Genomic DNA, 50,921 nt, shown 5'->3' with positions numbered 1-50,921 from the left:
CTACTTAACATCTTTAGTGTTAAAGCTCTCTCTGAAAAGAAACTACTCCTATGCAGAGTGATTTTATTCTATGCTAGGAGGCAGATCGCTATAAAGTGGAAATCTATTGATGCTCCCACCACACAAGAAGTAATTCGCTCCATTAACTGTGATCTGCCTGTCTACAAGGGTGTATATACTAACAGAGGGTCGTCAAAGAAATTCTATAAGATATGGACTAAGTGGATGTCTAAATTCAAACTAGATATGTAAATAATTTCTTTGCTGTACTGCCTCTGAATGTTCTTTATCTAACCAAGCGATTCTGATGTAGAAACATGATGTAAATTTCTGATTGTCTTTCTTACCTGCTTAACTGCAGTTCTTCAGATGCTATGATCCTGATATCATACTTGTTATATGGACTATGAACTTTGATGCTCCTTCGGACCGGAACCAACTAGGGATGGGAGGGTAGGGGGGATACAGATGTATGTTCTTATGTCTTGTTTATATGTTTTATAAAAATAAAAATTGTTTTCCACAAAAAAAAAGGCTATTGTTTCACTGCAGAGTCTACCTTCATCTTGTGTCTACAGTACTTCCGGACATGGAAGAGCGCATCGGGAATGGCCATGCTTGAGTAAAATGTACACATGTCCAGTAGATTGAAGCCACTTGTGCTTGGCTTTTTTTTTTTTCTTCTCCCCCTTCCCTTGTGCACAAGCTCCTCATTCCACTGAGCGTGCGCAGATAATACTTGCACATGCCCAGTCCGGATGTGAGTGGCCAGAAGATAACTATTTTACAGGCGTTAGTTGACTGGGTGTAAAGAGATTCAGTTTGAAAGTTTCAGACTACTAAGGTAAGTATCTCAATTTTTTTTTAAACTCTCTTCAGGTGTAGTTCAAACGTTTTTTTTTTTTTTTTTATTGCTCAGGCTTTTATCTATCATGTACCACCAGATGGCAGTGTTATGCCATGTATTGGAAAAAATAAATAAGTGTGTGTGTGTGTGTGTGTGTGTATATGATTAAAAAAAAATTGTATATATTCTTTTGAGGTCTAGAAACAAAACCATATTCTTGTCTGGTCCTCATTTATGATAAAAAATGTTTACGCCTGATCTGGACTGGAAGAGAGATATCTTAATACCACTGTGCAGAGACCACACAGGAACACTACAGTATATCATAACTCAGAGTAAATGAATATTGCTTTTAGGCCCTGTTCATAGTGGTGAGTTATGTTGCATGTCAACTCACTGCCCACATAATTCTATGGATCTGTTCAGAGCGAACACTGGCAATCCAGCACAGGAGACTTGGGCACAGCCAGCGCCACCATAGACTGTAATAGGAATTGCGGCTATAGCAGCGCACAGGGAGTAACTCTGGCGCCGTCAGAAGACCGAGCTGAAGTTACTTTTAAACAGGGCCAGCCTTATATTTCACTGCACCCTGAGCGAAATCGGATTTTGGTGCCCCCCCCCCATCCTCTTTGTGCGCGTACACATATACGCACGCACGCACACACACAGGCCCATATATAGCACCAACAATTTGCAACGCTCATTATAGCTATGGTGCGTCCCTCCCCAAAAAATGCCCTCAGACTCAGTATAGGTAGGTAGGTAGCCAGGTATAGGTGCCCTCGGTATAGGATCTCATGTGTAGGTGCCCTTAGTGTAGGTAGCCAAGCATAGGTATTATAGTTGCCACGGTAAAGGTAGCAAATATAGTTGCCCCCCGTGTAAGTAGCATAGTTGTCCCCAGTGTAGGTAGTATAGTTGCCCCATATAGATAGCATAGCTGCCCCCAGTGTAGCTAGTACAGTTGCCCCCAGTGTAGGTAGTATGTCCCCAGTGTAGGTAGTATGTCCCCAGTGTAGGTAGTTTGCCCCCAGTGTAGGTAGTTTGCCCCCAGTGTAGGTAGTTTGCCCCCAGTGTAGGTAGTTTGCCCCCAGTGTAGGTAGTATGCCCCCAGTGTAGGTAGTGTGCCCCAGTATGCCCCCAGTGTAGGTAGTATGCCCCCTAGGCAATCCCCCCCCCCCCCTTCTGCGGCAGCGGGCCAGGCAGACACACTCACCAGACTTCCACGCTCCAGCACCAATGTCACTCTTCTCTCCCCGCCTCCACTCCATCTGTAGTTAGAGCAGGGCTACAAGAAAATGGCCGCCGATTGTCCGCAGTTGTGGACATCGGCGCCTATGTTCTTGTAGTGCTGCTCTAACTAGATGGAGAGGATGCAGGGAGACAGCCCTGACAAGGGGCGACAGGGCACATGCGCCCTTGAGAGCATGGCGCCCTGAGCGACCGCTCAGGTCGCTCATAGCAAAGGCCGGCCCTGCTTTTAAAACACTGTAATTCGGCCTCCAGCAATAGCTGGAAGCCAAATTACGTCATTCCCCACCATCCACGTCGACCTAGAGGGGGAATAGTAATTAACTGCTTCCCGACCGCCATATAGACAAATGGCGGCGGGGAAGCTGACGCCGCAAGGACCGCCGTATAGACAAAATGCGGCGGTCCTTGTATGGGCGTGGGCGGAGCGATCGCGTCATCCGTGACGCGATCCTCCGCCGGGAATCGGAAGCCTGGCATTTTGCCTCTGCTCGCCGGCCACTTAGCAGCGCCGGCGAGCGGAGGGATCTCGGGGATCCGCCAATCAGAAGGTATAAGGCACTTTGTTAAGTAAACAAAGTGCCTTATACGTGCTTCCTCCTCGCCTCGTGGTCTCATTGTTGCAGAGACCACTAGCGAGGAGGAAGCACTTTGTGAGTATTACAGCACACACGTTTTTTTTTGCCTACAGCCCCCCTGATCTCCCACCCCAGGCCTCATACCCCCCCTGATCACCCCAGCAGACCCCTGCCAGCACCCTTGCACCCCTTTAAAAACCCCAACCCCCCCACCTATCACTAACTTTAAACGCTATCCCCTGCGTTAGGTCCCTAACTGCCTCCTAGTCACCCCTGATCCCCCCCCCCCTACCTTTAGATCACCCCCAGACCCCATCCCAGACTACCCCCCTGTATACTGTATACATCTGTATACAGCTACCTTACCCTCTGATCCCCCTCTGATCCCCCTCTGATCACCTGTCTATCACCTGTCCATCACCCCTTGGCACCCCCACCCATCAGAGCAGACCCTAACTGCCCCGCGGGGGTAACCGATCACCTGCCCAGGCCCTCGATTGCCCTCATACCCCCCTTCTGATTACATCCCCTGCTCTTTGTTTACATCTGTCCTCCCCAGCAATCACTAACTGATCTGCGATCAGTAACCCCCTGTGTCTGCCTCTCATCAGATCAGGACTCAGTCTGCCCCGTGCAGGCTCCTGATCAACCCCCCACCCCCTCAAATCGCCCTCAGACCCCCCCCCTAATCACCGTCCAAGTGCATTGTATTTGACTGTGCTGCGCTTGTATTCGATTGTGCTGCGCTTGTATTTGATTGGGCTGCGATTGTATTTGATTGTCCCGTGATCTGCTTCGATTGTCCCGTGATTGTTTGATTGCCTGAGACCCCACTTCCCACCACACCCAACCCCCCCCCACCACACCCAACCCCACCCTCCCCCCACCACCTCCAACCACCACCTTCCGAGTGCATCAGATTTGCTTGTGCTGTGATTGGAGTCGATTGTGCTGTAATTGCATTTGATTGTCCCGTGATCGGCTTCGATTGCCCCGTGATTGTTTGATTGCCTGAGACCCCACTTCCCGCCACAACCAATCCCACCCTCCCCCCATCACCTTCCGAGTGCATCAGATTTGATTGGGCTGTGATTGGAGTCGATTGTGCTGTAATTGTATTTGATTGTCCCGTGATCGGCTTCGATTGCCCCGTGATTGTTTGATTGCCTGAGACCCCACTTCCCGCCACACCCAATCCCACCCTCCCCCCATCACCTTCCGAGTGCATCAGATTTGATTGGGCTGTGATTGGAGTCGATTGTGCTGTAATTGTATTTGATTGTCCTCTGAGACCCCACTTCCCACCAACCCCAATACCTCTCAAATACTCCCTTTTTGCTAGGTAGGTGCTCTTTTTTTCTGGGTAGTCTCGGAGGAAAACCCCATAAATTTAGCAATCCAAAATGGCAAGAAGGGGGCTTTCCGATGACGAGGTATACAGGTACATGGACCAGTCGGATGAGTTCTTTTGGGAAGAATCATCCGTCGAATCTTCCGGGTCCGAATTTGAACCTGTAGAAAGCAGTGGTTCCCTGACCGATAGTGATGACGAGGCTATGGTCCCGGCTAGAGCCAGGCGTACCAGACCCCAAGTCGTTAGACCGCAGGTGGCGCAGGATCCGCCTCAAGGGCAGCAGGGTGGTGCTAGCGCTGTTGATAGTTTTCTTGGTGAGGCAGGCACCAGCAGCGCAGCATCTCCTGGACTTAGTGCCAGTGCTTCCGTAGACCCTGGCGAAGTGGTGAGCGTCAGCATGGAAGTGGAAACTGGTACGGTGGCAAGTGCAGTAGTACCCCCGTCGCAGCCACCAAGAAGAAGACGGGCCCGTAGTACCCATAGACTCCCAGAGGTGCTGGCACAACCAGATTGGCAATCCCCTGATTCCGCCGCACCCGTAGTGCCCCCTTTCACCGCCCAGTCTGGAGTCCAGGTGGCGACAGCTCATCTAGGAACGGCCCTAGACTTTTTGCAGCTGTTCATCACCCAGGTTCTCCTGGACTTAATTGTGGTTGAGACCAATCGTAAAGCCACACAATTCATCACCGAGCACCCGGAGAGCATGTATGCCCAGCCTTTCAGGTGGAAACCAGTCCAAGTTTCCGACATTAAAATCTTTTTGGCCCTTATCCTTCACTTGGGACTAATGAAACAAAATGTATTGCGGTCGTATTGGTCTACGAACCCAGTACATCATGTTCCCTTGTACCCTGCTGCCATGTCCAGGACACGATTTGAGTCCATCCTGCGCTTCCTGCACTTCAACGACGACGAAACCTGTCTTGAAAGGGGAGACCCTGCTTATGACCGGCTCCACAAAATTCGGCCCCTCATAGACCACCTGTCCTCAACATTTGCAGATGCTTATATCCCTGAACAGAACATCTGCGTAGACGAGTCCCTCTTACGCTTTACCGGGCGCCTTGGCATCAAACAGTACATCCCAAGCAAGCGCGCCCGGTATGGGGTGAAACTGTATAAGCTCTGTGAAAGGGCCACAGGCTATACATGTCGTTTTAGGGTCTATGAGGGAAAAGACTCAAAATTGGAGCCGGTCGGATGCCCTGACTACCTGGGGAGCAGTGGAAAGGTTGTGTGGGACTTGGTGTCACCCTTGTTCCGGAAGGGGTACCATCTTTTTGTGGACAATTATTACACAAGTGTGGCCCTCTTTCAGCACTTAAAGTTAGAAGGAATCCGATGCTGTGGCACTGCGCGGCCTAGTCGCCAGGGCTTCCCCCAACGGCTCGTTACCACCAGACTTCAATGGGGGCAGAGGGCCGCCTTGCGTACTGAAGACCTGCTCGCGGTGAAATGGAAGGACAAGAGGGACGTTTACTTTCTGTCCACCATTCACACAGACACGACAGTCCAAATTACACGGGCAACTAAGGTCATTGAAAAGCCCCTTGTCGTCCACGAATATAATGTCAACATGGGAGGGGTGGACTTCAATGACCAGACGTTAGCGCCCTATTTAGTTACCCGGAAAACAAGACGCTGGTATAAGAAAGTGTCTTTTTATCTGATTCAATTGGCAGTTTACAACAGCTTTGTTCTCTACAGTAAGGCTGGGAGAACTGGATCTTTCCTCCAATTTCAGGAACAGATCATTCTGGACATCCTGTATCCAGGAGGTGCCAGGCCCCCCCCCCCCCCCAGATGCAACTAGCCGACTGCATGGTAGGCATTACGCCTATCAGATTCCGTGTGCCCCAGGTCAACGCATCCGAAGAAAACGTTGTCGTGTCTGCAGCAGGACTGGAAGAAGGAATGACACCAGTTTTTATTGTCCCCGCTGTCCTGACCAGCCTGGCCTATGCGTAGGGCCGTGTTTTGAGAGGTACCACGAGCAGGTACACTATTAGAACCTAGGGAACTCCAGACACAGGAGTAGGCACACACTCAGTGGTCTTTCGCACATTGTCGCAGGGAGAGGAGAGGTAAGCTTGAAAACCAAACGGGTAAGCATAAAAGTCGGAAGAAGGATCGGTTTCCATGCTTGATATTGCTGATCTGTCCTGGGTTGGCGATATAAGACGGCATGTTTGAATTTCCCTTGAGTGTGGACACCCCCGGTTTATATGTGATTTGGGCCTATGATGATGCTTTAATGCCACACAGAGTCATCTCTATTGGCAGGCATATTGCTGTATCCTACAGGCATAATGCTGTACACTAAAGTTCTGAGGCCCAGTCACATAAGTTGGTGGCTCACCCTGAGTGCAGGGTGGCACGGGGTGTCTCTCTCCTGAGGTTATCACTGCCATTGATGTGGAGCAAGGTATGTTTGCCGTTCATTTTTCCTTTCAGCCCAGAGTGCATTACTTGTATACCCAATATAAGGAGTATAGCAGAAACTCCTAATACTGGCCATACATGTAATGATTGCAGAGACCCTAAAATGCCAGGACAGACTCCACAAATGACCCCATTTTGGAAAGAGGACACCCTAAAGTATTATGTGAGGTGCACGGTGAGTTCATAAAAGATTTTAGTTTTTGTCACAAGTTAGCAGAATTTTTTTTTTATTTTTTTTTTTAACAAAGTGTCATTTTCCGTTTACTTGTGACAAAAAATAAAATTTTCAATGACCTCACCATTACCCTCATGGAATACCTTGTTGTGTATTCTTTCCAAAATGGGGTCATTTGTGGGGTTTGTTAACTGTCCTGGCAAGTGGGCGGGGTGCTAAATTGTGAGCACCCCTGTAAAGCCTAAAGGTACTCATTGGACTCTGGGCCCCTTAGAGCAGTTAGGGTGCAAAAAAGTGCCACACATGTGGTATCGCCGTACTCGGGAGAAGTACTATAATGTGTTTTGGGGTGTATTTTTACACATACCCATGCTGGGTGGGAGAAATACCTCTGTAAATGACAATCTTTTGATTTTTTTACACACAATTGTCCATTTACAGAGATATTTCTCCCACCCAGCATGGGTATGTGTAAAAATTCACCCCAAAACACATTGTACTACTTCTCCCGAGTACGGTGATACCACATGTGTGGCACTTTTTTGCACCCTAACTGCGCTAAAGGGCCCAAAGTCCAATGAGCACCTTTAGGCTTTCACAGGTCATTTTGCGGAATTTGATTTCCAGACTACTCCTCACGGTTTAGGGCCCCTAAAATGCCAGGGCAGTATAGGAACCCCACAAATGACCCCATTTTAGAAAGAAGACACCCCAAGGTATTCCGTTAGTAGCATAGCGAGTTCATAGAAGATTTTACTTTTTGTCAAAAGTTAGTGGAAAATGACACTTTGTGAAAAAAACAATAAAAATCAATTTTCCGCTAACTTTTGACAAAAAATAAAATCTTCTATGAACTCGCTATGCTACTAACGGAATACCTTGGGGTGTCTTCTTTCTAAAATGGGGTCATTTGTGGGGTTCCTATACTGCCCTGGCATTTTAGGGGCCCTAAACCGTGAGGAGTAGTCTGGAAATCAAATTCCGCAAAATGACCTGTGAAAGCCTAAAGGTGCTCATTGGACTTTGGGCTCTTTAGCGCAGTTAGGGTGCAAAAAAGTGCCACACATGTGGTATCACCGTACTCGGGAGAAGTAGTACAATGTGTTTTGGGGTGAATTTTTACACATACCCATGCTGGGTGGGAGAAATATCTCTGTAAATGGACAATTGTGTGTAAAAAAATCAAAAGATTGTCATTTACAGAGGTATTTCTCCCACCCAGCATAGGTATGTGTAAAAATACACCCCAAAACACATTGTACTACTTCTCCCGAGTACGGCGATACCACATGTGTGGCACTTTTTTGCACCCTAACTGCGCTAAAGGGCCCAAAGTCCAATGAGCACCTTTAGGCTTTCACAGGTCATTTTGCGGAATTTGATTTCCAGACTACTCCTCACGGTTTAGGGCCCCTAAAATGCCAGGGCAGTATAGGAACCCCACAAATGACCCCATTTTAGAAAGAAGACACCCCAAGGTATTCCGTTAGTAGCATAGCGAGTTCATAGAAGATTTTATTTTTTGTCAAAAGTTAGCGGAAAATTGATTTTTATTGTTTTTTTTCACAAAGTGTCATTTTCCACTAACTTTTGACAAAAAATAAAATCTTCTATGAACTCGCTATGCTACTAACGGAATACCTTGGGGTGTCTTCTTTCTAAAATGGGGTCATTTGTGGGGTTCCTATACTGCCCTGGCATTTTAGGGGCCCTAAACCGTGAGGAGTAGTCTGGAAATCAAATTCCGCAAAATGACCTGTGAAAGCCTAAAGGTGCTCATTGGACTTTAGGCCCTTTAGCGCAGTTAGGGTGCAAAAAAGTGCCACACATGTGGTATCGCCGTACTCGGGAGAAGTAGTACAATGTGTTTTGGGGTGTATTTTTACACATACCCATGCTGGGTGGGAGAAATAACTCTGTAAATGGACAATTGTGTGTAAAAAAAATTAAAAAATTGTCATTTACAGAGCTATTTCTCCCACCCAGCATGGGTATGTGTAAAAATACACCCCAAAACACATTATACTACTTCTCCTGAGTACGGCAATACCACATGTGTGGCACTTTTTTGCAGCCTAACTGCGCTAAGGGGTCCAAAGTCCAATGAGCACCTGTAAGCTTTACAGGGGTGCTTACAATTTAGCACCCCCCAAAATGTCAGGACAGTAAACACACCCCACAAATGACCCCATTTTGGAAAGTAGACCCTTCAAGGTATTCAGAGAGGGGCATGGTGAGTCCGTGGCAGATTTCATTTTTTTTTGTCGCAAGTTAGAAGAAATGGAAACTTTTTTTTTTCTCACAAAGTGTCATTTTCCGCTTACTTGTGACAAAAAATAATATCTTCTATGAACTCACTATGCCTCTCAGTGAATACTTTGGGATGTCTTCTTTCCAAAATGGGGTCATTTGGGGGGTATTTATACTATCCTGGAATTCTAGCTCCTCATGAAACATGACAGGGGGTCAGAAAAGTCATAGATGCTTGAAAATGGGAAAATTCACTTTTTGCACCATAGTTTGTAAACGCTATAACTTTTACCCAAACCAATAAATATACGCTGAATGGGGTTTTTTTTATCCAAAACATGTTTGTCCACATTTTTCGCGCTGCATGTATACAGAAATTTTACTTTATTTGAAAACTGTCAGCACAGAAAGTTAAAAAAATCATTTTTTTGCCAAAATTCATGTCTTTTTTGCTGAATATAATAAAAAGTAAAAATCGCAGGAGCAATCAAATAGCACCAAAAGAAAGCTTTATTAGTGACAAGAAAAGGAGCCAAAATTCATTTAGGTGGTAGGTTGTATGAGCGAGCAATAAACCGTGAAAGCTGCAGTGGTCTGAATGGAAAAAAAGTGGCCGGTCCTTAAGGGGTAGAAAGCCCTAGGTCCTCAAGTGGTTAACGTCGCCGGGAACTTGTGCAGCAGCAGGATGAGCCATACTGGGTGCATCCTCTCGTACGCGTTTAGAGTGCTGCTGTGTAACTGATCACATGATTCTAGCTCGCTGCATGTAGGCTTTGTATTAGGGCTTGTTCACACTACAAGAGCTTTTCTAAGCACTTTGTGATTTAAAAGCCCTTGCTAATGTTATCCTATGTGAGTGTTCACACTGGAGTGATTTGATTTTAAAAAAATCCCCTATAGCATTGCGTTAGCAAGAGTTTTTCAAAATCACTAGCACTTAATAAGCTCTTAGTGTGAACAAGCCCTCATAAGGCTTTGTTCACATTATAAATCACCAGCTCTATCGGAAGTGCTGAACGATTTATTGAACTTTTTTTTTAAAGTGCTTTTCCATGCGATTTTTCACATGATTGTCAGTCAGAAAGTGAACGCTTGTACCCGGAAATTAATACATGCAATGTATTTATCCATAAAAGCGGTCGGGAAATCGCTATACAAAGCGCTTTGCGATTTCCCTATACCTTCCATGGAGCCAAAGCGCTCAGAAAATGGTACATGTAGCGCATTTGTGATTTCAAGAAAATCGAAACGCTTACATTTGAACACTGTCATAGGAAATCATTACACAAGCACTTTTAGGGTGATTTGCAAAATCAGCAAACCCCCATAGTGTGAACGAGCCCTTATACTTATACTACATTAGAGCACAAACGCTCCCAAAATGTTGCATGTCTTGCAATTGCGATTAGCTCTAATCACAATTGCTCTTGTGGGTTCACCACCATTCACTTTCGTTGGCAAAACTTTTTAAAATTGCTGGCAATCCAAAAATGTGGGCAAAAGCTCTCTAGTGGGTTCCAGCCTTATGGTGTGTACACACTTGAAAGATAAATGAAAGATATCAGACCAATTTTACCCCCTTCCATGTAGTATGAGAGCCATACTCTACACAGTCTTTTCTTTGGAGCTGAACTCCCCATCAGATAAAACTCTTTGCAAGATGCTGTACACATTCAAAAGATCAGTATCTGCAAAAGATCTGTTCCTGCAAAAAATCCGTTCCAGGAAAATGCATTCATAGTCTATATCTGCAATCCTCATACACACCTTGTTTAACATACTTCATCTGCATATCTGACAATCATCTGCAGATCTAGAAAGCCATCCTGGTGGATCTGATCTGCAGATGAATGTCTGTTAAACAAAGTGTGTATGAGGATCTGCAGATATCAAGGACTATGAATGCATTTTGCAGGAACAGATCTTTTGCCGATACTGACCTTTTGAATGTGTACAACATCTTTGCGTGCAGCATCTTGCAAAGAGTTTTATCTGATGGGGAGTTCAGCTCCATAGAAAAGACTGTGTAGAGTATGGCTCTCATACTACATGGAAGGTGGTAAAATTGGGTTAAGATCTTTTATTTATCTTTTAAGTGTGTACACACCATTAGGCTAGGACTACAGTGGTCAGTTACATAACACACGCATTATAATGCTTTGTAATATTACTGGGAGGAAGAAGGCGCCCCAAGATGTGATGTGTGGAAGGGATAATGTCAGCTGGATAACATAAATAAATAGGCTTACCTCTAAAAGAAGGGGGTAGCCCAAATAAATAAATCACATTTTTAATAGAAACCAGACACTTGAATTATAACACGTTTTGCGGACCGCAGGTTGCTTCCTCAGATCAAATAAGTGTCTCAATACTAGCATTTTGGATCGCCTCTATGAGTCAATAAGTCTATTGGCACTACACCCTCTAATGCTTTGTAATGACTGTGAACTGCTATGAAGACTGGAAAGAGACTTAGCATGGGAATTGCTTCTGAAATCGCTTACAAAATGCTAGAACGAAAAAGCTAGTGAGTGTGATTTCTAATGGGTCCCTGGCCTTAGTGCCAGCCATCACCTTTCCTAGTCAGGAAGTTTTGAATCCTATCATTCAAAAATGCTAATTTTGTAAGGACATTTCAAAAATCATCAGAAAAAAAAACCACAGATTGATAACTCTTGTTTGACACACCAGATCATGGGCTCAACATTTCTCTGGGTTTCCTTAACCCAGTCCCCACCACATTCTTGAACTCCTAATTATCACACTTTGTACTGGTGCAGACTTGTGTGATAGAACAACCTCTTTATGGTTAATAACGGAACGTATATTAAGGGCCAAAATCTGTGCTTAATGTGCTAAAACATTCACTCCCACTGAGGACATTCAGGGGAACCTGAAGTAAAAAGACTGAACTTTCCTGTTGATGCTGGAAGCAAATAGATTCGTGCATGGCTATGCTGGCTGAAGACTGTTAGCTGCAAGAACAACTCACTGTTGCTCCAAAGAGAATGCCTGCTACGGTATCCAGGGATTCTGAAATATAAGCTGTCCAGAGAGCAGTGGTGCTCACCGCCAGGTCGTGATCACGCTTACGCGTGGATTCACGACCATTTTGACGCATTCCGCCTCGGACACGAAAATCCGTGAATAGATTTTCAACCACGAAAATCTACTTCGGCTTCGCGTGAATGCGGACAGAAATCCGCATTCACGCTCGTGAAACCCGGGGCTGAAGTCGTGGTTTGCGGAAATGCGTCAAACTATGCGGAAGTGACACATTGCAGGCCAATCAGAGTGCCCCAGCCAGGCCCTAGCAACCAATCACAGGAGGGGAGCTATGCCCTCCCCTCCTGAATATAAAGCGGCGGCCATGATGGAAAAGCTCTGTCCTTGCTACTAGACTATGGTGCTGAGAGGATTATCTCCAGGCCATTGTTGTTTGAGCAAGTGCATTTATTGTGTTAAAAACAAAGCGTTTTTTTTGCTAACACTGCTCTTATACTGTACACAGTTAGCTAGTCAGTGAGTGATTGCTGTAGTTAGTTGTAGTCAGTGTAGTGTAGTGGGAGTGTGGGAGTCTAGTGATTATTTAACTGTGTGTAGTGCTGTGCAGGCAGGTTCAGTGCTGCAGTGTAGTGGGAGTGGGGATTATCTGTGTGTAGAGTGCAGGCAGGCAGGTTAGTGCAGCTGCAGTGTTCACTTGTATATTCCAGTGACAGTTATACACTTGTACTATTTGCAGGCAGCCAGTCACACCGCCAGCGCCGCCACTCTCTGCCAGCGCTGTTCATTCATTCTGTCAGTGACCTTGTGCCGTGCCCACTGCTCGCTCGCTCGCTGGCATATGAGCATCTCATTACACAGTGTGACATCCTTGTGTGCCCACTGCATCCTTCAGTGACCTAGTTGTATATCCAGTGCCCACTGCTGTGCCCACTGCATCCTTCAGTGACCTTGTACTGTGGCCACTGCATCCTTCAGTGACCTAGTTGTATATCCAGTGCCCACTGCTGTGCCCACTGCATCCTTCAGTGACCTTGTACTGTGCCCACTGCATCCTTCAGTGACCTAGTTGTATATCCTGTGCCCACTGCATTCTTCAGTGACCTTGTACTGTGGCCACTGCATCCTTCAGTGACCTTGTACTGTGGCCACTGCATCCTTCAGTGACCTTGTACTGTGCCCACTGCATCCTTCAGTGACCTTGTACTGTGGCCACTGCATCCTTCAGTGACCTTGTACTGTGCCCACTGCATCCTTCAGTGACCTTGTACTGTGGCCACTGCATCCTTCAGTGACCTAGTTGTATATCCAGTGCCCACTGCATCCTTCAGTGACCTTGTACTGTGGCCACTGCATCCTTCAGTGACCTAGTTGTATATCCAGTGCCCACTGCTGTGCCCACTGCATCCCTCAGTGACCTTGTACTGTGCCCACTGCATCCTTCAGTGACCTTGTACTGTGCCCACTGCATCCTTCAGTGACCTAGTTGTATATCCAGTGCCCACTGCTGTGCCCACTGCATCCTTCAGTGACCTTGTACTGTGGCCACTGCATCCTTCAGTGACCTAGTTGTATATCCAGTGCCCACTGCTGTGCCCACTGCATCCTTCAGTGACCTTGTACTGTGGCCACTGCATCCTTCAGTGACCTTGTGCTGTGCCCACTGCATCCTTCAGTGACCTTGTACTGTGCCCACTGCATCCAGTGATTCATTACTAGCAACATGTCTGGCAGGGTTTCGCGGGGTGAGAGGAAAGGGAGTTCAATTGCCTCAGCCACTTCTGGGACTGCTCCACGTCCAGGGAGAGGACGCCCAGCTGTACGTGGTCGTGATGCAGCAGAAAAGGGGGCAGCAAAGCCTGGGCCGAGTCAGCGGACGCTATTGTCCAAATATTTTAAAGTTTCTGGTCCCCGTGTGGTGGTTGAGCAAATGGAACCTGACGTACTCATGGACATCATGACTTCCTCCCAGACCTCTACTGTGAGCACCACTCCAAGCAGTAGCAGCAGCAGCCAACATCCCACGCTTGTTGTGACATCCACCCCAGCACCCACTGGTCAGCAGCCCTCCCAGGATGACAGCGTTCTGTCCCTCAGTCCGGCATCTGGGAACCTGCTGATGCAAGAAGCACAGGACTTATTGGGGACTGATGTGGCAGAGATTGAGATCGGGCCACAATCACAAGCGTTGTTGAGTTCTGGTGATGAAGAAGAGGGGTCTGTGTCTGGGGATGTAGGGACAGAAGAGGAGGCGGGGGAGTCAGAGGAAGAGCTGGATTATGATGATGCTGCTGATGATGACGTTGTGGACCCTAACTATGTGCAGCCTGCTGAGTCCGTGGAAGAATGGTCAGAGCAGGATGACGAGTCACCTCGGCCTAGGCAAGGATATCGCCATATGTCAGGCAGGGGCAGGGGCATCGGCAGCAGTGGGCGTGGAGGAAGTAGACAGGACACTGCTTCAGCCGGCACCACCACCATGCAACCCCCGGCAACTACTACCACACATTGCTCCGCTGCACCCTCTGCTAGTGGGGGCCGCAGTAAATTAAAGTCACCAGTGTGGGATTGCTTTGAGGAATGTACTGATGACAAAAGGTATGCGGTGTGCAGGTTATGCAGCAAAAGATTGAGCCGTGGGAAAAGTCTGAGCAAGATGGGTACCTCATCCCTCCAGGGCCACCTGAGAAGCCGCCACTGCCGCGAGTATGCGGACTTTAAGAGGAAGCAGGCACTGCTGGCAGGGGTTCCTGAGAGCAGAAGGCCCACCAGCGCAGCAGCATCCTCCCTTCCTCAGGGTCGTGAATCCCCCACAGCAGCAGCAGTAGTAGCACGCAAGCGCTCTTCCACCTCGGCTGCTCAGGACACAGACATTGAGGCTGGCAGCCAGTGTTCGTCTCTCTCCTCTGTCTCCCCTGCATCCCAGCGTCGTCAGACCCTGCTGAGCGACACCTTTCAGGGTCTGACCAAGCCTCTGCCTCCAAGCCACAGGCGGATCCGCAAACTAAATGGCTTGCTGGCCCGGGCCATGGCATCACAGCTGCTTCCCTACTCCCTGGTGCAGGAGGGGAGCGCCATGCGGACGCTGCTCCAATTTGGCATCCCCGAGTGGCAAGTCCCTAGTCGCCACTATTTCAGCAGGAGCGCGATCCCAGCACTCCACAAGTTTGCGGTGGAAAACGTGGCCCGTTCCCTGGACTACTCTGTGGGCAAGCGGGTCCACGTGACCATGGACTCGTGGAGTAGCAGATTTGGGACAGGTCGCTACCTGTCCTTTACGGCCCACTGGGTGACACTGATGGAAGGGAGGGAGGACAAGAGCGCATCAGCCCAGCTAGTGGTGCCACCACGCGGGATCAGGGGGGATGCAGAAGGGTCCTGTCACGACACTCCCTCAGCACCCGGAAAGCAAGCCCGCCTCGGCAGCAGCAGCGCCAAGCCTCGGCACTGCCAAGCCCTTTTAAAATTGGTGACCCTGGGGAAGGAGAGGCTTACGGCCACCAACGTCCTGGCCGCCCTCAGGAAGCAGGAGCGCAGGTGGCTGACCCCCAGAGGCCTGGAAGTGGGGTATGTGGCAGCCGATAACGGGGCCAACCTGGTGGCAGCAGTGCAGCAGGGAAACCTCCAGCACATCCCCTGCTTGGCCCACGTGCTCAATCTTGTGGTGCAGCGCTTCTTGCGCACCTACCAGGGGATGAGCGAGCTGCTGCAGGATGCCCGGGCGGTGGTACGCTTTTTCCGCCTGTCAGCCACTGCCTCTGCACTCTTGTCCACCTTACAGCAGCAGTATGGAAGGCCACAACACCGGATGATCATCGACATGCCAGTTCGCTGGAATTCGACTCTGGCCATGTTGGAGCGGCTGTGTCAGCACAGGCTGGCTCTTAGGGCCTACATGCTAGACCCAAGTGTCCCCAGCAACCAGCAAGTCCCCATGATTACTGCCACTCAGTGGACACTGATGCAGCAAGTATGCCTGGTGCTGAGTCCCTTCCTGGAGGCAACCAAGATGGTCAGTGAGGAGCGGGCCTCTGTGTGCCAGTGGGTGCCCTTGGTTTGTCTACTGGAGCAGGCAATGGACAATTTAATTGAGCGTGGGGATGAAGCCCTGAGGCAGTTGGAAGAACAGGAGCAGATGGCAGCACAGTCCAGCTCAGAGGAGGGCTCACAGCAGGTAGTGGAAGAGTTGGAGGTCCCTAACCTGAATGAGGAGGAGGAGGAGGAGCAGAGTGCAGCAGGCGTTGTACGTGGATGGCGGTTTGAGGAGGACAACGACATGGCACAGGAAGAGGACAGGCATGCGTTATGGGACAATGGCGAGAACGAGGAAGATCTTGCTGGCAGGGCCCACTTGTTTCCCATGGCTGTGCACATGTTGCGCTGCCTTCGCAGGGACCCCCGGGTGATCCAGATGCGTTCAAGGGAGGACATCTGGATTACCTTGATGCTTGATCCCCGTCTGAAGGGGAAGCTGGGAGACTTAATGACGCCATCCACCACCGAGCAACGCACAAGGGAGTTGAAGGAGGCCCTTGTGCGCAGACTACTGGAAGCATTCCCCCAGCCTTCCACCCCCACTGTAACTGCTCTGCCAAGCCAGCAAGAGGTGCCTGCCATTGCCACTAGCAGCACAACAACAACCACCAGCAGCAGCAGCAGCAGCAACTGGCGCCCCGGAGACCTGAAGAGCCTAAGCAAGAGCCTGTATGCAGTGCAGCAGCCCAGAACAGAGGTGCCCGCCACAGCATCCACCACCAACCAGCACAAGCAACGACTGACCACCATGGTGTCTGACTATATGGGGTCATCCAGCGGGCTCAATGACACCGACAGCCCCGTGGACCCCTTGGAGTACTGGGCCAAGAGACTGGACATCTGGAGCGAGCTTTCCCAGTACGCCCTGGAACTCCTATCCTGCCCTCCTTCCAGTGTCCTCTCAGAGAGATGCTTTAGTGCGGCCGGTGGCGTGGTCACAGAGAAGCGCTCTCGGCTCTCCCACGCCTCTGTGGACAAACTCACCTTCCTGAAAATCAACCAGGCTTGGGTGGAAGGTGAGTTTCTGGCCCCTATTGTCGGACACAGGGGGACATGAAGTGGCTGCTGCATGTGCTGTTGTTAACTATGCCTGCCTTTATAAAGACATTTACTACCTGCCTAGTGCCTACCTTGGTTAACTTTTTGGTGTTATGGTACTACTACCAGTAAGTTGCCATGGTCCTCCTTCTGAGCTGCTGAACTGACCGCCCGCTTTGTCCTCCTGACTCAGTCGCTACTACACTCTGCGTTCACACTGCCCGGGTCACCGGGTGCATTTATTTTTTTGGCCAGCACTATGACGCTGTGCTACTACTACTGTGCTGCTGCTGCTGAACTGACCGCCCGCTTTGTCCTGACTCAGTCGCTACTACACTCTGCGTTCACACTGCCCGGGTCGCCGGGTGCATTTAATTTTTTGGCCAGCACTATGACGCTGTGCTACTACTACTGTGCTGCTGCTGCTGAACTGACCGCCCGCTTTGTCCTCCTGACTCAGTCGCTACTACACTCTGCGTTCACACTGCCCGGGTCGCCGGGTGCATTTAATTTTTTGGCCAGCACTATGACGCTGTGCTGCTACTACTACCACCAGTATGTTGCCGTGGTCCTTCTGTGCTGCTGAACTGACCGCCCGCATAGTCCTTCTCCTGACTCAGTCGCTACCACCACTGCACTCTGCGTTCACACTGCCCGTGTCCACTGACAACTCTGCTGCGATGTCATTGCTAATTGCTGCAAAAAAAAAAAAAAAAAATTACAAAAACCTCTCTGGAGCCTTTTTGCCGTCAGCCACTCATCCTCCTCCAGCGGTACCTTCGCCGCCAAGTGCCATTGGAACTCGCCTTCACCTCTTTGACTGCTTAACGCGTATATCCCTTTCTAAAACCACTTATTACCAATTAATAGCCCCATTTAAAGTGTTGATTTCACTTTAAAATCCATTTTCTCGAGAAAAATTTTTTTGGGGGGAATTTTTTATGTTGAAGTTATGTTGCCCCTTATCACCTCGATAATCCATGCTATTTGGGGGCCTGTTGCATGTATGGGGGCTTTGTTATTAACGTTAAAAGAAAATCCGCCTCCGGGCGTGAATCCGCGCGTGATTACGCCATTCACGGGAAAAAATCCGCGTGGTTGCGTGGACGCGGACGAAAATCTGCATGCGGCGGGGCCGAATGCGGATTTTTTTTTGCAACCACGCGGATTTCCGAATTCGTGGATAAGGCACATCCGAGCATCTCTGCCAGAGAGTCAGAATATTGCGTTCTGCTTCTGCCCATGGTATTGTTGGAACTAATTCTTGCTTAGTGAATGCCTCCTTGCCACTGTACATAGTAGACTGCTGCTCTGTTGTTCCATTGGACACAGACATGTTTTCCTGAGGTGACACTGAAGGGTAGACCAGGGAGCTTGAATCACCTAATCTAGAATCCAATTGGGATGCCATGAGTAAATCAGTACTGCATAAAAAAAATGCAACCTTCAACTTTTGTACTAATACTAGTGGATATATAGTGAATATACAGCAGTATGATTTCAGATTTCTACAGGTGCCCACAGTGTGATGGTTTTTTTTTCCCCCCTTATAATCTCAGTTCATCCTGAATTTATGAAAAAAGAGGAATATTGGGGCCTGATTTAGACCACTCCAAGCATCTCCAGTGGGGAAATCATAAGTAAAAGAAAACATGGACTAATTCACAGTTCTCTGCTATTATCCAGCCTCACTCTGATTAAATTACATTAATGAGAGGTTAGTAAAGCAGTGGTGGTTTGACTGCAGCACTATCCACAGATGTTATTTTACTAACCTACCAGAAATCTCCACTGTGTCAATATTACAGTGGTTAAAGTACATCTGAAGTGAAATTAAAAACAAAAAACAGATATTTACCTAAGAAGAGGGAAGGCTCTGAGTCTGAGTCCTATAGAGCAGTGTTCCCCAACCCTGTGCTCAAGGCCCACCAACAGTGCGTATTTTGTGGATATCCACAGAGGTAGTTAATAAGCTCTGCTGAGACACTAATTACCTCACCTGTGAATGTATGTGGCTTTCTGCAAAACGTACTGTTGGTGGGCCTTGAGGACAGGGTTGGGGAACTGTGCTATAGAGCCTTCTCGTTCTCCACGTGTTCCCCTCATTCCCCTGCAGGCTTCTCTGTTTCAATCTCCCACCACTGGAAACTTTGGAAGTTAGCAGAAGCCTGAGAGCTCCCAAAGACGGGCGGCTCGTACGTGAGCAGTACAGGGCGGCCAGTGGCGTAGCTAAGGAGCTGTGGGCCCTGATGCAAGTTTTACATTGGAGCCCCCCAAGCACTCTATACATAACAATTGATACGGCGCAACAAAACTTGCCAATAGCAACTACAATGTTAGAGGTGCAAGAAGGGGATGGGGAACAGTTTATTAACCACCCTGGCGTTTTATTAACATCGCCAGGGTGGCAGCGCAGCACAATTTTTTGCTTTTTTTTTTTATTTAAAATCATGTAGCTAGCCTAGTGCTAGCTACATGATTCCCCCCTCCCTGCGGCGTCCCTCCCTACCCTTCGATCGCCGCCGGTGCATTAGCCCGTCCGCAAATCCCGTTCTGAACGGGATTTCCTTTAGGGCTTCCCCCGTCGCCATGGCGATGATCGTGATGACGTCATCCCGGAGTCACGATCCACACCGGAGCGCTGCCTGCCACTGATTGGCCAGGCTGCGCACGGGGTATGCGGGGGGGCTCCTTTCGCGTCGGGTAGCGGCGGATCGGCAGCGAGCGGCGGCGATCGAATCCCCCACGCAGCTAGCAAAGTGCTAGCTGCGTGATTTTAAAAAAAAATTAGCAAAATTGGCCCAGCGGGGCCTGAGCGGCGCCCTCCGGTGGTAATGGACGAGCTGAGCTCGTCCATACCGCTAAGGAGGTTAATGATTACCACTATTCAAAGTATCTATAGAAGTGATTATTATGAGCACAGGACCAATAGAGAGCTATTGCTACGCCCCTGAGGGCGGCCTGTCCTTGGGTAGACCGAGTGCCTCCAAAGCGCACCCCAAGCAGAAGAGAGCAGTCTCTAAATGATCGATCAGAGACTGCTAATGGGGGGGGGGGGGAAATGCGGGGACTGTGAGGAGAATGGGAAGTCTCTATAGGACCCAGAGCCTTCCCTCTCCTACGGTAAGTATCTGTGTTTTTTTGTTGTTTTTTTAATTTCGCTTCAGATTCCCTTTGAGGTTGCAAAGAGAAGAATGTGAGTAACAAAGCCTCTTGCCCTATGCAGCTATTTATTCTTGTTGCAAGGAGGAAGAATACAGAGAATCTCACAGCCACTGTATTCCAAAACAAAGTACAGTTTTGTTGCTAAAGGTACATACACATGCTCATTTACTGCCGCTCACAGGGATTGGTACATGATCCCTCGAGGGACAGTTTGTGGCCAAGTTCTGTACAAACATGTCACTAGATTAAAGTCAAGCAAGATGTTCTGTAGCTATTGAGGGGAGAGAAGGGATGACACATATATAACGATGGAGCGGCTTCAAGTGGGAGAGGTGAATAGAACAATGGCCTTGGCCATCGCATGGCTGAGATGATCTGGCACTCCTGATCTCTTGGCAATGCTTCAGAGCCATCACACACACACAAGGTATATTATAGGTATATTATTGGCAGAGGTGGCCCTGACCAGCGGTCTTGGTTGACAACCGTCTAGTGTGTGTGTGCACGAGGCTTATGGCTAAAAAGAGATGCAATCTGAGCTTACTGTCACTTTTGGAAATTCTTAACTTGGCTGTAGATTAAAGTGGAAAGATCCATTTTTAACACCACATCAAAGTGTTATTTTTGAAATCCAGACCACATGTACTAAATCATTTGTGACATACCCAATAGAGATGCTTGGAGATGCAACAGGAAATTTGGGCGTGAGCGACGATATGGAAAGAGCACCACCATAGAAAAGCCAGGATTAGCTACAGTGTAGGGAAACTTGGACGCTCGAGGCTATGATTAGTGGGAATTATGGGCACCCAAGGCCACGTACAACGACAATCAGATTAAATTTAGGTGTCCAAGGCTGCGGCAATGCAGCGGTAATAAAGTAACATTTGGGTGCCCATGGCTACAGATAAAAAAAAGTCGGCACTGGAGCTATCCGCTATGAAAATTGTAGTTAGTTATCGGTAGCCTTGGGCTCCCAAATGTAACTTTAATACATCTAATCATGGTTTTGCCACAGGGGAGGTTAAGGGTCTCAAACTCTCACAACTGCTCACTGCTACCTGGTAACTGCTTGTTGCTGCCTGGTCACTGCTGCCTGGTAACTGCTTGCTGAGCATACAGCTCAACAGTCTGTGGAAAAGGGGCCTTAGTAAATCCAGAAATGATTTGAGATGCTTTCAAGGCTCACAGTGGTCATTAATGCTGTCCATCCGGCGGCTCGATCCCCGCCGCCATCCGGATCGATTCCTTCCCGCTCGTCCCCGCGGACGCTTCTTTATCTTCTGCTCGGTTCCCCGCTATTGTCCGCCAGCGGGGATCGAGCGGGGAATCAATCCGAAGGGTCATCGGACCTGTCGGAAATTATCAATAGAGGAGTAAAATTTAGTGAACGATCGACCTTCCAATAAATGCGATCAGAAGAAAAACCCATAAATGGGACAGAAAATATACTCAAATATAACCAATTAAATTATTTCAGACAGAATTGATCCACAGAATGGATGGATGGAACAATCGACAAATTGATTTGATTGGAAGTTTGATAATGTGCAAAAATTGCACCGTAAACAGGCACCTTTACACTGCTGAAGACATGTTGACCATTTAGGAACATTGCAAGGATTTTTCTTACGCCGTTTGGTATCTATGTGTTTGTATTGTTTTATTACAGTAAATATTTTGAAAAAATACAGCACTACTGAATACTCCAGCTGCTCAGGTCGGTTTTCATACAGTTGTGCGCAGTGCCATCAGCTAGGCGGGGTTTGGCGGATACGTAATACAGTACGTAAGGCTGCTTTCAGACAGAGCAGGAGTTGGTGTAATCGCGCACGATAGCTGTATCGCCTGGGCGTAGCGTTGCCCAGCTGTGCGGTAAACGCCTGCGCACTGGCAGCCTGGAGTCTCTTCACTTCCTGGTTAGAAGTCTGCAGTGGTCGTACGATGACCGAGGGCTCTGCGGAGCCGCCTCCCTGTCCAGGGGCCCGGCGCCGCCGGCTTCTGCTGTCACTGCCCAGCGTCTTCCCTGGAAGAAGCCGCCCAGTGCCAGAGACATCAGCAGTGCCATCACCACCCCCTTCTCCCCCTGCAGTGCCGCCCTCTCTTCCACCGCCACCTTCTTCTCCGGGCGGCCAGGACTCGCTGCTTGAGTGCCCGCTATGTCTGGTCCGTCAGCCTCCCGAGGAATTGCCCGAGCTGCTGAGCTGCAGACACCGCTCCTGCCTACGCTGCCTGCGCCAGTATCTGCGCATCGAGATCACGGAGAGCCGTGTGAACCTCCGCTGCCCCGAGTGCGCTGAGCGCCTGAGCCCCCAACATGTACGAGCCATCCTGCGCGACCCCCAGCTCACCCGCAAGTACGAGGAGTTCCTCCTGCGCCGCTGCCTGGCTGCTGACCCGGACTGCAGGTGGTGCCCAGCCCCGGACTGCGGGTGAGGCTGGGTATATGAGGGAAAGCTTATTGCTTTTTACAGGCAATCAGTGCAGTAGTAGTAGTGTTTTTCATAATGTTCGTTTTAAGTGGAAATATTCAATGTTTCATAGAATGGGGAAGAATAAGAATATCTGTAAAGTTTTTATTACGACACCTGACATGGGGAGATTTCCCTTTTCTGTTCTTGGTGACCTTGCCAAAGAACTGGTAAGTACTACAGATGATATCTCTTTGTATATAGATATCTCTCAAATCACTTTTAAAATGAGCTAATCTGGTTTGAGAACCATTTACCTTACAGTTGATTATGGGATGAAGCTGACAGGTATCAATCATTGCAGATCTGATCACTGTAGTCCTGTGCAAAGTTCTGTCTCAGCCTAGAACAGTTGACACTAATTGCCACTCAAGGGAGGTTGCCTAGATCAGTTTTGAACTAAACAACCCCATTCCCACTCTGCTTAAAGGAATCATCAGGCAAATTTAATAAGAAAATAAAAAAACAGATTTAGGCCTCTTTTCCACAGACTGTTGATAGGCAGTGAAATGCTCAACTCTCTCAACTGCTCATTGCTGCCTGGTAAATGCTTGCTGAGCACACAGTTCAACAGTCTGTGGAAAAGAGGCCTTACTTACCTGGGGCTTCCTCCAGCCCCTGGATGCTTGTGTGTCCCTTGCTGCAGATCCACTCTCAGTGGGATGCCAGGGGTCCCCTCCATAGCAGCTGCTGACCTGGCAAGGTCGGCAGCTACTGTTCCTGTACAGAGTGTGCCTGGCAATGGGAGCATAAATGTTGCCAGGAGCGTTCTGTGCAGGCGCATTAGCCACCAACCTCTCTAGGTCGTCAGCTGCTACAGAGTTGACCCTGGGCAAAGTGCTAAGAGCAAGGGACATACAGGGGTTGGAGGAAGCCCTAGGTAAGTATTTTTTATTAATTTTCCTGATGTTTCCTTTAAATTTAACCTTGGCCGAAGCCCATATACAAAATCACATACTTGGCTAAGAAGGGGGAAGCCTCTGGATCCTAATGAGGCGTAGTGGTCCCTCCAAAGATAATGCGCACCTTTACAATATTTATCTTACTGTCTGGTTTCCCCTTGTGCTGTTCTAGACAAATGATTTAAAGGGAACCTAAACTGAGAAGGATATGGATTTTTTCCTTTTAAAATAATACCAGTTGCCTGACTCTTCTGCTGATCCTGTGTCTCTAATACCTTTAGCCAGAGCCTCTGAACAAGCATGCAGATCAGGTACTCTGACTGAAGTCAAACTGGATTAGCTGCATGCTTGTTTCAGGTGTGTGGTTCAGCCACTACTGCACCCAAAGAGATCAGCAGGGCTGTCAGGCAACTGGTATTGTTTAAAAGGAAACATCCATATCCCTCTCAGTTTAGGTTCCCTTTAAAGTGGACCTGAACTCTTGCACAGAACAGAAGGAAAAGAGAGAAATGCACCCTCTATGTATTTAGAGAGTTTAGCCTGTCTAATTCCCCCTCTGTGTCTAATCACAAGTGTAATTTGATTTCTCAGCTTTGTCAGCTCGGGAATGTCTGCAGTCCTCAGCAGAGCAGCTAATGTGTAAACGCAGGATGATAACCCTATGTCTGCTTTCATGAAACCAGGATGTAGACACACTACAGATTTATTGTAGTATTTGTATCAGCTGTAACAAAGAAATGCTTTTCTTTAATGGTTATTATGCTGTTGTTTATCTTTAGAGCACAGAGGAAATTCTGAGCTCAGTTCTGCTTTAAAGTGAACCTAAAGCCACGCAAAAAAAATGAGATGCACTCACCTGGGGCTTCCCTCAGCCCCCTGCAACAGATCGGTGCCCTTGCAGCCCCACTCCAATGGTCCTGGACCCGCCGGCAAACACTTCCGGTTTGGCAGTCACCGACCGTCAGGCATGGGAACGCAAATGATTGTTCGTGTTCTCAGCCTGTATATCGCCCCCTATGCGTTCCCTTTATGCCTCCTGGCCGCAATAACAGCATAGGGGGCGAACGGGCTGGGAACGCGAACAATCACTCGTGTTCCCATGCCTGTCGGCCGGTGACGGCCAAACCGGAAGTGTTCGCCGGCTGGTCCTGGACCATCGGAGCGGGGCTGCGAGGGCACCGATCGGCTGCGTGGCTTTAGGTTCACTTTAAAGTTTTTCTTACACAATAGTGCATTCTTTTAACAAAGGTGGCAAAAGCCAAATGCTGGGAATATAGGATGACATTTTTTTAGGCAGATTTACTGACATATCAATTTTGTGTTTGATTTTCATTCACTTCTATGAGAAAATCGATCACAAAAACGATTGAATTCAGATTGGACCTGTTGGAAATTTTCAAGCTATCTGCTGAAAAACTCATGGTGTATTCCCAGCATAATGTTGCAAGTTGGTGGCAGCTTCCAATAAAGGAATGAGGCTGCTGTCTTCAGTAAGGAGCTTTTGAGTTCTGAGTTTCATAAGACATTTAAACCTTCGCACCTGTGGGCCGTGGCAAGAGGGTGGGGGTGAAGTTGTCACCCTTATCTCTGGCTCTGGTAGTTGCCTTCCACGCCGCGTTCCATCACTCCAATACTTCCTCCTTCAAATCTCGAGCCAGCCTTGTGCATGCTAAGATACAGTGTGCGTGGAGGCTCACAACGTGAATCTGAGGGATGTGTGACCTGGATAAGCAGAGGGCCAGAACTATAAGGCTGCTCAGATGCTACCTTACTGTCTATCTGATTTATTTTTCTATTGTCTCTTTAATTGTTTAAATTGTGCTTTAATATAGTTCCAAAACCCCTTGCAGGGGAAACTGGAAGTTGTGCAAGCAGCTAGTGGTGTCTTTGACTCCCTCATTCTCTTCTTTCTAATAACTTTGAAAGGGCCTGCTGTATCCATTTCACCTTCAGTAAATTTTCTATATATAGTGTACATGTATCTATGCTGTACAAGTCTTTGTTAGTTAGGCCTTATTTCAAAGTCCGCGCTGCAGACAATGTAGGGAGCTGTCGTGACACACGATATTGCGTTGCTAAGTGATTTTTGCCAAAGTGGTTACGATCCTAAGCAACGAGGCCTAAAAGCTCATCTCCATCTCAAGACTTGTCATTTTCCTTTACAGCAGTATTATCCCTGGGTGTGGTGCTGCTGATGGGAGTTATAGGCCCTTTGTGTTGCTGTATGTGAGGAAATGCTTCCTCTAGTGCTGATCACCAGTGGGAGAGCATGGTGGCACCTGGCAAAACTGACTTCTGCTGGAGATTATATATATACCGCATTTAGGAGCCATTCCCACTGTGTATCAGTTGCGTAGTAGAATAATTCTGCATGTGAACTAGCTACCCATACAATTCTTTGGGCCTTTTCTCAACTCTCCGTTGCGACTGATCGCTACATGCAGGCTTTCAGTTAACGTGTATGTTAAAAGTCCATTGCAGTTCAGACACAGTACATAGTGTGAATCCAGCCTTGGGCTGGTAGAGACGCTTATTGTATATTTGGTTTTGCAGAGCATTTCCATACTTTTTAAACATGTAGAAAATAATTCTATCTACTGCAAAATTATGTGAAATCTGGCTGCATAAGGCTGAAAAACAGCCTGGGGACTCAATATTTTACTTTTTTTGTGTGTGGAAAAGATAAAAAGGAGGTGCATATGCGGGTACATGTGACCCTAAAATTTATTTTTCTTGGTACTTTTTCGTTAGCCGAGCGCATCCACTAGGTGGTGATAAAACTCCACCAGAATTACATCTTTCCCTACTATCCATGGCGGCATGGAGGGGGAATAGTATTACCACCACCTAGTGGATGCGCCTGGCTAGCGGAAAAGTACCTTTTTCTGTATACACCAATGCTATTTGTGCCTTTGGCCCTGAACACAGAATAGAGTAAACAAGTATTTAAAAGCGCTGGTATGCTGAAGGCCGTAGGGGATCAGTTCTTTCTACTGCTCCATGGAGACAGCTGTCAAAGGAGTACTTTCAGCTTGCCTCTAGAGGTAGCTTATGCAACTGTTTGGAAAAAAAAATCATTAAAGGGACTCTTGATAGCAATTCTAAATTTAACCATGTATCTTAAGGTTGCCACGGAGAAAGCAATTGTCCCAGTAATAACATGCAGGTTTGATTCTGTCTGTAATCTGTTTCCATGCATAAACGATTGGCAGTATTGATGGATATCAAAGAGAACTATAATGCTGGGTACACACTATGAGATTTTCTGGCCGATTTACTGCCAGATCGATTATTTCCAACATGTTCGATTTGTTTTCCGATCGATTCCCAAGCATTTTCCGATTGATTTCTTACTAAAGTGAGCAGAAATCGATCGGAAAATTATCGGAAATCAAATCGAATGTGTTGGAAATAATCTATCTGACAGTAAATCGGTCAGAAAATCTCAGTGTGTACCCAGCATAATGCCTGATGCACACAATGAGATTTTCTGGCAGATTTACTGCCAGATCGATTATTTCCAACATGTCCGATCTGATTTCCGATCTGCCAGAAAATCTCATTATGTGTACCAGGCATAAAATTAGGGAGCCATAAAATGTTGATGATCTGGCAGTGGAGTAAGCAGTGGATCAGTTGTTTTTGTTCTGGTCAGGTTTTTGCCACAAGTGGCACATTTCTTGCCATTGGTTGATCAGCATATCTGGCTCATAGTATCCATCTTTAAATTGCATCAAACTGCTTATGATCAAAATATGTCACTCTATAGGAAAGTACCTTTTGTGAAGAGCTAAATGGAGTTGAAGCAGAAGGAGGAATAGGAGATGGGGAAGACAAATCAACTCCAGTGCAACTTGTGCTGTGGCACTGGCATACATATTTTTTTATTTTTATTAGATCTATGTCTAAATTATTCAGCAGGAGTATATATGTGTCTAGGTAACTAGGATTACTTTGCCAAGAAGTGAGGGAAAAATGTAATGCAATCATTAACCCACACATATGAAATACACCAAACGTTACCCCACATATGAAGCACAGCGAATGTCCTCTCTGGCCTGGTGCACACCAAAAACCGCTAGCAGATCCGCAAAATGCTAGCAGATTTTGAAACGCTTTTTCTTCTTTTTCTGTAGCGATTCAGCTAGCGTTTTGCGGTTTTGTGTAGCGGTTTTGGTGTAGTAGATTTCATATATTGTTACAGTAAAGCTGTTACTGAACAGCTTCTGTAACAAAAACGCCGGCAAAATCGCTCTGAACAGGCGTTTTTCAGAGCGGTTTGCGTTTTCCTATACTTAACATTGAGGCAGAAACGCATCCGAAATCCAAAAAATGCCTCACACCGGGAGGATTCGTTTTTGCAAAACGCCTCTCACTCTGGTGTGCACCACCCCATTGAGATACATTGACCAAGCGGATCCGCAGCCGCAAGCGGCTGCAGAAACGCTGAAAAAGCCGCTCGGTGTGCACCAGCCCTCTGTGAATGTGCCTCTGACCTCCTGCTGCTCAATTTGGTCTCCTTGTTGGTCTGGTACAGGCCTCGCCCAGCACATAGCCATTGCAGCCAGGAGTGTGCTGGGGATGTGCAATCTGAAGGGGCAGGTCGGAGGACAGCAGAAGAGACTGTAATAGCTCATAAGGAGAGGCGGAAAAAAGTTTTACCAATGTCCTCCACACTGTACCTTACACCACTGCACACTGAATCCCAGCCAGGTCTCTTATGGGCTGCTGGGGTTGGCCCTGAGAATAGAGTGGCACTGCACAGCACCGGCCTAGCTGGCCCTGATTGGTTTAGAAGCATTAGTTAGATATATTTTGTCTCCAGCCACCTCAAGGCTCCTTATTGCATCTGGCCTCCCCTCCGTCTTGCTGTAGCCCTGACAAGTAGATAAAAAAAAACTTACATACGGGGCCCAAGCAATGGGTACCGCAGAATCACAAGTGCGCATGTGTGTAATAACCCAGACGGTAGAGATAATTAAAGGTGCCGCCCGACTCCTTTCTTCCCATTGCTTTGGCCCCATATGTAAGTTGTAAGTTCTCGTTTTATCTACTTGTTTGCTTTTAACCTATGAGGAAATGAATTGCGGTCTGCACTTTGCATACGTGCTTTTGTTCTCTGTCCAATTGGAAACAGTTACTGCCTGGCTAATCCCTGGGATCTGGAGGTTACAACAAGACCTTTATCTTGGAACTTGCAGAGTGACCTTTGATTCCACATTGTCAAGTTACAACCTTATGTTTCTGTCTGGAAAGCCTTTATCTTATTGTCGGTGATGATATGACACCTTGTATACTTAAAGATTCTGCATTGTGCAATGCTACGTGAGGCCTGGAACCCACTAGGAGTGCTTTCCTGAGCGCTTTGTGATCTTAAAAAGCTCTTGCTAATGTAATGCTATAGGTGTGATCCCACTTGAGCGATGTGATTTTATAAAAATCCCCCATAGATTTGCATTAGCAATAGCTTTTTCAAATCACTAGCACTTAGAAAAGGCTTCTAGTGGGCTTGAGCCGTGATACTGGTTTGCAACATTTGAATTGCCTAGACCTGCACTGACTTTTATTGGATTTAGACACTACTGCTGCCAAATAGATCAGCAGGGATGCCAGGCAACTGGTATTATTTAAAAGGTAAAAAATGTCAGCCTCCATATTCTTCTCACTACAGTCGTCCTTTAAGTGTACACTCTTCCTTTGATTAACATTGGTTTGCATGAAAACAGAGAAGTGTGCTCCCAGCCTAAATGAATAAAGAATTTCGGTAACTTTTTAAAAAATTTTTTTTATTGTATCTGTCTTGTTACATTCCGCTTCACTTTTGCTAGTAACACTACATTTATAATTTATTAGGTATACATTGCTGCATGATGGCAAAATGTAGCTCCAATGACTTTTAAGGCAGTTGGTGTATGATCACTTTAGAAAAATTAATTTGTATCATTATTATTATAAAGCACCCCCACATTTTACACAGTGCAGTACAGAGGGAAAAGGAGTGGTTGGGGGGTTACAAATGTAAATTGAACAATTACAAAAACTTGACATGGAGGAAAGTTACTGCCTCCTATAATAAATGGTTTCACACTCTACATCTGGCTCATGTTGGCCTTGTGAAGTGAACACTAAACACATGTACTGGATTTGAGGGGTGAAACTTTGATGTGCAGGGTCTGTAAGCAAATATGCCATTATGGTTATTTGGAAGTTGCTGGCAGTGCTGCCCTCAATGGTCTGTTTATTTCCTATTCTTCTGCAGCGTCCCTTGTTTCAGCATTTGTTTGAATCCCTGAATGGGCTGTCAGCAGTTGTTTTGTTCCTGGTACTTTGCAAGAACATGTAAGCTCCTTTCTGATTGGCTGGATTTACTCAGTACAGCAGCACTGCTTCATCTGATTATTCCAGTCTCTATATTTTCATTTCATTTTTCTTCCATTTTGCATTTTCAAAGACAATAGTTAAATTGTCAGGCACCATAGTAATAGAAAGTAAGTGATTGAAAAAGGAATAGAAAAGGAAACGTGCAAATAATAAAAAGTAAGCATATCTATTTTATATTCAGCATTTGCAGTTTTACCTAAAATATTCAGGGCTGTGGAGTCAGTACAAAAATCATCCGACTCCTTAGTTTATTAAACTACCGACTCCAACTCCAGGTACGCAAAATGGCTCCAACTTCTCGACTCCGACTCCTTAGGGGCCATTTACACTTAATCAGTTGGTGTGCGTTAGTACGCGTTAGTGTGCGTTGGTAGTTGGTACGCGTTTTTTTCCAAAACAGTGCATTGTGAAAAAGATTTCAGTTAAAACGCGTTAAGTGTGAAAGGTGCCATAGGAAAACATGGGCATTACTTTGAAAATCAGTTTTCTTTCAGTAAGGGCCTGGGCCCACTGACGCAGTTGTGTCCGCTTTTCAGTTAAACATCAATGTTAGAGATGCTGAAAAGCGGACAGGAGCGGATACAAATGCATCAGTGGGCTCAGGCCCTAATAACTGAGAGCAACTTATTTAGGGCCCGTTTCCACTCTAGCGAATCTGCATGCGTTTCATGCATGCAGATTCGCATAGACAATACAAGTGAATGGGACTGTTTCCACTTGTCAGGATTTCTGAGCGTTTTTTCTGTGCAGAAAAAATCTGCATGGCAGAGCCATCAGAATTTGAATACTGCATACCGCTATGTGATTCGCATACAATGCATTTAATAGGAAATTCGCATGTGGTTTTGGTATGCAAATTTTCATGCAAATTCGCATACGATTTCGCATAGAAACAATTGAAAAGCACACAGGCACTGCCATGGTATTCGCATACATAGTCATCCATGCGAAATCGTATGCGAATTCGCATACAACCGCATGCAAAACATGCCCATGTTTTTTCGTGGCGATTCCCACCGCACAAGTGGAAACAGGCCCTAAGTGTAAAAGGCGCCTTAGTCTAATATTTACCATGGCTGTGGATTTGGTACAAAAATCACCCGACTCCTCATTTTATGAAACCTCCAACTCCGGGTACCCAAAAATTGCTCTGACTCCGACTCCACAGCGGGTAGGGAAGAGAGAGCGCTCCGCTAGTGCATCAAACCTGATATGTGGAATACACACACTATATTATAAAACTCTCACATTTGGTAGGTCTGTACTGTGCTTTTGCTTAACCTCATTGACGTCCAGCTAACGCCGATTGGCGTAAACTGGTTGTCTGTGGGTTTCCATGGAAACGGTCGCTCGTTCGAGCTGCAGTTCCATTTCAGTTCCCGGAGGGTGTCTCCGTGAACTGCCTGCGAGCCTCCGATTGCGGCTCGCAGGCGAAATGTAAACACGCGGGGAAGAAATCCCCGGTGTTTACACTGCACGTCGCTGCAGCAGCGCCGTAAAGGAGATCCGCAATCCCGGCCTTTGATAGGCCGGGGATCGCCGCTGTCTGATAGGCTGAAACCTATAAGAGGCGGTACGGGATATATCGCCGTCCTGTACCGCCTACAGAGCCAGCGAGAGGGAGGGAGGGAAGGAGAGGGAGGGGGGGGGAATAGCGCTGCGGAGGGGGGGCTTTGAGGAGCCCCCCGCAAGGCACAGCAGAGCGGCGGCGATCAGACCCCCCCCCCCAGCAGGACATCCCCCTAGTGGGGAAAAAGGGGGGGGGGGGAAGTCTGATCGCCCTGCCTGCAATATGATCTGTGCTGGGGGCTGAAGAGCCCACCCAGCACAGATCAATGGGAAACCACTTGGTCGGCAAGTGGTTAACCAGAGTCCCAGGTGGTCGCCTCTGCCTAATCCAGCCTGGCCAGGGCTGGAGGTGTAGATGGCAACAACACAGAGAGCGTCCGTCTGGGGAGAGCAGTTCACGGACCATGCCGTCTGACGTCACTACCGGTTTTGGCGTTAGACCACGCCTTTCTCAGGTGGAGGCACCACCCAGTGTGCGAGAGCAGCGCCGATACTGCAGTTAACTATTTTTAAATGGTCATTACTTTTTTGCTGAGCGCAAGTTTGTTTCTTGTTCTTTCCGACTCCACAGCCCTGCATTTTATAACCATGTATGAAAGTGTTGTTGAAAGGCACTATTTGCCTGAGTGAAATTTTAATTTGTTTATATACTGGGGCAAGAGAAAACCATTTGCATGGTTTGAAAATAAATAAAAAACCTTTAAAAATGCTGTTTTTTTTTTAGCTGATCCTTTTTGTGTTTAGTGGTTTTTGATCCAGAACACCTAACCTGTATACTTGCCAGTGATTAAAGAACTCAGAGCCCCTTACCTGTTATTGCAATTAATACCTATTTAAAGAAATTATATCTAGCACAAATCTCTCACTGTCTGTGGGGCACTCCTCTGCAGCTTTTAGAATTAGCCTTTTCCAGCTTGATTTAAGTGGTGAAAGGGAGCTATTCCCATAGGTGGAGGCTGCCTCATGTGACTGAACTACTTCACTTATGTTCACTGTCATTGCTGTTCATGCAAGTCTCCTGCGGAATATCTCCTTCTTCTCATCAGTCAGCCTGTCCGTTAAAATGGCTGTAATGTTGAGAATACACAATGCGTTTTTTGGATTTGTTTTTTCGCTCAATTTCCGCTCAAATCTCTTATCTTTTCTTATCAATTTCCATTCACTTCTATGATAAATTGAGTGGTAAAACGATCAAAAGTAACGGAGATTATCTATCAAGCCATCTATCTCCCAGCACAAAGCATGCAATGCCATATAAGGTCATAGGAGAACAAAGCTGAGAAAATCCCATAGCGGTTGGAGGTCTTTAAATGTATGTAAATAAGGGATTGGTTTGCTAGTGATATCTTATCTATCTATCTGCCTGAGGACCTTTAGGTTAGTGGCTTGGAGTCCTCCTTTAGCTTAGTTGCAGCAGCTGCACAGTGGCCGTATTCTTGTACGTCTCAGTGTAGTTCTTCTCTTCTAATGCCTGAAATACAGTGTTTAATGCGTGTTGACGTATTCACAATTGCGCGTGTTAATATCTTTCCATTGAGAATTTCTGGTTATAGTAGACCTGAACTCAGAACTTCCCTTATGCTCTAAAAGATACGCAACAGCATAGGAAAAACACTCCTTTTGTTATAGCAGATACAAATCCTACAATGAATCTGCATTGTCTACTTCCTGCTTTCATGGAAGCAGACATATTGTTAACAGTCTGTGTTTGCAAATTAGCTGCTCTGCCATGACATGGCTGGAGATTCTTGAGCTCAGCTGACTCAGCTGAGAGATCAAATTACAATGGTAATTAGTCATAGATGAGAGGGAATTGAGCTAAACTCTCAATGCATACAGGGTGCATTGCTCTGTTTACCTTCTGTCTTGTGCAAGAGTTCAGGTCCACTTTAAATAACTATAAAGAAATGAAATAATGCTTAGTCTTGTTTCCTCCTTATACTTCTTTTAGACATATCTACCATACTACAGTATTTAACAGTCTTGTTATGTTTGTGTTTTAAGCAATTCTTGGGTTACTGGAGTAAATGGACTGCTGCTGCATTTTGTGGCAATATTTCAGTTTTACTCGATTGGTTTTACTAAATGCAACATGTTATATTTGACTGCACTCGAAAAACACAAATGCATAAAACCTTGTGACCAAGCACAGTACAAACTCTGTGCTAACACCGAATGGTTTAGCATGTTAGGCTTGTAACAATACGTTTGATTCATGTAGGCAGTGATGACAAGCCTTGTTTGTTGTGTGCTTGCAATTGATATAATCAGTCTAATTATCATTTTGCCTACATTGATCTATAATTAAAGGCGTGGAGATACCATAAATAGGAGCTGGAGTTGAAGATATTATGAGCCTAATTTCTAGACACACACACACCACACACACACTCACACTCCCGTTTAAACCATCCCAGTTGCCTTGAAGCCCTGTTGATCCATTTGGCTTCAGTAGTGTCTGAATCGCACAAGAAATATCCATGCAGCTAATCTTTTCAGATTTGACAAAAATCTCAAACACCTGATCTACTGCATGCTTGTTCAGGGCCTATGGGTAAAAGTATTAGAAGCAGAAAATACGCAGGATAGCTAGGCAACTGGTATTGCATAAAGGGAAATGTGGTAGCCTTCTTATAGCTTCCACTTCAGGTGTCCGTTAATCTGAATCCTGGCGGTTTGATGAACAAGAAATGAGTAACGGCAATAAAAACTCAATGAGGATTCTAAAGGCTCATACACACGTGCAACTTGTCCCAACTTGGTCTGCTGGATGATAGTTGGGTGTGACAAATGACTAGACGAGTGACCTAAAAACAGGCGGTTTGCCCGATCAAAAAGGCGGTTCAACTCACACAACTGTTGTGCAGTTGGCAGTGTGTGTACAAGTCGTTTGAATGATAGGTACTTGTTTTGAATGCGGCCATGTCGTGCAGTCCGTCCATTCTGCTTGCGGCCGCAGTATACAAATGAGTTGGTCATTCAGTTGGTTGATGTGCTGAAATACAAGTCAAGCAATCGCATGGTCTGTCATGTCGCCTGGTTGGTTGTGTGCTTTTGTTGGATGTGTGTACCAGCCTTAACTTTTCTCCATTCTCCAGGTTTCCTTAGAGATGTGACCACTTCCTAGTAGGATAGGAAGTTTGGGAATTTCCCCCAGATATGGATACAAACAGAAGAATCCATAACGTTTCTGACCAATTACCACACTATCGTTAGGCTCACACACTATAAGCGCTTTTCTGAGTTTTTTAGCACTCAGAAAAGCTCTTATAGTGAGTCTGAGCCCTAAAAGTACAATTTCCATTTATGGGCTAAGCCTGTAAAATAGCTGATGTGTTCTAGCACTATACTGCAAAAGTAACCTATTTCCCTGGAGTTCAGTGTTCGTTTATGTATTTTATAATCAGCTGGACTATAGCAAAAAAAAATGTAGGATGATAGTGTTCAAGAATATAAGAAACTTTTTAGGGTCCCCCCCCCCCCCCCCCCTCCCCTCCAGATTGGGCTTTTTGCAATATAGTATTTGGTTATAAAGTAGTGGTTGTCAGATGCAAACAAATGCAAGCAGTCCTGCACCTTCTTGTTCTGCCTGCATTTAATTGCTGATAGTATATTCATGACAGGATGCTATTGGTTATTGCGTCTCATTGCTCTTTTCTGCATCTTATTAAATAAAATTCCTTATGTCTGTGTATGTTTTTGTTTAACTTGTTAGGTATGCCGTCATTGCATATGGCTGTGCCAGCTGTCCCCGGCTTGTCTGTGAAAGGGAAGGCTGCCAGACAGAATTCTGCTACCACTGCAAGCAAGTATGGCATCCCAACCAGACCTGTGATATGGCACGCCAGCAGCGTGCACCATCATTTGGTGTGCGTAGAAAACACCCTTCTGGGATAAGCTATGGGCAGGAATCTGGTTCCGGTGTGTATTCTAGAAAATGCAGACTCCAAAATGTATCCCACTTTTTCTTTTTTTTCTCTCCCAGCACTTTTTTTTTTTTTTTTTGTTAGGACTGAAGCCAAGTACATACAGTAAAGTAAATTTGCTGAGGTAGCCAGTAAAGATCATCTTGGGTGAGAATCAAGTGTATGTACTGAGGTCTCTTTCTACCCCCCCCCCCCCCCCCCCCCAACATCGCCCAAAGAGCAGCCCATAATCTCATTGTTCTTTTTCAGGCACCTTGCTCAACACATTGCAGTGGCTTCCCCTCCATATTATTATTATTATTATTATTATTTAGTATTTATATAGCGCCGACATATTACACAGTGTATATATTGTCTTGTCACTAACTGTCCCTCAGAGAGGCTTACAATGTAGTCCCTACTATAGTCATATGTCTATGTATGTATTATAGTCTAGGGCCAATTTAGGGGGAAGTCAATTAACTTATCTGTATGTTTTTGGGATGTGGGAGGAAACTGGAGTGCCAGGAGGAAACCCAAGCAGCCATGGGGAGAACATACAAACTCCTTGCAGATGTTGACCTGGCTGGGAATTGAACCGGGGACCCAGCGCTGCAAGGTGAGAGCGCTAACCACTACGCCACCGTGCTGCCCCATAGTAACAGTGTCACTAGTCTGCAGGCTAACTCTGTCTGTACAGATCTCAGCCCCTAACTGTTACCCAAGGGATTGAATCCTGACCCCTGCCGGCCACAGCGATAGAAGTTGTGTATGTATGTAGCTTTAGAAAATTAGTTGCAATTCAGCATCAAAAATATGAGGTGTAGAGAATGTTGTGCTGATTCTATTTGCAGGTACATCAAAGTCCACGGAAGTCTCAACTAATCGGCACTCCTGAGGGAATAATGGGACTTTGTTTTGGAGGGGTTTCGGGGTGTAAACAGGCATTAAAATGCTTGCCAAGTGTCTTGGAGCCTTCCTGCAGCTCCTAGAGGGCTGCTGGTGGCTTCTGGTGTCTGTGCACGGCGTGTCAGGTGACACACCAGCTTCAATGCACGAAGGATGCTGGAAAGCCGAGAAGAGCAACAGGAAGGCTACAAGACGTCACTAGGGGCTTGGTGAGTATTTGGGGGTGTGTGCTTTTTTGGCCGGTGCCGGATATTAGGGACTTTGCTGTAGTTCCTAAAGTAAATGGTAAACACCCATCATTGTAACAAACGTGTGGTAGACATTTTATTTTGCTTTACATTTATGACACTGTCATCCTATTTCAACTTATAAATATTTGAGTAAGAATGAATTATTCAATATTCCTTAAAAGCAAGCTAGCTTCAGTTTTTGAAAAGCTTCAGCTTTAAGTGTACTTTCTTCAAAAGCAGAGGGGCCTGAGGAACATTATTCCTTGCTGACAGACGCAGATTCACAGCCCCCTCTGTACTTAAGGTATCCAGAGGATAATTTGGACTAAACATTACAAACAGTCCATTTACACAAGCTTCACCTTTAAATTGCTTTTATCCTTGTTAAACTGGGCCATGTGTCTGGGGGAAAATAGCTATGCTCTTGTCATCTGCACCATTCAAGTGATTTCCCTGGTTGGGCATTAATGGCTTCTGTTCTGTTAAAGAAAAATAATTTGCTTCAGGAGGGTGAGATGTGTATACACTAAATATTCATTGCCGGAGAGGGGTCAGTCCTGATAGTTTCGGGTAAAAATCTAGTGGGAGTACAGGTGTCCCAAAACATTGTTGGTCTCCCCTTCAGCTATTTGACACATTTGATAACCCTTGTCCAGTCATTATTGTGCTTGATGTCCCTGCAATGGGGCGCTTTATGCTTGTTCTCCTTTATGCTTTCCTTCTCCATAGAACAGATTAGTTGACATATAACTTAGCATCTTGTCTGTACAGTGATTGTTCCTAAACCGTTACCCAAAACTATCACTAAAAGTTAATTTTACTGCAAGGCTGATTCTTTGGACTTAGAGACACTGAAGCGAAAATAAAATTGATATTATGATTTGTATGTGTAGTACAGCTAAGAAATAAAACATTAAGATCAGATACGTCAGTCTAATTGTTTCCAGTACAGGAAGAGTTAAGAAACTCCAGTTGTTATCTCTATGCAAACAAGCCATTAAGCTCTACGACTTTCAAAGTGGTGGAGAGGGCTGTTATCTGACTTTTATTATCTCAACTGTTATTGAACTATTTACTTTTTATCTGCCAGAGGAGAGGTCATTAGTTCACAGACTGCTCTGAAAGAATCATTTTGAATGCTGAGTGTTGTGTAATCTGCACATATTGTAGAATGATGCAATGTTAGAAAAAACACTATATACCTGACAATAAAAATATGAGAATATTTTCTTTGCTGCTAATCTTCTAGTAATTATTCATAGTACACAACCAATTCACTATATCATTTTTTTTTTTCGCTTCAGTGTCTCTTTAATTTTTGTATTTATGCCACGTGAGTTTTATGTGAGGTGCTACATAATGGCCAAGCAGCTGCCATTTTCAGAGCACTTGAGTACATTTCTCTGTTACTAAAAATCACCAAAACTCCATGAAACTGTGGATGTCCTGAATGTACTCAAGATTATTTGCCTGCTAAAGCCGCATCTACACGCGTAGATGCGGCCGTGATGCTCCTTATCAATCGAGCCGCATCCTTATCAATCGAGCCGCTGATGCGGCTCGATTGATAAGATCCGACAGGACGAATCTTGCTTCCGCCGATTCCCTGCTCGCTCCCCGCTAGGGGACTGGCAGGGAATCGAGCGGAAGATAAGCGGCGCGGGGATGAGTGTGAATCGAGCGGGTATTGATGCCGGCGCACGTGCGGCGAGCGGGAACGCGGCGGGTACGCGGAAGAGGCGATCCGGCGGCTAATCGAGCCACCGGATCGCTACAACATCTCATAGTGTAGATGGGCCTTTACATTGCCCAGTTCTGATCTTATTTGTGAACACGTGATAAGGAGTAATGTGATTTGAGATAACCATCAAAGGTGAATCTAGAGATGCATTGCTCTAGCCGCTTGATTCTCCACTCGATTCTCTTATCTTTCTCTCGTTTTTTCTTTTTTTCCATTCACTTCTATCAGAAATCGAGCGGCTAAACGATCCGACATGTCGGAAATTATCTATGGAACCCATCTATCTGCTGCAGAAACACATTGTGTATTTCCAGCATTCTGCTGAGAATACACGCAGATCAGACCTGTTGGAAATTACCGTATCTATCGAACCATTTTGTCTGGCAAAAAATCTCATCGTGTAGTCCCAGCATTAGGATGCATGTGACTTATGTTGTCCATCTGGGATCGGGGCTTGATCCATCGGGTGACATTGCTGGGGCGGGCTGCACAGACGCAAAGTCAACTGTGTAGCTGACCACACGCACTGTTGCTATGCAAGGGGCGGAGGGACGACTGAGTGGTGGGTGAGTGACATGTGGTGGGCGGGGGAGTGGCATGCACAATAGAATCGGCTGTTGGTCAGCCATATTAATACACCTGGCGAATTGCTTGTGGGGCAGCAGTCAGGCGTTACTGTACTCCATCCTGATTATCAGCTGAGGCGGTCGTTATTGGCCGCCTCAGCAGACTTTAGTCGTGTGTATGTAGCTAAAAAAAAAAAAATTTTTTTACAGACATTGGCCTGAGAAAGCAGGAAAGAATCTGTGGGATTATAAAGCTATACCTCTACATTGTGGTGTAGTATTATTGAAGTAGTAAGCCAACACCTACCCACCTTTTTACCCCATTCTTAACCTTTTGCCGACCGCACCACCCCAATTGGCGTGAACGTGGCGGCAGGACCAAGGATCCTAGGGGCAGAGATTGGAAGGGGATCATGCACACGCATCCCTGCTTGAATGACAGAGCTCCGCTCCGTCATCAGCCTCCCAGCAGAGATCACCGCTAGGAGACTGTTAGACGGTGAAACCGCCATCTAAAAAAAAAAAGGAGGGGGGGGGAGAAAAAATAAATTAAAAAATAGTAACATTTATTTAGCCACTTGCCGACCAAATAGCTTCCTATTGATCTGTGCTGCGTGGGCTCTTCAGCCCCCAGCACAGATCGTATTGCAGGCAGGGCGATCAGACTCAAGCCCCCCCCCCCCTTTTTTTTTTTTCCAACTAGGGGGATGTCCTGCTGGGGGGGTCTGATCGCCGCCGCTCTGCTGTGCCTTTCGGGGGGGGGGGGGGGGGGGCTCCTAAAAGCCCCCCTCCGCAGCGCTATTCCCCCCCCTCCCTCTCCTTCCCTCCCTCTCCCTGGCTCTGTAGGCGGTACAGGACGGCGATACGTCCTGTACCGCCTCTGATAGGCTTCAGCCTATCAGACGGCGCCGATCCCTGGCCTATCGGAGGCCGTGGATCGCCGATCTTCTTCTTTACAGCGCTGCTGCAGCGCCATGCACTGTAAACACCGGGGATTTCTTCCCCGCGTGTTTACATTTCGCCTGCGAGCCGCGATTGGAGGCTCGCAGGCAGTTCACGGAGACAAGAGGTTAAAAAAAACATAAAAATAAACGTCCCTGCAGCAATCAGAGCCCACCAACAAAAATCTCTGTTGGTGGGCAGAAAAGGGAGGTGGTGGAATCACTTGTGTGCTGAGTTGTACGGCCCTGCAGTGAGCCCTTAAAGCTGCAGTGGCCTATTTTGTAAAAAAAAATTGCCTGGACACTAGGGGGGTTTAAGATCGCAGTCCTTAAGTGGCTAATTTTTAATTTTTTGGGGGCATCTCCACCCCACAGTATATCTAAGATGTTTGTCTTTTTGCAGCAGATGATATGAAATCATGCCCCCGGTGCAGTGCTTATATTATCAAGATGAACGATGGCAGCTGTAATCACATGACCTGTGCCGTGTGTGGCTGTGAATTCTGCTGGCTGTGTATGAAGGAGATATCAGACCTCCACTACCTCAGGTAACTCAGGGATGTTTCCCTGCATCAGCCTCTAACTTGCCCCTCTGTTATTCTCAGCACATAATTGTTTTATTTCTATATATTCTAGTCCATCAGGTTGCACGTTCTGGGGAAAAAAGCCATGGAGTAGGAAGAAGAAAATCATTTGGCAGCTGGGCACTCTCATAGGGGCACCGGTTGGCATATCGCTGATTGCTGGTATTGCTATTCCTGCTATGGTCATAGGGATTCCGGTTTATGTTGGCAGAAAGGTTAGTTCCATTCTGTTAAATGTTTATCTCCTTATGTCTTAGAGCTGCATGATTGTAATGGCACTGTACCTTTTAATGGGGCTTAGATAACCGATGATGTGTTTTTCCTGCAGATTCATGGCCGCTTTGAGAACAAAAAGATTTCTAAACATAAGAAAAACTTGGCAGTGACCGGAGGGGTCATTTTATCTGTGATTGCTTCTCCTGTGGTGGCAGCAGTCAGTGTCGGTTCGTGCTAATTTTCCTAACAGTTATATTATGCTTCTAGCATTTTGTGTTCTCTGAGCAGTCCCATTTTCATATTCTTCTCTTGTATTTGTAAGGAATTGGTGTTCCTATCATGCTGGCTTATGTTTACGGAGTTGTGCCAGTGTCCTTATGTCGTGGAGGGGGTTGTGGAGTGAGCACAGCCAATGGCAAAGGGGTGAAAATTGACTTTGAGGAGGATGGACCAATTACAGGTGAAGGTTTTACAAACACATTGCAAGTAATGGTAACTGATAATTATTTTCCACACTTAAGGTGGCCATACACTGGTCGATTTGCCATCAGATTGACCAACAGATAGATCCCTCTCTGATCAAATCTGATCAGAGAGGGATCGTATGACTGCCTTTACTGCAAACAGATTGTGAATCGATGTCAGCATGAAACCGATCACAATCTGTGGAGCTCCCGCTCGCCCGCATACATTACCTGATCCGGCCAGCGCGAGTACCCCGGTCTCTGCTGTCTTCCTCTCCTGCTGGGCTCCAGCTTCACTGAACTTTCTGTCCGGGGAAGTTTAAACAGTAGAGGGCGCTCTACTGTTTAAACGTCCTGCCGGGACAGGAATAAGTGAAGCCTGCCGGACTCAGAGCCCAGCAGAGAAGTAGTAGCGGGGACACGCGCCGGCGAAACAGGTAATGTATTGCGTCGGTCGTCAGGCATTCGACCGCCGCTACCGAAGCACTCCCAACCCGCCGGCAATCGAGCGAAATCATCCGCACGGACGGGAATCGACGGGAACGATCTATTTCGGTCGGAAATCGATCGTTCGGTCAACGTTTGCGCAACGATTTCACAGCAGATTTGATCAGTGATCGAATCTGCTGTATATCGGTGGGAGAATCGTTAGGTGTATGGGCCCCTTTTAAGGTGGCCATACTCTTATAGATGGTCACCAGATTAAGCCATGCATGCCAAATCAATTCTGACAGGGATCTATCTGATGTGTGCCATACACTGGGAACAGATTTCCAATAGATTTCAGAATGAAATGTATTAACCACTTCAGCCTTCAGTCGTTTTCACTTAATGCATCTGAGCAATTATCCCCTCCCATTCATTAGCCTATAACTTTATCACTACTTATCACAATGAACTGATCTATATCTTGTTTTTTCCGCCACCAATTAGACTTTCTTTGGATGGTATATTTTGCTAACTTTACTGTAAATGCATTTTAACAGGAAGAATAAGAAAAAAACGGAAAAAAATCATTTTCTCAATTTTCGGCCATTATAGATTTAAAATAATACATGCCTCCATAATTAAAACCCACATATTGTATTTGCCTAATAGTCCCGGGTATTACATCGTTTAAATTTATGTCCCTATCGCAATGTATGGAGACAATATTTTATTTGGAAATACAAGCATTTTTTTCCGTTTTGCATCCATCACTGTTTACAAGCTTATAATTAAAAAAATTTTTTTAAATATTTTATCTTTACATTGATATTTAAAAAGTTTAGACCCTCGGGTAAATATTTCCTTTTTTTTTTTAATTAACCACTTTACCCCCCGCGGTACGGATTTCTCTGTCCCTTCTTCCACCCTTATAAAACCAAGGGACGGAGAAATCCGTACCTGCTGTCCGTGCTCCCGCCGCTCGCCCGGAGATCAATGAACGGGAAAATCCATTCCCGTTCTAAGCCCCCGCAATGATCTGCTGCTTCTGTGAGAAACAGCGCGATCATTGTGATTTTCCCAGCCTCATACTGCTTCCTGTAAGCGTCCTTCCGGACGCTTACAGGTCGTATGAACACAAACTCACTGTAGCCATCTTGTGGCCAAATAGTAAAACTACACCCATAAGCATTTTACATATACAAATACATTAGTTTTACACAATAAATTAACTCATTACCTCCCACACTCCCCAATTTATTTATTTTTTTTGTAATTTAAAAAAAAAAAAAATACAATAAAATAACAACATAAATAGTTACCTTAGGGACTGAACTTTTTAAATATTTGTCAAGAGGGTATAACACTGTTACTTTATAAACTACGGGCTTGTAATTAGGGATGGATGCAAAACTGAAAAAATGCACCTTTATTTCCAAATAAAATATTGGCGCCAAACATTGTGATAGGGACATAATTTAAACTGTTTTATAACCGGGGAAAATACATTTCATGGGTTTTAATTACAGTAGCATGCATTATTTAAAAACTATAATAGCCGAAAACTTAATTTTTTTTTTCAATTTTCCCATTAAAACACATTTAGAATAAAATAATTCTTGGTATAATGTCCCACCTAAAGAAAGCCTAATTGGCGAAAAAAACGATGTATTTCATTTCATTGCGATTAAAGGAAAACTTAAGTCAAAAAAAAAAAATGACATTTACTCACCTGGGGCATCCCTCAGCACCCCGAAGCTGGATATATATATACGCTATAGCAGCATAGAGGGTGATAGCAGCGGCTGGGAACGCGGAAAAACAGCCGCGTTCCCAGCCTGTCGGCGGCTGTCGCCGAACCGGAAGTAGCCGCCGGAGGGGACAGGACGATCGGAGCGGGGCTGCGAGGGCACCATCCAGCTTCGGGGTGCTGAGGGATGCCCCAGGTGAGTAAATGTCATTTTTTTTTTTTTTGACTTAAGTTTTCCTTTAAGTATTAATAAAGTTATAGACGAATGAATGGAAGGAGCGCTGAAAGGTGAAAATTGCTCTGGTGTTCAAGGGGTAAAACCCCTCAATGGTGAAGTGGTTAAAAATTTTATTTGGGTATTTTTGGGAGGGTGAGATGTAAATAGTAATTTTTTTATGTTAGGCCTCTTGCACACTGCAAGTGATTCCAATTCAGATTCCGCTTTTTAATCGGTTTTTACATCCGATTCAGATTTGCAGTTTGCTCCCTGCACACTGCAAATCGGAATCTGAATCGGATGTAAAAACTGATTAAAAAGCGGAATCTGAATTGGAATCACTTGCAGTGTGCAAGAGGCCTAAACATGTATTTTTTTTTTTATTTTTTTTTTTTTTATTTACATGTAGATGTAGTTTTACTTTTTGGCCACAAGATGGCAACCTTGAGTTTGTTTACATGATGTCACTCTAAGCGTAACATGTATGCTTAGAGGGACGTAGGGGGATGTAAGAGGCAGAAAAAGAGAGGCTTCCGAGAGAAGCAGTCGCTTTTTCTGACGGGGAGAGGAATCACTCATCGGGCACCATGTCCCAATTGATTCCTGGACTAACAATCCGTGGCCGGGAGAGCGCGTGCATGCGCGCGATCGGCCGCGGGAGCACACATGGCCTTCTGGACGTAGCTACGTCCAGAAGGCTTAAATGGTTAATCTATCAAACCCGTTTTAAAAAATATATATCTTGAACCGCAGACTTGCTCTGTTCGATACAGTGCAACGCTATGGCCTGTCGATCTGCCTCTGCTCTCAATCCACCACTAATTGATCCAGATTTTTTAAAAATTTTTTTTTTTTTTTTTTGGTCTGAACCGATAAATCTTTTTGATTGATTTTTGGACAAAAATTGGTCAAATGATCGATTGGTCCACCTACTTTATCGATTTCTAGTCAATTCAGTCTGGGTCTGTGGCCACCTTTTTAGTTTTAACAGATTAAATTGTAGTGGAAGCAGTTTTCTTCGAAGACCTGTTTACCCACACTGATGTGGAGTAGACTTGCTGTTTATAATCCATCTGATGTTGGAGGTGGAGCTGGAGATTTCTCAATAGGAAACTTGATATAGAGCTCAGTGTGTCAGGGATTTCCTTTCCTGGAAGAGAGGCTGTATGGACAATTGTGAATGCATTACTGTACTGTTGAGTGATTACCATACTGTACCATTGTGTGATCTATGCAGATGGTGCATGCTACTCAGACATGTTGTACAGTCTCTGCAGTATGTGATACCGCAGTGGCTGGGTAGTGAACTGGTTAACGGCTCTGACATAGGAGACCTGAATTCAAATCTTGAGTCTTTCGATTTTCAATAAGTCAGCACCTATTCAGTAAGGAGTTCTTGGGTGAGACTCCCTTACCCTGCTACTGCCTACTGAGTACGCTCTTGTGGCTGCCTCGCAAGTGCTTTGAGTACGACTGGAGAAAAGCGCTATACAAATACTGGAATTATTTATTATACAGGGCATGATTTACAAATTTCTCTCCACAGAACTACACACAGGTTAAAGGGAAGGTCCAAGCAAAATAAAAAAATGAGTTTCACTTACCTGGGGCTTCCACCAGCCCCAAGCAGCCATCCTGTGCCCTCGTAGTCACTCACTGCTGCTCCAGTCCCCCGCTGGCAGCTTGCCGACCTCGGAGGTCGGGGGGCCGCATTGCGTACATTTTTACGCATTACCGCTAGTGCAGGAACATTAACACATGCATTTTTACGCGTTACCGGTTCAATGCGTAAAAATTTACGCATTGCACCACTAACGCGTAAAAATGCATGTGTTAATGTTCCTGCACTAGCGCGTAAAAATGTACGCAATGCGGCCCCCCGACCTCCGAGGTCGGCAAGCTGCCAGCGGGGGACTGGAGAAGCGGTGAGTGACTACGAGGGCACAGGATGGCTGCTTGGGGGTGGTAGAAGCCCCAGGTAAGTGAAACTTATTTTTTTATTTTGCTTGGACCTTCCCTTTAAGTAACAAAGCAAACAAGGACTGGATTGACTAGCCTCCCTGGCATTCAATTTCTGCTAGATTTCTGTGCAAAAAGTGGTTCAATTAATTTTTATGACCTTTTTGCCTGTCGTTTGCCTTGTTGAGCAAGGGTCTAGTGTACAATCAGAGTATTACGTTTCAAACACAAAATCATGTCAAATTTTTTTTTTTTTACATAATTTCCCCTTTCTACCAGACCACACTTTCTCCTCTTTAAACAAGGAAGGTAAAGAGGCACCCAATGGATTTAAAACACTTTAAAAACACTAAAATTGAAAAAGATGAGGTGGCTTACCTCACAGACAACTCACTTACGATAGATTTTTTTTTTTTAGAGATAATAAGCACAGGCAACGCGTTTCGTGGGATCTAGCCCACTTCCTCAGGCCAAATAAAATGCCGCCTGGCCTCCGATCAGAGATGCGCTGAGCCCCCCCCCCAGAGACTGCAAACGCACCTTGAACTCAAACAGAGGCTCTGCATATACACCAAAAGCAAAGCTGTTTTAAAATGGGAGCGGAGAAAGATGTGCAATCTTGCGCTGCTAGGCGATAATCAGGGGTGGTCGAGTGGAGTCACACTTTAGCTGCTCCTCTTAGAGCCCGGCTGTCAGGGAGGCTTGGTCAAAGGAACAAAAAAAGAGAAAGAAGGAGGAGCGCTCCTAGTGTGACATCGCTTTATTAAGACAATTGCGCAAATAAAAATTCACTTACTGGATGTAAGTTGAATGCAAACATGTAAAATCCTTAAAATCCTTCCTTGGCGGTTGCACCTCAAACTACCGTGGCCATCGGAGTGGAAAGGATCTGGTGGAAAGTGATCCTGGATGCCCCCCCAAGGGATAAAACGTATGCTGGCTGCGTTATTACGCGTTTCGGCGTTCCACGCCTTCGTCAGATAACGCCTATCTGACGAAGGCGTGGAACGCCGAAACGACTCCGATGGCCACGGTAGTTTGAGGTGCAACCGCCAAGGAAGGATTTTAAGGATTTTACATGTTTGCATTCAACTTACATCCAGTAAGTGAATTTTTATTTGCGCAATTGTCTTAATAAAGCGATGTCACACTAGGAGCGCTCCTCCTTCTTTCTCTTTTAAAATGGGAGCGGCTGACCAAAAATGAATTAAATTAGTACATAGCAAGGAAATGAACAGCGCTACTTAAAAACAGATGAGTGCCTACCTGCAAAAGAGTGCAAGCCCCACTTATGGGATAAAATACACACTGAGCATACACATGACCTGTGTATGCTCAGTGTGTATTTTATCCCATAAGTGGGGCGTGCACTCTTTTTCAAGCCGTGAACGGCTTGAAAAAACTCTATAGCAGCTCGAAACAGCGGGCTGTCGCCGCTAGAGCCTATTTTGACCATGCTGTCATTTTAAAGAGACTCTGTAACAAATTGTTTATCTTTATTTCTTCTATGCTATAAGTTCCTATGCCTTTTCTAATGTGGTCTGGCTTACTGCAGCTTTTCCTAATTGCACAGTAGCTGTGTTATCTCTGTTATATGATCTAATCTTCTCTCTATAGTCGGCACAGTCAGGCTGAGGCAGTCAGACTGGAATGTGCAGGGCTGCTTGTGATTAGCTAGAAGCTGTACACACCCCCTGCAGGCTCTGTGTGACTAACACACTCTGCTTAGCTGAGCCTATTAGAAGCTGGTTAGTTTGTTTGTAAACACTGCCTAAAACTGGCAATTACAAGCCAGGTTTGCAGCAGAGAATGGCAGAAACAGCACAGAGGGGACCAGGAGCACATAATGAATAGAATGGTATGCTTTTTATTGTAAGAATTTCAGAGTACAGATTCTCTTTAATGACTTATTAATAAAGAGCTAATTTTTACTTTTCTACTTTTTTTTTTTTTTTTTTTTTGCTCACAATTTTTGAGGATTCTGAGGATACAGGAACCCAAGGGTCCTTCCTATGGATGAGTGCTCCTCCAACTTCTATTTTTGATCTTCTTTCACCTAAGGAATATTGCAAAAACTAAGCACCTCATTCCTCCAACCGATCTTCCAACACTAGTTCATGCCTTAATCACAAAACGGCTGGAATATTGCAATGTCCTCTATGCAAGCCTTTCAAATAAAGACCTACGCTACCTGCAGCTAGTACAGTATGCTGCCACAAGACTGTTAAAGAGACTCTGTAACATTCAAAAGATCCCCTGGGGGGTACTCACCTCGGGTGGGGGAAGCCTCCGGATCCTAATGAGGCTTCCCACGCCGTCCTCTGTCCCACGTGGGTCTCTCCGCAGCCCTCCGAACAGCCGGCGACTGTGCCGACTGTCATTTCAATATTTACCTTTGCTGGCTCCAGCGGGGGCGCTGTGGCGGCTTTCCATTCCGAACTACACGGAAATACCCGATCTCATTCGGGTCCGCTCTACTGCGCAGGCGCAGGAAACTTGCGCCTGCGCAGTAGAGCGGACCCGACGGCGATCGGGTATTTCCGTGTAGTTCGGAGCCGACAGCCGTCAGAGCGCCTGCGCATCAGCCAGGAAGGTAAATATTGACGTCACCGCTGCCCGGACTCCACGGAGGGCTGCAGCGAGACCCCTGACGGATGGAGGACGGCGTGGGAAGCCTCATTAGGATCCGGAGGCTTCCCCCACCTGAGGTGAGTACCCCCCAGGGGATCTTTTTATGTTACAGTTCCTCTTTAACACGCTAATCCTGCCATGGCCACATAACACCAATTCTTTGCTCACTGTGCTGTGCTGGCTACCCATAAAAGGAAACCTCCTTTTTAAAATTAGCATGCTAACATTCAAATCCCTAAACAACATAGGCCCTGATTACCGGTAGGACTTGTTACAACTGTGTCACACCACCCACAACCTCAGATAACTTGACCACCTCCAGAGTCTGACTAAAAACCTTTGGAGCCAGAGCTTTCTGTCATGCTGCCCCTACCCTGTGGAATGCCTTGCCAAACTTAATCAAGACCGCTCCAACACTGGACATGTTTAAATCAAAACTGAAAATCTACCGGTTTACTCTTACATTTATGATCACATAGCTTTTTCTTCTGTACGCATCACTATGTACTGATCTGAGATAAGCTTATGCGCTTTGGGTCCTAAGAGAGAAAAGCACTTTACAAATGTATGTTGTTTTTATGCAAATTTTTGCATACAGGTTACCAGAGAATGCGAAACATACAAAATACAAATTTTAACGCAAAAAACAAATGCAAAAAAACTGAACCCTGGCTTAGAACTGCTGGGGGAGCCTAACTCGTCCATACAGTTTTCAGCTATTTTTTTCCCTGGAAGAGTTAGGCTCATCCATACCACCAGGGAGGTTAAACATGGTCTAGAGGAATTTAGCTTAATGAATAAACGTTTCTATTTTTTACAATATTACTTTATAATTTATTTAATTAGTGTTAGCCTATTGTGAAATCTTTTTGTGTCGCAGAATGCTCTGGTGCAGAAGGCTGTGTGCTGCCATACACTATTTGTCCATTCTGTGCAGAACTTCTCAATGACCGTCATAGCCTAAGCTAAGCATCATTGGGAGGGTGGGGTTATATGATGCGGTAAACAAGATAATTACTGTGAAATTGGTTATCCCAATTCCGAATAGTGTATATAACATTTTGCTATATGTTGTTACAATGCCTCTGCTACCCTTACCTGTATTCTATCAGATCATAGTTAGGGTCCTTATACACTAAGGCTGGAGCAGTGTGACCTGGAACAATTGCGCTGCAGCTGAAAAGTCGCACAACGCGTTATAGCCGCAGTGCACCCCAAGAAAATATTACTTTCCGGTGCTCTTCTGAAATTACTATGGAAGTCGCATGGTAACGCACTGCAGCTTGTACATTACTCGGAGCACTTCCATCACATTGCAGACAGTGCGTTATGTTTGTTTGCCTATAATTGCCATTTTTTTGAGCTCCGTCAGGAGAGTCCTGCAACGCATCACACCAGTGTAAGAGAACCGTCAAGGTTGTTTAGAAGTTGGTGAATTAATGGTTGTGTGACTAATGCTAGGTACGCACCATACAATTTTCTGGCAGATTTACCTGCCAGATCGACTATTTCCAACATGTCCGATCTGAATTTCGATTGATTATTTCGATCGTTTTTAATTATTTTTTTTACCTATTTTCGTTCAGTTCTATGAAAATAGATTATATTAAAAAAAAATTGAAAAATCGATCGAAAAATTCAGATCGTGCATGTTGGAAATAATCAAAAATTGTATGGTGTGTACCTAGCATAAAAGTTGCATGCAGAATCCATAGCATGGAGTTAGAAAAAAAAACCTGAAAGGCTTTAAAAAAACAAAAAAACCTATCCATGGATGCCTGCATGAAACTGTAGCCACACAATTGCCAATTTACTGTTCTCTCGGCAACCTCTAGTATGCCGTCCACGATTGCTGGATCACTTGTGGTAACCCACTGGAAATGTCTCAATAAATATTATTCTCAGTGGTGGCTTCACTTGCTGAGTCTAGAAAAGTTTTGGTGGGACTACTGAATCTGCCCAGCTTCCACAGCTACTGTGCTCTCCAGAAAAATGAAAGCAGGCAGATCTGCTCCATATTCAGCAAAGTATGGGATTTCTCTTTATAGTGAGATGGATTATTGGCTTCTTACACAACCCTATAAATATAGAGATTTGCACTGTTATATGCAATACTTTACAGATGTAATTTTCCCTCATAGTGGCAGATGCATGGCGTGCACTGAAAAACCCAAGTATTGGGGAAAGCAGCATGGAGGGTCTTACCAGCGTACTGAGCACAAGCGGGAGCCCCACCGATGGATTAAGTGTTCTTCAAGGAAACTACAGTGAAACAGCCAGCTTTGCTGCTCTTTCTGGAGGTACCTTAACTGGAGGCACGTTAACTGGAGGCATGTTAAGTGGAGGGAGAGCCAAGTACTGCAGGTATTGTCTTCATATGACGTGGATGTCTGTCACATTCTACTTTGATTATAGGTCCTTAATGTTATGTTAGGTTTGATATGTGTAGTGAGCAGATCTGTAACTTTCTTATGCTGTAGAAGAGAATGTGTGTTAAAACAAGCTTTGTATTCCAGTATTGATCACAACTCCTATACTGAGATGTACCAGTGTAATATCTGGGACACACCATGCAATTTCCCGTCGGATAACATGGTCGAATCGATTATTCCCAACAGACCCCATCTTATTTCTGATGTTTCTGTTTTTCTGATGGATTTTGTTTAGAAGTGATTGAAAAATCATCTAAAAGTAGCTCGGACCTGTCAGAAATAATCGATTTGACCCATCTATCTGACGGGAAATTGCATGGTTTGTGCCAGGCATAACAATAAAGAAACCGGGCACTATCCGTCACCTCAGACAAAGCGTATTGTTCTTGGTAATGGAGGTCATGGATAAGGGTACCATTGATGACACACATATCAGCTGATATGCTATATTGCACTATATTTTGTTCATTAAAATGTAAAGTGTGT

General features: G+C 45.8%; 1 protein-coding gene across 1 annotated transcript; it reads left to right on the top strand.

The window, feature by feature from the left end:
- Nucleotides 1-21,950: 21,950 nt before the first annotated feature.
- RNF19B (ring finger protein 19B) lies at nucleotides 21,951-50,367 on the top strand (the record flags this gene model as incomplete). The annotated part of the gene is made up of 7 exons (XM_068264970.1): nucleotides 21,951-22,573; nucleotides 35,180-35,385; nucleotides 40,160-40,304; nucleotides 40,393-40,555; nucleotides 40,669-40,783; nucleotides 40,879-41,016; nucleotides 50,145-50,367. Coding segments are annotated over exons 1-7 (1,478 nt in total), but the record flags the coding sequence as incomplete, so codon positions are not given.
- Between the last annotated feature and the right edge of the window lie 554 nt (nucleotides 50,368-50,921).

The sequence above is a fragment of the Hyperolius riggenbachi genome, unplaced genomic scaffold, assembly GCF_040937935.1.
Source record: "Hyperolius riggenbachi isolate aHypRig1 unplaced genomic scaffold, aHypRig1.pri scaffold_342, whole genome shotgun sequence".
In the NCBI taxonomy this organism is placed as follows: Eukaryota; Metazoa; Chordata; class Amphibia; order Anura; family Hyperoliidae; genus Hyperolius; species Hyperolius riggenbachi.
The sequence above is the reverse complement of the archived record's forward strand: the minus strand, read 5'-3'. Positions and strand labels throughout refer to the sequence as shown.